The following is a 72,089-nucleotide window of genomic DNA, read 5'->3' as shown; positions in this document are numbered from 1 at the left end:
ACACTCCAAGGTGTTCCCCAGGTTTCCTCTCCATTGCTTCGATCTTCCGGCTCTCGTTTAGTAGTTGTTGGAAACTACGCTGCATTAGGCCTACAAATTGGGTATGGGGTGTAGAGAGATGGTGTGTTACACTCCAAGGTGTTCCCCAGGTTTCCTCTCCATTGCTTCGATCTTCCGGCTCTCGTTTAGTAGTTGTTGGAAACTACGCTGCATTAGGCCTACAAATTGGGTATGGGGTGTAGAGAGATGGTGTGTTCCACTGTAGAGAGATGGTGTGTTCCACTCCAAGGTGTTCCCCAGGTTTCCTCGCCAATGCTTCGATCATCATGCTCTCGTTTAGTAGTTGTTGGAAACTACGCTGCATTAGGCCTACAAATTGGGTATGGGGTGTAGAGAGATGGTGTGTTCCACTCCAAGGTGTTCTCCAGGTTGCCTTTCCTGAACTTCTATCTTCAGGCTCTCATTAAATTGTGGTTAAACGGAACAACTGCATTTGGCGTACTAGTTGGTTTGGGGCCTACTATCGGTGTCTGCCGCTCCTTGCTGTTCTCCTGGTTTCCTGTCCTGAAATTCCGTTTTCAGGCGCTCGTTAAGTAGTTGTTAATGTTAGACTGCATTTGGCCTACTAGTTGGGTTGGGGCCTACTATCGGTGTCTGCCACTCCTTGCTGTTCTCCTCCACTGAACAAAGCTGTGCCGCCTGTTTACTACTGTTGCCAATTTTGAACTGCATTTCGACTACTTACTGATTTGGGCCTACTCTCTGTGTCAGCCTCTCATTCCAGTTGTCCTCCACTGCAATGCCCCCTGATTAGTCCTGTGTTACCAATTTTGAACTGCATTTAGCCCACTTTATTCTTTGGGCCTATATCTGTGTTTCCTCCTCAGACTCAGTGATAGATGAGTCTGCTGGTACATTGACCCATAACGCAACATTTCCCGTGCACGCTACACTGCAAGATTGTGACCCTGCTGAAAGTCAGGTCCCCCTTCCCGCATACCATACCACCTTACACGGGGACAAACAGGAAGGTGCAAATGAAAGTGCAGGTTCCTTCATCAGGTGGGGGGAGGAATACTAGTTGGCGACGTCACTGGCACAGGGCCTCTCATGGTACGCAAAAGTGTTGCTGCCGGTGGGAGGCGCCCCCGCCGTGCAAACACACCACTGTACTTTGAGGGGCCCTGTGCCAGTGCCAATGCCAACGAGTGGGCCCCCCCTACTTGCTCAGGTTCACAGCACTTGCAAAGTTGAAATACTTACCTCTCCCTGCTCCACTGCCGTGACGTGGTCCAGATTTCCTGGGCCCACTAATTACTTGAACCAGCCCTACCCACCACAACTTTAGCCAAATGACCCCCAATTTCAAATGCCTTCCAATTATTATAAGGTCAATTACGCTTGACAAGCTTCATTAAGAAGAATGGATGGTTTTGACATTAAAATGGGCACTCTAGGTGTTTTCCTGGCCCCCACTCACTGCCGACTATTCTGCCCCATTGACTTGCATTGGGTTTCATGTTTCGGTCGATCCCGACGTTACGTCATAATCGGCCGATTTCACTCGACCCGACTTTTGAGATAGTCGGGTTTCGCGAAACCCGGCTCGACTCTAAAAAGGTCAAGGTCGCTCAACTCTAGTTACTGGTTGAGGTAGCATAACCAGGGGTATTGCGTGACGTTGGGCGAAAGCAGAAGACATAAAATTGCCCTCCGCCCCAGAATCCACGCAGAGCTCTACCGAGTGGGAGGATGAGCCAAAAGTAATTGTCCCCTTAAAGGACAATTTGGAGGCAAACGTCGCAGTGTCTAGTGCACCTCCACCTACTACCACTATACACTGACGTTTCCTCGACCGCTGATGACATCTGGTGGCAAGATGTCCTGACTGTTGGCATGCATAGCAAACCTGGGGTGCACGAGCGGTCCGGGACTTAGATCCCACTCGTGACACTACCTTAGGTTCATGGGGCTCAGGAGCGTGGACTGGAGATTCCAAAGGTTTGGCGAAGGTGTGAGCAAGCCGAAACCTCTGCCTACACTGGGCTCGCTCTAAACTCCGCTCGTGAAAACGGAGGTCAATACGAGTAGATACTGTTATTAATTCTTCCAGTGTGGCGGGAATCTCCCTAGTGGCCAGGGCGTCCTTAACGTGGTCAGCCAGCCCCCTCCAAAATATAGGGATAAGGGCTTTATCCGACCACTCCAGCTCAGATGCTAGAGTGCTGAAGTGGACGGCAAAAAGGCTGACCATGGACGAGCCCTGAGTCAATGCCAACAGTTGGAGCGCCGTATCATGGGTGACACGAGGTCCTAAAAAGACCTGTTTCAGAGTGCTCAGGAATAGCGGAGCACTCTGCACCACATGATCGCCACGCTCCCACAGCATTGCCCTGTCCGACAATAAGGATATGATAAAGCCCACCTTAGCCCGCTCTGTAGGGAAATGAGAGGCCAGAAGCTCGAGATGTATTGAGCACTGACTCACGAAACCCCTACAGGACTTACTGTCAACAGAAAATTTCTCAGATTAAAGTGTAAAATATAGAATTAAAATAAAAAATATTGCAATACTTACCCTCTGACGCGCCCTGGTACTAACCGGCAGCCTTCCTCCTTCGAATCCGCGCTTCTAGGACCTTGCCGTGACGTCGCGGTGACGTCGCGGCTTGTGATTGGCCGCGCGGCCGCCCATGTGACCGCTCGCGCGGCCAATCACAAGCCGCGACGTCACCCGCGACGTCACCGAAGGTCCTGGAAGGGCTGATTCTTAGGAAGGAAGGCTGTCGGAAGGAAGCAGGGCGCTTCCGAGGGTGAGTATATACCTAATAGGAATATACTCACCCTCGGAAGCGCCCTGCTTCCTTCCGACAGCCTTCCTTCCTAAGAATCAGCCCTTCCAGGACCTTCGGTGACGTCGCGGGTGACGTCGCGGCTTGTGATTGGCCGCGCGAGCGGTCACATGGGCGGCCGCGCGGCCAATCACAAGCCGCGACGTCACCGAAGGTCCTGGAAGGCTGATTCTAAGGAAGGAAGGTTCCCGGTTAGTACCAGGGCGCGTCAGAGGGTAAGTATAAGAATATTTTTTATTTTAATTCTATATTTTACACTTAAATATGGATCCCAGGGCCTGAAGGAGAGTTTCCGCTCCTTCAGACCCTGGGAACCATGGAAACCCAATGCACTGCATTGGGTTTCGAGTTTCGGCCGACCCCGACCCCGACTTTTTTATAGGATCGGCCGATTTCACTCGACCCGACTTTTCCAAAAGTCGGGTTTCGTGAAACCCGACCCGATCCTATAAAAGTGAAGGTCGCTCAACCCTACCGCCAACCTTCCCTCCAGCTGCTGGATGTACCGCTGTAAACGCTGATCGTCCGTCATTACTAGCCAGACCTTGGCGCTAGTATTATGTTAAGGACTGGCGGAACGCACCAAGTATAGAAGATATGAAACTAGGTGCGTTCGCAGTCCGAGGTCCACCGTGCAGGTAAAAACCCTGCTGCTAGTAAGACGGGCTATATGGCGGTACTATAAGTATACACGCACGGGTTAACTTCACCCTGCGTGAAGGAAGCGATCCTGTTGAGTCACAGGACCGCGGTACCGCACATAGAACGCGAGCAAGAAGGCAGCGAACACAACCCCAACACAGGATTGAAGTCCGATTAGACCACTTGCTGACGCCACTAACCACCCAGGCTTGGGTAAGGAAAGCGCAGAGGAAGCGCACGGCGCCGTACAGGCGGTCACAGCAACTAGACGCTGTTATGTGTGTAACGTGCTGTTGGATAAGTCGGGCGCTAGATAGCAAACATACACCTTCCGCGAATAGTCATCCAATAGGGAGGGTATTTTAAAGAGCGACTTTCACTCACAACACACACACATATTATCAAGACAATACTAGCGCATGGCCGTGCGGTCATGCGCAGTTTATATAGTTGCAGCACAGGAAACAGCTACAGAAGTTTTGCACTTTCAGGACCTGCCAAAAGGACCAATGGGATGTGCTGCAGTACCTGAGCATGTGACCCTCGATCTCCAACGGGAGATCTTGCCCTGGGCATGCTCAGTGTGTGCAAATAAGAACCAGGGAGGCCCGCTCGCCGCAGATCAGTGCAGGGTACAACAGGAGAGCCGGAAAAGGCAGCAGTAACCCTTTGCACAGAATCAGTCCCAGCGAGACGCTGGGAGCGACGCCTCTGCTGAGCTGACCCCACTGCGGTCGAAGCAGAATGGGAGACCGCAGCAGACACGGATCGAGATTCCCCCTGTGCAGCAGAGGAAACTCGACTCCTAACACACGGTGCATAAAAATTGGACAGCACTCGCATGGTCCGATTACTGTGCGATTTTTTTCTCACGCCATAGGCTTGCATTGGCGAGTCTCGGCCGAGTCTCTGTGACAATCTCAGCATGCTGCAATTTTACCTGCACGTAGAATACGCCAGAGAAAAAATACGGTGATGTGAGCTGCCCCATAGATTAACACTGCTCCGATTGCTATGCTATGCAAGCCAAAACTTGCTATTTTTTGGTAAAGACTTGCTTTTTGCTGCTTTTTCTTAGTGCATTTTTGCAGCGTATTTTTTGTGCTGATTCCACGTGTGATTTGACCATAGGACATGTTTAATAAATGTAGCTTTATTCACAAAAAAATGCAGCAAAATTGCTGCTTTTTTGCATTATTTTTGCACTTTCTCATTGAGGAAAACACAGAATGTTTCAGGTCTAAACAAAAACACTGAAACTGGTCATATGGTATTTATTTGTGGTCACCTGAATTAACTATCCTTGTAATGTCTCTGCACAAATCTGTATAATACTGGATTGGACATTTTTCACAAAAGCTGGCTGCACTGACTGATTTATGCGCGTCTTGGGAACTCAGTTTGGCATTAGGCTTCAGTGGTCTTTTGTTATGCTCTAGTTGATAACTTTAGTCATGGTTTAAACTCTATATTATTTCATAACATTTTTTATTCTCCAGAAAGGTGTTTTTTATTTGCTTTTTCTGTTATTTGCAAATATTAAAAAACAGATTGCGTAACACAGAGTCACATCATGTGCAGAAAACAAAACCTGGCTACAAATTTCAGCGTCTTTCCCTCTTGTTCCAGTCTATATGAGCTGTATAAATCTTCCTGTTAAATTGGTATCGCAATCTTGGATCTAGATATGTAGAAGGTGCCCCCCCCCCATAATAAAGTAATAAAAAAATTTTTAAAAGTTTGTGATTTGTGATAGACCTGCATGGGATTTTTTTTTTTTTAAATGAAGGATAGTGAGTAGGAGTCTTGATTCAAAGAAAGTGTTTTCTTCTGTGTGTGTTTTTATTTTTTGACAATTGGGTTAGTAATGGAGGTCTCAGGTAGACACCTCTCCATTACTAACCCCAGGGCTTGATGCCAGCTGTGATTATTGACAAATCTCAGCTGACATCAACCACAACTACCATTATCCTGATTGCCACCATGCCAGGGCAATCAGGAAGAGTCAGGAAAAGTGCAAAAATTGGTGCATCCAATGTGATGTGCCAATTCCTTGTCATCTGCGGCCTCGTGTTTTTCAGCTGGGAAAGACCCAATAACAAGAGACCTTCCCAGCCTGATAATATAAGCCCGCAGCTGTCTGTCTGTACTCTTTCTTAGCTCATCTAACACCTAAACATCTGGGATTTCTCTTCTGCATTCTATTCGGGGATGTGTCACATGGACAGCATATCATATGAATGTCACACTTTACTGTATATCATCCATGTGTGCCGTGCTGCCGGAAAAAAACCAGACATTTCCACTTGTGGATACTATTATAAGGGTGTGCGTGTATAAGTGTCCCCAGTACGTGTGAAAACTGTTGTAAGGGGGATGATAGCACCACGAGTACCTGTGTGCCGGGGCCAGAACTGTCGAGGCTGCACCCTGTTTCCAGGGGGAAGCAATAGCAAGACAGACTTTCCTCCTGACCAAAGGGGTGGGGATATAAAAGGAGAAAGCACATGCAGCAGAGCAGTTTGGCGCCAACCCAGGGCAGTGAACAGTCAGGTGAGCGGCGCGCTCCACTCCCCCACAATACCGAGAACTTGTGCCGCTACAGGCCCCACCGTCTGCCGAGGCACTGCTGTGCTGAGGGTAGCTGTGCGCTCAGCAGCTGCTCAGAGAGAGACTTGGTGGGAACAGATGGTGCACAGCAGGGACCAGTCAGTGCTATGGTCCAGGATCATCCGTACAGAGCAGGCCCACGCCCAAGCACCGCCACTGCTGACAGAGACTGTGAGGAGAGATGTGCAGGGTGCCCGTTAGTCACCACGGAGTGAGGTGTGGAACATTCTGGCCTAATGAGTAGTGTGGGCGTGCTGCCAGAAAGAGATCGGGTCCAGCACCCTGCCGGGGAAGCAGTGCGCCAGTGGTTGTCAGTGCTTCAGTCTTGGCAGGAGCAGTCAGCGCACAGCATAGAGAGAAGAGTGCAGCACGCCCAGTAGCTGACAGAGATCGAAGTGCCGTGTGCTTCATGTCCATGAGTACAGCGCACGTGTCGCAAAGAGAGAACTGAGTGCTGGATAGACTTGTGTAACCCACCTTACCAATACATACTTTCCCGCTCACAGGAGACCCTCATTTTGCCAGTTTATATTTGCCGAGCCATGTTGGGCTTGTAAAGTGCTGTGACCCACACCCTTGTAAGCCACTGCAGCATATGGACTAGGGGTGGCGGAAGGTACCGGAGACCGACCACTGTTGCCAGAAGATGAGGCATTGTTGCCCACAGGACCCCATAGGAAAAGACACCGAGCCAGCAGTTGTCAGTGCTATTCATTTTATGGACTTAGGAACCACTGACTTTCATCAGGACTGCCGTTATCTGAAACTTCTTAAACTCGCAATATCCTTTGCCATTTAAACTGTTTAATCCCCTGTTTAACCGTGCACCTCCCTGCGAGGAGTTAACTCCCTGTTACATTAAAACTGTTATACTTGTTTAACCCTTTCTTTGCCTCCTGTCCGTCACTGCATCCCGCCCACCTGCTTACACTGTCACCACACGAACTGGAAAAACTAAAATGTGAAGGAGGCATAAGGCCAGTTTCACATGTCTAAAAGGCTATGTTCCCACGATTAGCTTTTGGTGAGTTTTTGATGTTGCAGAAATTCAGCAACATTTTTAAACCTAATATTTAAACTAGGCTTTTTGCATTTTTTATCGCATTTTTGTGTGCATTTTTTAACATGTGTTTTTATCGCTTTTTTGATGCTGCAACTTTTGTCTCTTATTGGTATGTCATGTCTTAAATAAAGCTGTCTTGTTTTTGACAAAACTTTATTGATATTCTTGGGTAAGTATTGCATGAGTTTTTTTATGTGTTTCGGCAACAGAAATGCACTAAAAACCCATGTGCATATTTTACCTACACCTAATGTAAGTCTAAGGGGAAATCTGCAGAGAAAACTTAGCATATGCACAAGATAAATTGACATGCTGCAGATTTCAAACATAACCACAGGTCAGTTTATGCTGAGTAAAAAAGCAGCACAGTGAGCATCAGATTTTTATAAATCACATCCACTTTGCTGGAACTGTAAGATGCTGTGTTTTTGACACAGAGAAAATATGTAGCATCAAAAACGCATCAAAAGATCATCATGGGAACATAGCCTCATGGTCCTAAGGCCGGGATCACACATACGTGAGATACGGCCGAGTCTCGCAGGTGAAAACCAAGCTCTGGCACCGGCACTCCGGAGCGGAGCGTGCAGCTCCATGTATTGCTGTGTGGCTGCAAGCTCCGCTCTGGAGTGCTGGTGCCAGAGCTTGGTTGTCACCTACGAGACTCAGCCGTATCTCGCGTATGTGTGATCCCGGCCTAATACTGACCTGGACAATCCAGTCCAGCCATGTTCTATACTTACACCATGAGGCTATGTGCCCACGATCACTATTTAGTGAGTTTTTGATGTTGCAGATTTTCTGTAGCATTTCTGTCTACATTAGCTAAATTAGGTTACGATACTTGTGTTTTTGGGTGTGTGTGTGTGTTTTCTAGCGAGTTAAAACGAATGGGAAAATCCGCACATAAAGCTGTGCAAGAGAAATTGATATGTTATGGATCTCAAAAACGTATAACAGGTCAGTCTACGCAGCATAAATAAAAGAACAGTGGGCATGAGATTTCTGTAAATTTACTTTTCTGGGACTGTAAGGCTATGTTCCCACAATGAGCTGTTGTTTCTGCATCTATTATTTAAAATAGGTTTCTTGCAGTTTTTCATTGCATTTTTATGTGCATTTTTTAACATGCGTTTTTATCGCATTTTCAACTGTGTGCTTTGTTTTCCATAGTTCCTGGTATCTGACTTTACTGATATACTTAGGTGTGGATTGTATGCATTTTTGATGCGTTTCTGCTGCAGAAAAGCACTAAAAACATATGTGTGCTTTATAACTGCAGATTTTCCACATCTAATGCAAGTCTATGAGGAAAATCAGCACAGAAAACTCAGCGTACCCGCAAGAGACATTGACATGATTTGAATCAGGAGTGGAACAGTCAGAGGAAAAATATAATAGAAACACGTCACCACTTCTGCATTTTTCACACACTCCTGGTTTTAGCTTACAAATACTGAGGTAAAAACTCACCAAATACTTACTGTGGACATGGCCTTACAGTTCCTGCAAAGTGGATGAGATTTATAGGAATATTGTGCCCACTCTGCCTTTTTTTCAGGGAAAACTGATCTGTGGTTTCAAATCATGTCAATTTCTCTTGTGGGTACGCTGAGTTTTCTGCGCGGTCCCACTTGCGTTTAAAATCAGTAAGTGCAATGAAGTAAAAAATCGCATTGCATATGCACCCATGTTAATCTATGAGCCACTACTAGTGTTGAGCGATACCTTCCGATATTTGAAGGTATCGGATGGTATCGGCCGATATCCAAAAAATATCGGATATCGCCAATACCAATACCCAATACCAATGCAAGTCAATGGGACACAAATATCGGAATGTATCCTGGATGGTTCCCAGGGTCTGAAGGAGAGGAAACTCTCCTTCAGGCCCTGGGATCCATATTCATGTAAAAAATAAAGAATAAAAATAAAAAATATGGATATACTCACCCCTCTGACGAACCCTGGCTGTCACCGCTGCATTCCTTGGAACGCAAGCGCAAATATGCAGCCAACGCCCCACAGGCAACACTACTAAATTCCCACATTTCGCTACTGCTTGTACTCAAAATGTTGCCTTTTTGGCTCGTGGAGACTGAAGCTTTCTGCAACCTGATGGCGGTGGCCATCCCTCGGTACTTGGTCCCCAGCCGCTATTATTTCTCCCAGTGTGCGGTCCCCACATTACACAAGCACGTGTTCCACAATGTCAGCTGTACCCTCAACAATGCAGTTACTGGGAAAGTCCACCTAACCAAGGACATGTGGACAAGTGGTTGTTGGCAGGGACGGTACATCTCGCTGACGGCACACTAGATTAACATAGTGAAAGCCAGGACCCAGGCAGACCTTGGGATGGAACACATCCTCCCGACGCCAAGGATTGCAGGCCCTACGTCAATCAGGGTTGCACCCACAGTCTACAGCTCCTGCACATCCTCCTCCTCTTCAGCCTCCATCTCAGAAATGACCACATCAGTCACAAGCTGGAAGCACTGCAGCACTGCCTCACCCAAGCGGCAACAGGCTGTGCTGAAGCTAATATGCTTAGGTGACAAACTGCACAATGTTGAAGAGTTGTGGACAGCTCTGAAAGAGCAGGCAGATCTGTGACTGACACTGCTGAACCTACAGGCAGGCATGGTCATGTGTGACAATTCCCAGAGCCTGGTGGCAGCTCTGAGGTAAGGTGAGCTCACACACGTACCTTGCCTGGCCCATGTGCTTAACCTTGTGGTTCACCGGTTTCTCAAAACCTACCCCAAACTGCTTGATCTGCTTGTCAAAGTATGCCACCTGTGTGCCCATTTTAGAAAGTCAGCTACAGCTTCCGCCGCCCTTGCCGTGATTCAGCAGCATTTGCAGTTTTTGGCTCAATGACTGGTGTGTGATGTCCCCATGCGTTGGAACTTTACACTGCAGATGTTGGAAAGGATTTGTGAGCAGAAGAGGGCAGTTGTTGACAATCAGCATCAACAAGGCCGTTGGTATTGAGTTTAAATGACACACATAAGACCTCAGGAGTGGACATGGATGTCAGACAAATGTACCATCCTCCTGAACTTTGAGGACCCCGCCAAGATGGTGAGTGGCTATGATGCCATAATTAGCATCACCATCCCACTTCTCTGTGTTCTGAAATGCTCTCTGCTCACAATCAAAGAAGATGCATTGCAAGAAGAGCACGATGAGTTGGAGTAAGGAACTATACAGGGTGATTACACACAGCCTAGCCTCATCTCATCCCAATGTGGATTGGGTGACAATGAGGAAGAGGAGGAGTAGGAGGAAAAACAGGAGCTAGTTTCATGCACTATAGATGGTAATACCTGCACAAGTGTCATACCGTCTGTTCAGCGTGGATGGCCTGAGGACAGGGAGGAGGAGGAGAATGAGGAGGAGAACATGGTCATGGTCTTGCCTGTTAGCAGTCTAGCAGGCATGGCTGAGTTTATGTTACGCTGCCTTTCACATGACCCTTGCGTTCTCCAAATTTTGTGTGACAGTCATTACTAGTTGGTGACACTTCAAGACCCATGCTACAAGGAGAACTTTCTATCTCTTATTACCGAGGTGGACAGGTCTACTAAAATGGGGAAGTACCAGAGGGCCCTTGTTGTGGAATTATTAGAAAAATTCCCATATGATAATGCTGGTTGCAGAGGTCACAGTTCATTGGACAACCAAGGAGTATAGGCGAGAGAGACACAACTCCAATCCAGCAAAGGCAGGGGAACTGTTATGTTTGCTAATGACAGGTGTTATGAAGGCAATCCAGAAACACAGTGTGCTTAGCGATCAGAGCGCACACAGTGATCTGACAAATACCCAAAAATACAAGAACGAGCTCTGAGACGTGGAAACTCTGTAGACTGCACACCTGATCCTATCCTAAACACAACTAAAAGCGGCTGTGGATTGCGCCTAACAACTACCTAGGCAACTCGGCACAGCCTAAGAAACTAGCTAGCCTGAAGATAGAAAAATTAGCCTGACTTGCCCAAGAGAAATTCCCCAAAGGAAAAGGCAGCCCCCCACATATAATGACTGTGAGTAAGATGAAAAGACAAAACGTAGGGATGAAATAGATTCAGCAAAGTGGGGCCCGATATTCTAGGACAGAGCGAGGACAGTAAAGCGAACTTTGCAGTCTACAAAAAACCCTAAAGCAAAACCACGCAAAGGGGGCAAAAAAAACCCACCGTGCCGAACTAACGGCACGGCGGTACACCCTTTGCGTCTCAGAGCTTCCAGCAAAACAAAAGACAAGCTGGACAGAAAAAAAGCAACAAAAAAGCAAAAAGCACTTAGCTATACAGAGCAGCAGGTCACAAGAACAATCAGGAGAAGCTCAGATCCAACACTGAAACATTGACAAGGAGCAAGGATAGCAGCATCAGGCGGAGTTAAGTAATGAAGCAGTTAACGAGCTCACCAGAACACCTGAGGGAGGAAGCTCAGAAGCTGCAGTACCACTTGTGACCACAGGAGTGAATTCAGCCACAGAATTCACAACAGTGAACACTGGCAAAGTTCTGGGAGATTTTTCTCAGACCCTCCCATTGCACAGGCCCAAGGCGCGATATTTGCAGATGATACAAAACTATGTAAAGCAGTTAATACAAGTGAAGATAGTATTCTGCTACAGATGGATCTGGATAAGTTGGAAACTTGGGCTGAAAGGTGGCAGATGAGGTTTAACAATGATAAATGTAAGGTTATACACATGGGAAGAAGGAATCAATGTCACCATTACACACTGAATGGGAAACCACTGGGTAAATCTGACAGGGAGAAGGACTTGGGGATCCTAGTTAATGATAAACTTACCTGGAGCAGCCAGTGCCAGGCAGCAGCTGCCAAGGCAAACAGGATCATGGGGTGCATTAAAAGAGGTCTGGATACACATGATGAGAGCATTATACTGCCTCTGTACAAATCCCTAGTTAGACCGCACATGGAGTACTGTGTCCAGTTTTGGGCACCGGTGCTCAGGAAGGATATAATGGAACTAGAGAGAGTACAAAGGAGGGCAACAAAATTAATAAAGGGGATGGGAGAACTACAATACCCAGATAGATTAGCGAAATTAGGATTATTTAGTCTAGAAAAAAGACGACTGAGGGGCGATCTAATAACCATGTATAAGTATATAAGGGGACAATACAAATATCTCGCTGAGGATCTGTTTATACCAAGGAAGGTGACGGGCACAAGGGGGCATTCTTTGCGTCTGGAGGAGAGAAGGTTTTTCCACCAACATAGAAGAGGATTCTTTACTGTTAGGGCAGTGAGAATCTGGAATTGCTTGCCTGAGGAGGTGGTGATGGCGAACTCAGTCGAGGGGTTCAAGAGAGGCCTGGATGTCTTCCTGGAGCAGAACAATATTGTATCATACAATTAGGTTCTGTAGAAGGACGTAGATCTGGGGATTTATTATGGAATATAGGCTGAACTGGATGGACAAATGTCTTTTTTCGGCCTTACTAACTATGTTACTATGTTACTATGTATGTTACTATGTACTCTCACAAGGAGTGAAAAGTTTTGGAAGAGGGAGTACCTTGCTGACCGTACCAATGTCCTCTGTGGCTCCTCTGTGCCTTATAATTATTGGGTATCCAAGCAGGACACATGGCATGAACTGGCTCTGTACGCCTTGGAGGTCCTGGCCTGCCCTGCCTCTAGCGTTTTGTCAGAGCGGGTGTTTAGTGCTGCTGGTGGAATTATTAGTGATAAGCGCATCCAATTGACAACTGAAAATGCTGACAGGCCGACTTTTATAAAAAAGGAACAAGTGCTGGATTGGGCCAGAATTCTCTACACCACCGAATGATAGCAGCGTAAAATAAACTCAAAACTAGTATCTTTTTTTGGGAGGTCTATTCCCATGTACCTCTTCACACCCACATATGGGTATACCCTTCCTGATTTTGGCTATTTGCTGTTGTCCTCCTCCTACTCCTCATCCTCCACCACCATATCACCAGGGTGACCGTGGTTCTTGATGTAACACCCATATAATTTTTTTAAAGGGAACCTGTCACCCCAAAAATCGTGGGTGAGGTAAGCCCACCAGCATCAGAAGCTTATCTACAGCATTCTGTAATGCTGTAGATAAGCCCCCGATGTTACCTGAAAGAGGAGAAAAAAACGTTAGATTATACTCACCCAGGGGCGGTCCCGCTGCTGGCCCGGTCGGATGGGCGTCTCTGGTCCGCTGCGGCGCCTCCCATCTTCATTCCAAGACGTCCTCTTCTGATCTTCAGCTACGGCTCCGGCGTACTTTGTCTGCCCTGTTGAGGGCAGAGCAAAGTACTGCAGTGCCGGGCCTCTCTGACCTTTCCGGCGCCTGCGCACTGCAGTACTTTGTACATCCGACCGGACCAGCAATGATCTGCAATCAGCAGATACACCTGGCCAGGACTGCGACTCAGGGACAACTGCATTGCCACCTACAACCACTGGAGGGAACCCAAAAGCAGAATTCACAACAGTACCCCCCCTTGAGGAGGGGTCACCGAACCCTCACCAGGGCCCCCAAGACGATCAGGATGAGCCAGATGAAAGGCACAGACCAAATCAGCAGCATGGACATCAGAGGCAAAAACCCAAGAATTATCCTCCTGGCCATAACCCTTCCATTTGACAAGGTACTGAAGCCTCGGCCTCGAAAAACGAGAATCCAAAATCTTCTCAACCACATACTCCAATTCTCCATCAACCAACACAGGGGCCGGAGGATCAACAGAGGGAACAACGGGCACCACATATTTCCGCAACAAAGATCTATGGAAGACATTATGGATAGCAAAAGAGGCCGGAAGCGCCAAACGAAAAGACACCAGATTAATAATCTCAGAAATCTTATAAGGACCAATAAACCGAGGCTTAAACTTAGGGGAAGAAACCTTCATAGGAACATGACGGGAAGACAACCAGACCAGATCCCCAACCCAAAGCCGGGAACCAACACACCGACAACGGTTAGCAAAACGTTGAGCCTCCTCCTGAGACAACACCAAATTGTCCACCACATGAGCCCAAATCTGCTGCAACCTGTCAAACACAGAATCCACACCAGGACAGTCAGAAGGCTCAACCTGCCCAGAAGAAAAACGAGGATGAAAACTGTTGTGAATTCTGTTATCGAACTCCCTCCTGTGGTCATGAATGGTACATCGGCGAGTTCTGTCCATGGACTCCATCTGGTGGCTGTGAGTGGAGCTGCTGCTTCTGAGGTTCCTTCCACAGGTGATGTAGTTTATTCTTTGGCTGGCTGCTCTATTTAACTCCACTCAGATCGTTACTCCATGCCAGCTGTCAATGTTCTTGTACTGGTTCAGTTCGCTCTTGGATCTTTCTGGTGACCTGTCTACTCCAGCAGAAGCTAAGTCCCTGCTAGTTAATTATTTGTTCATTGTTTCCTTGTCCAGCTTGCTATCATGATTTTGTCTCGCTAGCTGGAAGCTCTGGGATGCAGAGTGACACCTCCGCACCGTGAGTCGGTGCGGAGGTCTTTTTGCACACTCTGCGTGGTCTTTTTGTAGTTTTTTGTGCTGATCACAAAGATACCTTTCCTATCCTCAGTCTGTTTAGTAAGTCTGGCCTCCCTTTGCTGAAACCTGTTTCATTTCTGTGTGTGTGGCTTTCATCTTAACTCACAGTCAATATATGTGGGGGGCTGCCTTTTCCTTTGGGGAATTTCTCTGAGGCAAGGTAGGCTTTATTTTCTGTCTCTAGGGCTAGTTAGCGCTAAGGCTGTGAAGAGGAGTCTAGGCCGAGTTAGGTACGCTCCACGGCTATTTCTAGCTGTGTGATAGGATTAGGGGTTGCAATCAGCAGAGCTCCCACTTCCCAGAGCTTGTCCTGTGTGAGTTTAACCATCAGGTCGTTCCGGGTGCTCTTAACCACCAGGTCCATAACAGTACAGCTGGCCCAAAGTATTAATGCATCTCAATAGAGGGATAAGAGAAGATCTGAGACCATTTTTTTTCTTTGCAGTGTGTTTTGTCTTTCTTTTCCCCTTAACCTCTGGGTGGTTCAGGACACAGGTGTAGATATGGACATTCAAGGTCTGTCCTCTTGTGTGGATCATCTCACTACAAGGGTACAAAACATTCAAGATTTTGTGGTTCAGAATCCAATGTTAGAGCCTAGAATTCCAATTCCTGATTTGTTTTCTGGGGATAGATCTAAGTTCCTGAATTTCAAAAATAATTGTAAACTGTTTCTAGCTTTGAAACCCCGCTCCTCTGGTGACCCCGTTCAACAAGTAAAAATCATTATTTCTTTGTTGCGTGGTGACCCTCAAGACTGGGCATTTTCCCTTGCGCCAGGAGATCCTGCATTGCGTGATGTAGATGCGTTTTTTCTGGCGCTTGGATTGCTTTATGATGAACCTAATTCAGTGGATCAGGCAGAGAAAATCTTGCTGGCTTTGTGTCAGGGTCAGGATGAAGCGGAGGTGTATTGTCAGAAGTTTAGAAAGTGGTCTGTGCTTACTCAGTGGAATGAGTGTGCCCTGGCAGCAATTTTCAGAATGGGTCTTTCTGAAGCCCTTAAGGATGTCATGGTGGGATTTCCCACGCCTGCTGGTCTGAATGAGTCTATGTCCTTGGCCATTCAGATCGATCGGCGCTTGCGTGAGCACAAAGCTGTGCACCATTTGGCGGTATTCCCTGAGCATAGGCCTGAGCCTATGCAATGTGATAGGACTTTGACCAGAGCTGAACGGCAAGAACACAGACGTCGGAATGGACTGTGTTTTTACTGTGGTGATTCCACTCATGCGATCTCCGATTGTCCTAAGCGCACTAAGCGGTTCGCTAGGTCTGCCACCATTGGTACGGTACAGTCAAAATTTCTTTTGTCCGTTACTCTGATTTGCTCTTTGTCGTCCTATTCTGTTATGGCATTTGTGGATTCAGCCGCTGCCCTGAATTTGATGGACTTGGAGTTTGCCAGGCGCTGTGGTTTTTTCTTGGAGCCCTTGCAGTATCCTATTCCATTGAGAGGAATTGATGCTACGCCTTTTGCCAAGAATAAGCCTCAGTACTGGACTCAATTGACCATGTGCATGGCTCCTGCACATCAGGAGGATATTCGCTTTTTGGTGTTGCATAATCTGCATGATGTGGTCGTTTTGGGGTTGCCATGGCTACAGGTCCATAATCCAGTATTGGATTGGAAATCTATGTCTGTGTCCGGCTGAGGTTGTCAGGGGGTACATGGTGATGTTCCATTGCTGTCAATTTTGCCTTCCACTCCTTCTGAAGTCCCTGAGTTTTTGTCAGACTACCGGGATGTATTTGATGAGCCCAAATCCAGTGCCCTACCTCCTCATAGGGATTGCGATTGTGCTATTAATTTGATTCCTGGTAGTAAGTTTTCTAAGGGCCGACTGTTTAATTTATCTGTGCCAGAGCACGCCGCTATGCGGAGTTATATAAAGGAATCCTTGGAGAAAGGTCATTTTCGCCCGTCGTCATCACCGTTGGGAGCAGGGTTCTTTTTTGTGGCCAAGAAGGATGGTTCTTTGAGACCTTGTATTGATTACCGCCTTCTTAATAAGATCACAGTCAAATTTCAGTACCCTTTGCCACTGCTGTCTGATTTGTTTGCTCGGATTAAGGGGGCTAGTTGGTTCACCAAGATAGATCTTCGAGGGGCATATAATCTTGTGCGAATTAAACAGGGCGATGAATGGAAAACAGCATTTAATGCGCCCGAGGGCCATTTTGAGTACCTGGTTATGCCATTCGGGCTTTCTAATGCTCCATCTGTGTTTCAGTCCTTTATGCATGACATCTTACGAGAGTACCTGGATAGATTCATGATTGTATATTTGGATGATATTTTGGTCTTTTCGGATGATTGGGAGTCTCATGTGAAGCAGGTCATAATGGTGTTCCAGGTCCTTCGTGCGAATTCCTTGTTTGTGAAGGGGTCTAAATGTCTCTTTGGAGTTCAGAAGGTTTCATTTTTGGGTTTCATTTTTTCCCCTTCTATTATCGAGATGGACCCTGTTAAAGTTCAGGCTATTTATGATTGGACTCAGCCGACATCTGTGAAGAGCCTGCAGAAGTTCCTGGGCTTTGCTAATTTTTACCGTCGCTTCATCGCTAATTTTTCTAGTGTTGCTAAACCGTTGACTGATTTGACCAAGAAAGGTGCTGATGTGGTCAATTGGTCCTCTGCGGCTGTAGAGGCTTTTCAGGAGTTGAAGCATTGCTTTTCTTCTGCCCCTGTGTTGTGCCAGCCAGATGTTTCGCTTCCGTTTCAGATCGAGGTTGATGCTTCTGAGATTGGAGCAGGGGCGGTTTTGTCGCAAAGAAGTTCTGATAGCTCGGTGATGAAACCATGTGCCTTCTTTTCTAGAAAATTCTCGCCTGCTGAGCGCAATTATGATGTTGGCAATCGAGAGTTGTTGGCCATGAAGTGGGCATTCGAGGAGTGGCGACATTGGCTTGAAGGAGCCAAGCATCGCGTGGTGGTCTTGACGGATCACAAGAATTTGACTTATCTCGAGTCTGCCAAACGGTTGAATCCTAGACAGGCTCGATGGTCGCTATTTTTCTCCCGTTTTGATTTTGTGGTTTCGTACCTTCCGGGCTCTAAGAATGTGAAGGCTGATGCCCTGTCAAGGAGTTTTGTGCCTGACTCTCCGGGTGTTCCTGAGCCGGCGTGTATTCTCAAAGAGGGGGTAATTTTGTCTGCCATCTCCCCTGATTTGTGGCGGGTGCTGCAGAAGTTTCAGGCTGATAGACCTGACCGTTGTCCAGCGGAGAAACTGTTTGTCCCTGATAGATGGACTAGTAGAGTTATCTCTGAGGTTCATTGTTCGGTGTTGGCTGGTTATCCTGGAATCTTTGGTACCAGAGATTTGGTGGCTAGATCCTTTTGGTGGCCTTCTTTGTCACGGGATGTGCGTTCTTTTGTGCAGTCCTGTGGGACTTGTGCTCGGGCTAAGCCCTGCTGTTCTCGTGCCAGAGGGTTGCTTTTGCCCTTGCCGGTCCCGAAGAGGCCCTGGACGCATATTTCCATGGATTTTATTTCAGATCTCCCTGTCTCTCAAAGGATGTTGGTCATTTGGGTGGTTTGTGATCGCTTCTCTAAGATGGTCCATTTGGTACCCTTGTCTAAATTGCCTTCCTCCTCTGATTTGGTGCCATTTTCCAGCATGTGGTTCGTTTGCATGGCATTCCAGAGAACATCGTCTCGGACAGAGGTTCTCAGTTTGTTTCGAGGTTTTGGCGGTCCTTTTGTGCTAAGATGGGCATTGATTTGTCTTTTTCTTCGGCTTTCCATCCTCAGACAAATGGCCAAACCGAACGAACTAATCAGACTTTGAAAACATATCTGAGATGCTTTGTTTCTGCTGATCAGGATGATTGGGTGTCCTTCTTGCCTTTGGCTGAGTTCGCCCTTAATAATCGGGCCAGCTCGGCTACTTTGGTTTCACCTTTTTTCTGTAATTCTGGTTTCCATCCTCGTTTCTCTTCAGGGCAGGTTGAGCCTTCGGACTGTCCTGGTGTGGATACTGTGGTGGACAGGTTGCAGCAGATTTGGACTCATGTGGTGGACAATTTGACATTGTCCCAGGAGAAGGCTCAACGTTTCGCTAACCGCCGGCGCTGTGTTGGTCCCCGACTTCGTGTTGGGGATTTGGTTTGGTTGTCGTCTCGTTATGTTCCTATGAAGGTTTCCTCTCCTAAGTTTAAGCCTCGTTTCATTGGTCCATATAAGATTTCTGAAGTTCTCAATCCTGTGTCATTTCGTTTGGCCCTTCCAGCTTCTTTTGCCATCCATAATGTGTTCCATAGGTCGTTATTGCGGAGATACTTGGCGCCTATGGAGCCCTCCGTTGATCCTCCTGCCCCGGTGTTGATCGAGGGGGAGTTGGAGTATGTGGTGGAGAAGATTTTGGATTCTCGTATTTCGAGATGGAAACTCCAGTACCTGGTCAAGTGGAAGGGTTATGGTCAGGAAGATAATTCCTGGATTTTTGCCTCTGATGTTCATTCTGCCGATCTAGTTCGTGCCTTTCATTTGGCTCATCCTGATCGGCCTGGGGGCTCTGGTGAGGGTTCGGTGACCCCTCCTCAAGGGGGGGTACTGTTGTGAATTCTGTTATCGAACTCCCTCCTGTGGTCATGAATGGTACTTCGGCGAGTTCTGTCCATGGACTTCCTCTGGTGGCTGTGAGTGGAGCTGCTGCTTCTGAGGTTCCTTCCACAGGTAACGTAGTTTATTCTTTGGCTGGCTGCTCAATTTAACTCCACTCAGATCATTACTCCATGCCAGCTGTCAATGTTCTTGTACTGGTTCAGTTCGCTCTTGGATCTTTCTGGTGACCTGTCTACTCCAGCAGAAGCTAAGTCCCTGCTAGTTAATTATTTGTTCATTGTTTCCTTGTCCAGCTTGCTATCATGATTTTGTCGCGCAAGCTGGAAGCTCTGGGATGCAGAGTGGCACCTCCGCACCGTGAGTCGGTGCGGAGGTCTTTTTGCACACTCTGCGTGGTCTTTTTGTAGTTTTTTGTGCTGATCACAAAGATACCTTTCCTATCCTCAGTCTGTTTAGTAAGTCTGGCCTCCCTTTGCTGAAACCTGTTTCATTTCTGTGTTTGTAACTTTCATCTTAACTCACAGTCAATATATGTGGGGGGCTGCCTTTTCCTTTGGGGAATTTCTCTGAGGCAAGGTAGGCTTTATTTTCTGTCTCTAGGGCTAGTTAGCTCTTAGGCTGTGAAGAGGCGTCTAGGCCGAGTTAGGTACGCTCCACGGCTATTTCTAGTTGTGTGATAGGATTAGGGGTTGCGGTCAGCAGAGCTCCCACTTCTCAGAGCTTGTCCTGTGTGAGTTTAACCATCAGGTCGTTCCGGGTGCTCCTAACCACCAGGTCCATAGCAGAAAACCAAAATTACAAAAGAAAGGCGAAACCAAAGTAGCCAAACTAGCCCGATTATTAAGGGCAAACTCGGCCAATGGCAAGAAGGCCATCCAATCATCCTGATCAGCAGACACAAAGCATCTCAAATAAGTCTCCAAAGTCTGATTAGTTCGCTCGGTCTGGCCATTTGTCTGAGGATGAAATGCAGAAGAAAAAGACAAATCAATGCACAGCCTAGCACAAAAGGCCCGCCAAAACCTAGAAACAAACTGGGAACCTCTGTTGGACACAATATTCTCCGGAATACCATGCAAACGAACCACATGCTGAAAAAACAACGAAACCTAATCTGAAGAGGAAAGCAATTTAGGCAAAGGCACCAAATGAACCATCTTAGAGAACCGGTCACAAACAACCCAGATAACAGACATCTTCTGGGAAAGCGGAAGATCAGAGATAAAATCCATAGAAATATGCGTCCAGGGCCTCTCAGGGACTGGCAATGGCAAAAATAACCCACTAGCACAGGAACAACAAGGCTTGGCCCGCGCACAAGTCCCACAGTACTGCACAAAAGAACGCACATCACGTGACAAAGAAGGCCACCAAAAGGACCTACCAACCAAATCTCTGGTACCAAAAATACCAGGATGACCAGCCAACACAGAACAGTGAACCTTAGAAATCACTCTACTAGTCCATCTGTCAGGAACAAACAGTTTCCCCACTGGACAGCGGTCAGGTTTGTCAGCCTGAAATTCCTGAAGAGCCCGTCGTAAATCAGGGGAAATGGCAGAAAGGACCACCCCTTCTTTCAGAATGCAGACCGGTTCAAGGACCTCAGGAGAATCAGGCAAAAAACTCCTAGAGAGGGCATCAGCCTTAATATTCTTAGAACCCGGAAGATACGAAACTACGAAATCAAAACGGGAAAAAAACAAGGACCATCGAGCCTGTCTAGGATTCAGCCGTTTGGCAGACTCGAGGTAAATCAGATTCTTATGATCGGTCAAGACCACAATATGGTGCTTAGCTCCCTCAAGCCAATGTCACCACTCCTCAAACGCCCACTTCATAGCCAACAACTCCCGATTGCCGACATCATAATTGCGTTCAGCAGGCGAAAACTTACGAGAAAAGAAGGCACACGGTTTCATCAAGGAACCAACAGGATCCCTCTGAGACAAAACGGCCCCTGCCCCAATCTCAGAAGCGTCAATCTCAACCTGAAACGGAAGAGAAACATCCAGTTGGCGCAACACATTTACAACTATTTACTTTTTGTAATCATTTCCCTGGAAAGCAATTTCTCTGTATTTCACCATCGCATTTATTGGTTGGAAGCCTATCCTGAAACACGGTATCAATTTCTTTCAAAACATAAAACATGTTAACCTGTGAGCCTTTCTCACTAACAATAAGAATAACAACAACAACTAAGAATACCATGTATATACAGCTCTGGCAAAAATTAAGAGACCACTGCAAAATGTTCAGTTTGTCTGATTTTTCTCTTTATAGGCATATTTTTGAGTAAAATGTAAATTTTTTATTTATTGTATAAACTTCTGACAACATGTCTCCGAATTTCCAAGGCATACATTTTGGATTTTTTTTTCTGAAAAGGAGAAATGGTCAAAATGTAAAAAAAAATTGCTTTCAGACCTTAAATAGTGCAAAGAAAACAAGTTAATAATCATTTAGAAACAACAATACTTATGTTTTAACTCAGGAAGAGTTCAGAAATCAATATTTTGTGGAATAACCATGATTTTTAATCACAGCTTTCATGAGTCTTGGCATGCTTTCTACCAGTCTTTCACACTACTTCTGGTACAAAAATGTAAGTAGTTCTTCTTTGTTTGATGACTTGTGACTATTCATCATCCTCTTGATTACATTCCAGAGGTTTTCAATGTTGTTCAGGTCTGGAGATGGGGCTGCCCATGACAGGGTTTTGATGTGGTAGTCTCTTAACTTTTGCCAGAGCTGTATATTGTATATAATTGAAAACAATTTATTTGTTGAATTTTATTTATTTACTATAAATTAACACACACATTGCCTTATTTTAATAATCAATTCATAACGAAGATCAACTTCCTTATGAATCCCTCAAACAATAGACCCATCAATAGCGGTAATACTACTCTACATACATTTATTTCAGAGGTGGGTTGGATTGATTTATGGAGGCAGCAGCACCCACTTAAGAGGACACTCTCCTGTTACACACCACCTGTTCAGTGTATATGCAGAATTGATCATGTTTTTGGAAATGATGCTGTAGTTACAGACTTGAGTAGAATTTAATACCTTCCTAGAACAATCAGATTATGCCCACTGGAAATACATCTACAGCAAGTAGGTCCCACGAGACCTAAGAGATTTCTCATTCATCCATTTTAGGAGAACACGACAAAATACCTGATCAATTGAAGGCCTTTTTATTGGACCATGACGATTTTCCAGATAAACTAATAGTTTGGGACACATTTAAAGACTATTTGAGAGGTTGTATTAGGTCTACAATCTCATATATTAAGAGAGATTCTGCTATTGGGTAAACTGCTGAGGACTTTAAAATATTGGAATCTATGTTAATAATCTTGCAGATTACATAGGTGACTGGGGAAGGGAGGATAATATTTAATTTGCTTGCAGGAAAAGGCACAGAGGAAGCTTTTTTCTCTAAACAGACGTATATTTCGAGACAGATATTTTGAACTAGGTACCGTATTTTGCGGATTATAAGGCCGGGATCACACATGCGAGAAATACGTCCGAGTCTCGCATGGTAATCCCCGGCCCTGCCGCCTGCACTCCGGAGCGGAGCGTGCGGCCGCCACATAGCAATACATGGAGCCGCATGCTCCGCTCCTGAGTGTCGGGTGCAGGGCTGGGGATTACTATGCGAGACTTGGAGGTATTTCACGCATGTGTGATCCCGGCCTAACACGCATCGGATTATAACACGCACTTCAAATTTTGAGGAGAAAAATAGGAAAAAAAACTTTTTTAATAAAATGGTGGTGCGTCTTATAATCCATGCGTCTTTTTGCTTACCGAAATGGTGGTGGTTGCAGTGAAGCTGCATCCCAGGGTCACTGCTGGAGGAGGCATGAGTGGAGCGTTGCTGCAGGGCGCAGGCTGGGATGAGGGGGGTGTTCAGATGTGTGCCGCTGCGGGTGTTTGGTGCTGCGGGGGCTCTGCCGACATTTTGTGAAAGCCCAGAGCCCCCGCAGCTACATGGTTTCCTATGCAGTGGACTCCGGAAAAATGGCTGCCGGAGGTGGCGCATGCGCAGATGGAGATCTCAGCACCAAGATCTTGGGAGATTAGATCACAGCGAGAATAAAATTATGGAGAATGACACATGCATTGATGATGCCATTCACATTATCAGAGCTTATTTGGAGTGCAGATAATAAAACACTGTATCTTGTATCTAATATGACAAAGTGCATTCCACTAGTCGCCTGGCCCTGGTGAGGTGGTAATTGAAGATCCGCTGCTTTGCATTTACAGCACAGTGGGGAAAAGGCCGCATGACATGGATGAAAAGTCTCATCACCCACCATTACATAAGGAACATGTGCTCCCCCAGTTCCAGGCAGCATCCATGGTGGAGGGACACCCAGATGGATATTTTTAAGGCACTATTTAGGAAGAACTGAAGATCCGTGAATCTCCAGTTCTTGCATAGGCCCAATATCTGCAATTCTAAACAGACACTTTGCTGTAAACCAAAGATAACAGAACAACTAAAAAATGCTGTTCATAATTGTAAAATTTGAACCCTGAGTTTGGCGGCTTCTTAACCCTTATATGCTTCCCATCCACAGCTCCAAAGGAGTTTGGAAGGTTGCAGACATCATAAATGCCCTGGGATATTTTAAGCCAGCCACTGGTGGTCGACTCGGGCATGTGCTTCTCCTGGAGACGTGCCCAGATTTGGACGCATGTGTGGTGCACAATTCTGCATATTGTTGAATTCCCCAGGAGGAATTTTTGGTGCAAGACAAACCAGTTGAGAGGAAGTTAAAAGGGGAAAAGAAAAAAAAACATACATGCAATGTATTTTTAGATTTTTACAAATAATAACCCAAGTAAAAAAAAACCACTATATAGCCACAAAATAAACAGGCCGTGATCACTTACCGCAGGGCCAGCAGTAGAAGCTTCTTTGTAGACAAACATTTATGGAATCTGAAACGTGGTCCTCAGCCATAGCTCCTCCAGTAGGACATCAAAGGTTTGAACATGCATTCTGCAATAAGCAAAACATTTTTTGGGGTGCTGGCATAATTCACCATTAATACCTGCACAATTTCTGATGGTCTGATGCTAGCACAGTAACGGATGCACCCACACTCGTTCATACCTCCTCGGTACCTAATGTCAGGGTACCTCCCCTCATATTCTCTGGAAAGACTCCAGTTATATAGCACTTGCTCACTCTGATTGAAGCTTAAATTGTTATTATCCATTTATGCAGGTTCTCTCTATAACCAAAATATGGGGCCTGCGGAGAAAAATGGATATGTACCATATATTATGGCTGTGCTCCCAGTTTTTAGGGCCCTTTTGCAAGTTGATTTTACAGAAATGTCAATCAATCAGGCCACTGGCTATTACTGTGGGAAATTTTAAACATTGCTGCATTGCTTATGGATTATATACGCATGTCATACGCAGATTTTACGGCTGCTGAGAAAAACAGTACACACTTGCATGTCATATGGAGTGGCATATGCAGAATATACTGTACATATGACACTAGTCCAACTTTTCAGTATTAGAATCAGAGCGACCTTTTAAATGCTAGTGGGTGTTAGGTGTCGAGTTCCCGCTTCTGCACAGGGGGAATCTCGAGCCATCTCCGCTGCGGTCTCCCATTCTTCTCCAGCCGCGGTGGAGTCTGCTCAGCAGAGACGTCGGTCCCAGCGTCTTGCTCAGTCTCACTCTGTACAAAGAGTTACTGCTGTTTTTCCTGCTTCTGCCATTGAAGTCAGTGCTTGGCAGCGGAGAGCAGATGCTTTTGGGGCTAAGTCCTGCTTTTCTCTTTCTGAGCATGCCCAGGGCAAGATCTCCCATTGGAGATCGAGGGTCACATGCTCAGGTACTGCAGCACATCCCATTGGTCCTCCAGGAAGGTCCTGAAAGGGCAAAACTTTGGTAGCAGCTTCCCATTGGTCCTTTATTGGAAGGTCCTGAACGTGCTGCAACTATATAAGCTGCGCATGACCGCACGGCCATGCGCTAGTATAGTCTTGATATTGTGTGTGTGTTGATGGATGTATGTCGATGGATGAAAGTCGCTCTTTAAAATCCCCTCCCTACTGTATGACTGCTCGCGGAAGGTGGATGATTGCTACCTAGCGCCCGACTTAACCATCAGCACATTACACATATTACAGCCTCCAATTGCTGTGACCGCCAGTGCAGCGCCGTGCGCTTTCACAGCGCTTTCCTGACCCAAACCTGGGTGGTTAGTGGCGTTCGCCAGTGCGGCACCGCATGCACTCTCGTGCTTCTTTGTTATAATTATTTCAGTCACTCTGACACCACAGTTGCGGTGTCGAGCGCATGAGGTCTCTATGCACTCAAATCCTGTGTCTTGGGATTGAGTTCTAAGGCTCCTTGCTTGCGCTTTTGGTGCGGTACCGCGGTCCTGTGACGCAACAGGGTACGCTTCCTTCACACAGGGTGAGGTTAACCCGTGTGTGTATTCACTTTGTACCGCCATATAGTCCGTCATTACTTGGCAGCAGGTTCCGTCTCTGCACGGTGGACCCCGGGCTGCGAACGCACCATACTCTATCTGTCTTATTATTTGGTGCGTTCCGCTAGCCCTAACATTACACTAGCGCCAGGGTCTGGCTAGTAATGACGGACAAACAGCAATCCTTGTGGTATATCCAGCAGCTGGAGGGTAGGTTAGCGGCTCTCGAGAGCTCAACCTCAGCTGTGGATGTTACCGTAGTTGCTGTACAGGCTGCTAGCGTGGCTGCAGCAACCTTGTCCATTGCCACCCCTGTTCCGACATTATGGTGGGATTTATAGTGTCTCTCTTGTCGGACAGGGCGTTGGAATGGGCTACGCCGCTGTGGGAGCGTGGCGATCATGTGGTGCAGAGTGCTCCGCTGTTCCTGAGCACTCTGAAACAATTCTTTTTAGGACCTCAAGTCACCCATGATACTGCGCTCCAACTGCTGGCATTAACTCGGGGTGAGTCCTTGGTCAGTCATTTTGCCGTCCAATTCCGCACTTTAGCTTCTGAGCTGGACTGGTCGGATAAAGCCCTTACCCCATATATTGGAGGGGCCTGGCTGATCACGTTAAGGAAGCTCTGGCCACTAGGGAGATTCCTGCCACACTGGAGGAGTTAATAACTGTCTCCACTCGAATTGACCTCCGTTTTAACGAGCGGAGGTTAGAGCGAGCCCAGTGTAGGCAGAGGTGTTGGCTGGCTCCTACCTTCGCCAAACCTCTGGAATCTCCGGTCCTGGTTCCTGAGTCACATGAGGCCATGGAAGTGTCACAAGTGGGATCTAAGTCCCGGACCGCTTGTGCACTCAAGGTCTGTCATGTTTGCCAGCAGTCAGGACATCTAGCCACCAGATGTCCTCAGCGGTCGAGGAAACGTCAGCGTCTAGTGGTAGTAGGTGGAGGTACACTAGACATGGCGATGTTTGCCTCTAAATTGTCCTTTAAGGGGACAATTATTATAGGCTTATTCTCCCACTCGGTAGAGCTCTGCGTGGATTCTGGGGCGGAGGGCAATTTTATGTCTTCTGCCTTCGCCCAACGTCACGCAATACCCCTGGTTATGCTAGCTCAACCAGTAACGGTGCGAGTGGTGAATGGGTCGACACTGCCCTCACAGATAACACACCAGACCATCCCTTTTACTCTGTCCATGTCGCCATCTCATCAGGAGATTATATCTCTGCTCGTCATTCCTGAGGGAATTGATGAGGTCCTGTTGGGAATACCTTGGCTACGGTACCACTTTCCTCATATCTAGTGGTCCTCAGGCAGAATTCTGAGATGGGGCGAATCTTGTGGGGGTAGGTGTCAGAGGGAGTGCGTTCAGGTTACTACTACAGAGGTACCCGCAGATCTATCCTCTCTCCCCAAGCAGTATTGGTCTTATGCAGACGTGTTCTCCAAAAAGGCGGCGGAGACCCTTCCGCCCCATCGCCCCTATGACTGTCCTATTGATCTCTTGCCTGGTGCTGAGCCTCCCCGGGGTCGAGTCTATCCGTTATCTCTCCCGGAGACGGAGGCAATGTCACAGTACATCCAGGAAAATCTGGCAAGAGGATTCATTAGGAAGTCAGTGTCACCTGCTGGGGCAGGGTTCTTCTTCGTGCAGAAGAAGAGTGGGGAATTGCGTCCATGCATAGACTACAGGGGTCTTAACGCCATCACCGTTAAGAATAAGTATCCTTTGCCCTTGATATCTGAGCTCTTCGATAGGCTTCGGGGAGCAAGGGTATTTACTAAATTAGATCTGCGGGGTGCTTACAACCTGATTCGCATCCGTGAGGGGGACGAATGGAAGACAGCTTTTAACACCAGGGATGGGCACTATGAATTTCTGGTGATGCCCTTCGGGCTCTGTAATGCCCCAGCCGTTTTCCAAGACTTTGTGAACGACATCTTCCGGGATATGCTTTCCACCTCGGTCGTAGTCTATCTGGATGATATTCTCATCTACTCTCCAGATATTGACTCCCACCAGAGAGATGTTTGCAAAGTCTTCGACCTCCTACGGGCAAACTCCCTCTATGCCAAGTTGGAGAAGTGTATGTTCGAGCAGGAGTCCTTACCTTTCCTAGGCTATATCATCTCTGCCCAGGGATTGGCTATGGATCCTGCCAAACTACAGGCCGTGATGGACTGGCAGGAACCCCATTCTCTTAAAGCGGTGCAGCGCTTTATGGGGTTCATTAATTATTATCGCCAGTTCATTCCGCACTTCTCAACTTTGGTAGCTCCCTTGGTTGCCCTCACCAAGAAGGGGGCAAATCCCAAATTGTGGTCTGAGGAGGTCTCCAAGGCCTTTAACTCCATAAAGTCACACTTCGCTAGCGCTCCCATCCTACATCGCCCCGATGTTGATAAGCCATTTATCATGGAGGTGGATGCCTCTTCTGTTGGTGCTGGAGCAGTCCTCTTCCAAAAGGATGCTCAAGGTCGGAAGCATCCTTGCTTCTTCTTTTCTAAGACCTTCTCACCAGCAGAGAGGAATTATTCCATCGGGGACAGGGAGTTGCTAGCCATGAAGTTGGCTTTCTCGGAGTGGAGACATCTCTTGGAGGGAGCTCGTTTTCCCTTCCAAGTCTTCACAGACCATAAAAATTTGGTGTACCTGCAGACAGCCCAGCGGTTGAATTCTAGCCAGGCCAGATGGTCCTTATTCTTCTCCCGGTTTCATTTCACCCTCCATTTTCTTTCTGGGGAGAAGAACATTCGGGCCGACGCTCTCTCTCGCTCCGTTGTGTCATCTGCGGAGGAGGAAGAGGAGCCTCGGCTTATTGCCCCCACCGAGAGCTTGAGAACTGTGGCCCCGGTTTCGCTAGAGTCTGTGCCTCCGGGCAAGACTTTTGTACCATCCAGTTTGCGGCCGGAGGTTCTCTCTTGGGCACACTCGTCCAGGGTGGGTGGACATTTTGGTTCCAAAAGGACATCTGAGTTACTGGCGAGGACATACTGGGGGCCGCATATGGCTCGTGATGCCGCAGAATATGTTTGGGCGTGTGTCTCTTGTGCCAAGAACAAGTCCCCTCGGCAACGGCCAGCTGGTTTGCTTTACCCTCTGCCGGTGGCGGACAGGCCCTGGGAGATGGTCGGGATGGACTTTGTGGTGGGCTTACCCAAGTCTCGTAACTGCACCATTATCTGGGTGATCACCGACCATTTTTCCAAAATGGTGCACTTGGTGCCTCTTCCACGGCTACCTTCTGCACGGGCGTTGGCTGTCTTGTTCATCAAACATATCTTTCGCCTACACGGTATGCCAGACAAAATTGTTAGTGACCGGGGTCCCCAGTTTGCGTCTCGATTCTGGAGAGAGCTTTGTCGTCTACTCAGTATTGAGTTGAATCTCTCTTCGGCATATCATCCCGAGACGAATGGGTTGGTAGAGAGGGCCAACCAGACCTTGGTCACATATTTACGACATTTTGTTTCTGCCAAGCAGGATGACTGGGCATCCTTGCTACCGTGGGCAGAGTTTGCGCTTAAGAACGCCGTAGCCGACTCCACCGGTCAGACTCCATTCCTCCTAAATTACGGCCAGCATCCGCGTGTTCCTGTGCCCATGCCTGTGTCTTCTGCTGACTCCAGGGTGGCAGACTGGGCTGGGAGCCTGCTGAAAACATTCGGGCCACACAGCTCATTGCTGCCTTCGAGCGTAGCGAGGCCCAAGGAGGGGGGGGGCCTAGGAGGGGGGGTAATGTTAGGTGTCGAGTTCCCGCTTCTGCACAGGGTGAATCTCGAGCCATCTCCGCTGCGGTCTCCCATTCTTCTCCAGCCGCAGTGGAGTCTGCTCAGCAGAGACGTCGGTCCCAGCGTCTTGCTCAGTCTCACTCTGTACAAAGAGTTACTGCTGTTTTTCCTGCTTCTGCCATTGAAGTCAGTGTTGGGCAGCGGAGAGCAGATGCTTTTGGGGCTAAGTCCTGCTTTTCTCTTTCTGAGCATGCCCAGGGCAAGATCTCCCATTGGAGATCGAGGGTCACATGCTCAGGTACTGCAGCACATCCCATTGGTCCTCCAGGAAGGTCCTGAAAGGGCAAAACTTTGGTAGCAGCTTCCCATTGGTCCTTTATTGGAAGGTCCTGAACGTGCTGCAACTATATAAGCTGCGCATGACCGCACGGCCATGCGCTAGTATAGTCTTGATATTGTGTGTGTGTTGATGGATGTATGTCGATGGATGAAAGTCGCTCTTTAAAATCCCCTCCCTACTGTATGACTGCTCGCGGAAGGTGGATGATTGCTACCTAGCGCCCGACTTAACCATCAGCACATTACACACATTACAGCCTCTAATTGCTGTGACCGCCAGTGCGGCGCCGTGCGCTTTCACAGCGCTTTCCTGACCCAAGCCTGGGTGGTTGGTGGCGTTCGCCAGTGCGGCACCGCATGCACTCTCGTGCTTCTTTGTTATAATTATTTCAGTCACTCTGTCACCACAGTTGCGGTGTCGAGCGCATGAGGTCTCTATGCACTCAAATCCTGTGTCTTGGGATTGAGTTCTAAGACTCCTTGCTTGCGCTTTTGGTGCGGTACCGCGGTCCTGTGACGCAACAGGGTACGCTTCCTTCACACAGGGTGAGGTTAACCCGTGTGTGTATTCACTTTGTACCGCCATATAGTCCGTCATTACTTGGCAGCAGGTTCCATCTCTGCACGGTGGACCCCGGGCTGTGAACGCACCATACTCTATCTGTCTTATTATTTGGTGCGTTCCGCTAGCCCTAACAGTGGGAGTGAGGCCTAATTCTATTAACCTACTCAGAACACCTTGCCTAAGTGACAAAGTTCTCGAGACCTCAAGTGAGAGCATGGCTGTCCATTGGGCACAGCCATCTAGTGGGCGCGGCCTCGCTCAATACACTTGTATGGAACAAGGCCACATTCACTAGACGGGTTCTGCCTGGGAGTTTGCATATTGCATACATCACTGCCGTTGCCGACTCAGAAACTGGTAAATCTTCGCAGCGCAGAGGGCATGTGCTGTTTGGAATTAAAAGTCTGTAGTGACACATAGTGCGACTTTTCCAGACAACCCCTCTACCTCTATTGTACTGTATACGAGCTGAGATACACTATCAACTTAAAACCTAATCACAACATAAGACCAATTATGTGATAATGATCAGCAAGTTAGAATGATCTACTGTATGTTTTTTCTGGCAGGCAAGAACTCAGTGCTGGAAAAGAAATGAATAAACGTCAATTAGGCTAAAATCCAAGACAATAGTTCAAAAACAAAAGCCTAACTCCTAGATTGAAGCATGTTCAGCTATTACTCATGCAGCCTTGAACGCCCTTTGAAAACCCCTTGGAATAAAACAGTTCACTATATTCTCGCTCACTGATATTGTACGGTTTGCATAGATGAATAGCATACAGAGAAAAGCTTTGTTTTGCCAATGGCAACATAGAGGTTTTTCCCTTGGAAATACTAAGGAACTGTATTTTGTTTTACATTTATTTTCAATGATAGAAACATCACACAAGTGATCATAAAAATGACTGCATTTTTTAATTACTTTGACATTTACAAATCACTCTAAGAGGCGGAATCTAAGGATGGAATAAATGTGGTATGACTAGCTCTATGGGGTTATTTCATCAAACAAGTGTTGCCATTTTTATGTAAAAGAGTTATAGTTGTGTGTTATGATCCGGTGACCTTGGAGCAGTATGAAAACTTTCACTGGAGTAAGTGGTAACTATACTGACCGCAAATCCTGATCTTAACACCGCAACTAGAAGTAGCCGTGGGGTGTACCTAACAAACCCTAGACACCTTGTCACAGCCGGAGGACTAAATACCCCTATAGATGGAAATAGGAATACTACCTTGCCTCAGAGCAGAACCCCAAAGGATAGGCAGCCCCCCACAAATATTCGCTGTGAGTAGGAGAGGAAAGACAAACACAGGCAGAAAACAGGATTTAGCAAAAGAGGCCACTCTAGCTAAAATAGGAAAGGATAGGACAGAGTTCTGTGCGGTCAGTATTAAAACCCTTCCAAAAATATCCACAGCAGATTATACAAAAAATTCCTCCATCTAACTAAAGACGTGGAACGTATATCTGCAACTCCAGAGACTCCTACACTCAGAGCAGGAATACAATCAAAAAACAAGCGTGTGCCATAGAAAAAGAAACAGACACTTATCTTTGCTGAATTGGCAGCTAAGCAGGAGAAGCCAGACAGAGATCCAACACTTCCCAAGAAACATTGACAACTGGCAAGGACTAATGAGTCCTGCAAACCTAAATACCCCAGTCAGAATTGCAATCAGCAGAAACACCTGTCCAGGACTGCAGCCCAGGGACAACTGCAATACCACCTACAACCACCGGAGGGAGCCAAAAAGCAGAATTAACAACAATTGTGCAAAAATTATGCAACTTTTGGGCCCTGATTCATCAATTGCATTTTTTAAACTCATCTAAGAAAAGGTTCATTTTTTATAAATACTTTAGGGTTGTTTTGCCAGCAAGCAAATTGATTTCTGGAAGCCTCATAATAGCTGTTTTTTGTGTTATTTCATTTTTCTTATTTTTTCTTTTACATTTTATGTATTACTTTTACAGTACATTGCCATTTAAATACCCTGATAGTAAACCATGAATCTATCTTATGAAATTTATCTTATGTTTTGTTTTGATTATAGTTGATTCAATGTTGCAAGAATAATTAGTTTAAATGATACAGTTTACGTTTGTAAAAAAGACAAAGAATACACAAATACTTCAAAAACACAATAAATACATAAGCAAAAGCTATGTACATATGAGTAAAAATGATCAACAGATATATAAAAAAACATACAAAGAGTATATCATCAAGGTACAGATTATTCTCAGCCTTCAAGAATTGAACTGTGGTATGCCCGATGTATTCTTTAAAATACCAAGATTTTATCCAACAAGAGAAGGCTTAACTTTCTGTATCCGGGCTCTAGTTTTCTTTGTTGTCCACACCTACTGATGCTCTGGGATTTTACTATACATGCTCCTTGTTCTCTGCTTTACCACGTCTGGTATCTCAATCTGTGAACTTCTGAGTTATGAACAGCTGACATGAGCCAGCAATATCCGTGGGTGGAATCGTGATCCACCATTGGCTATTAATCAGTTAAATGCCGCTGTCAAACTCTGACAGCGGCATTTAACAAGCGCTCCGGCCATCGGGCCAAAAATATGCACACCGGTGACCCCGTCATGTAATCGCGGGTCACCGGTGTGTTGGCATGACAACATGAGGTCTCCTGGAGACCTCTATGGTTGTCAGTGCTGGCTTACTGTGAGTGCTTCCCAGTGGTCGGCGCTCATAGCAAGTCAGTAAATCTGCTATATAGAGGCGATCTTAACATCGCCTCCATGTAGCAGAGCCGATCAGGTTATGGCAGCTTCTTGCCTCCCATGGAGACTATTGAAGCATGCCAAAAGTTAAAAAAAAAGTTTTTAAAAATATAAAAAAAAAAAAAATTAAAAAAATAAAAGTTCAAATCACCCCCCTTTTACCCCCCTTTTTATTCATTTAAAATAAAACAATAAAAATTAAGTCAAACATACACATATTTGGTATCTCTGCATTCAGAATCACCCGAACTGTTCATTGCAGGAACAGTGCCAGTGAAGGAGGTGAGTATCTGTTATTTAAAAAAAAAAAAAAAAAAAACTAGAAAAAAGTAGCATGCATTCAACAGGGATCACCAAACGAAGATAACACAAAAAATATATAAATTTTATTAGGTAATACAAACACTGCAAAAATATTTAAAAACATTTAAAATTGCATGACGGAAACAAAACTATACATTGACCCACAATAGGGTCATGCCCTTGCCACACCCCACATATATAGCATCAAATTCTATATCAATAAATCCTACAATACCAATAATCACCCAAAAGGCATACAGAGATTATATGGAGTCCTCCTATCTACATAGTACAACTGAACATATATGAAAGGCACTGCCCTATGGACAAAAAGGCAGGTGAATGCTCCAAATATAGCCTGAGCCTAATGCTCATAAAATCCACATAAAGCACTATCTAAGAAAAAGTAGATGAAAGCATAATCCGCTATTGAAACATATAAGATAACAGGTTATCCTTAAGGAAATTATGTCAGCCTTTTGCCATAATGGTGAAATAATCCCCTTAAATGAGGAGGCAAAGGAAACCTATACAACCTGAGCCTGTGCATGGAACTTCCCCGGAAGGGTTCCTGTATGCAGCATCGATGTATCAAGAGATAGGAGGAGTGGGGGAGGCAAGGGCACTGAGATGCCCAACGCGTGTCGCCAGGAACCCTGGCTTCTTCAGGGGCGGTCATATCTGTTATTTTTAGGGATGGTCAAACCCCAACTGTAAAGTTCTGGACCCGTACCGAACACATAGTGTTCAGTCACAAGGTCCCATGGAAACCCGTGTCCGTTCAGGTGCAGTGAATGCCACCGGAGGTTAATGAGCATCCCCGGAAGCAGATGCGGCCGGGAGACAGCGGGACAGGAGGACGCGTCGCTGGTAAGTATAGGTAAGTATAATTATAATGTTTATTATTAATTTTATGCTTTCTTTTATCTTTTCTTTAACCCCACCCCATCCTATATCTGTAAAGTCCAAGCTCGGGGTTTGAACGCAAGTTCACGTCATCTCCGGCCCCGAGCTCGAACTTTACAAAAACACTTGGGCGAACCCGCCGATCCCGATCATCGGGGGTTCACCCATCACTAGTTATTTTTATGTTACACTAGGAAATATAGTATTAACCATAACAAGGGGTTTTCGTAGTAGTGAACAACCCCTTTAAATAGTTATTTCAAACTATGTGGCACTTCTTCCCATACAACTGCTTCAAAGTGACATTCTTTCAGATGTTAATTAAATAATTATTGGAAAGTGAGGTAATGTGAACCGAAAAATGTTCCATATTGAGAATTGCTGGAAGACTAATTAATATAATTAGCAACATAAGCTGAACTTGGCAAACATGACACAATTTATGTGAAAACACATTTTACTCATTCTTATTATATGGGTAGGTTTGTACTGAGCATAAGAACACACCAGACTCACAGACAGACATAGTCTGCACTTGCTGTCTTGCGTGTGTAAAGATGAAAGATCGAAATGAAGAGTACAAGGCAATTTATGCTACAGCAATGTGAAAAAGCAAGAACACGTTTTTCCCTCTTTGCATTCCATCAGTCATATTTTTTTAATTTTTATGTCTATTTAGTTATTTTAGGCTTTGGAGGAATGCATGAAAAAAATCAATACCTCCATAGTTATCTAATATTACGCATGTCATTACAAGTACAAGTATGTCCAACATGAATATTTTTTAATTGCTTAATATTTTTATTAAATAAATATAAATTATTTTTTTCCTTTTCCTTTTTTTATTTTAAACTTAAATTGCAATAGCTTTCATGCTGTTATGGAATTTTTACTTTTGATCAATATTTTTAAACAGTAACGTGATGTAGTAGCCATTTGTCAAGAGATGTGTATTGTATACTGTAATCGGAACCACCAGTATACGGTGGGTTCCGAAAGTATTCAGGCACCTTTACATTTTTCACTCTTTGTTTCATTGCAGCCATTTGGTGAATACAAAAAAGTAAATTTTTTCACATTAATGTACACTCTGCAACCCATCTTGACTGAAAAAAACAGAATTGTAGACATTTTTGCATGTTTATTAAAAAAGAAAAACTGAAATATCACATGGTCATAAGTATTCAGACCTTTTGCTCAGACACTCATATTTAAGTCACATGTTGTCCATTTCCTTGTGATCCTCCTTGAGATGGTTCTACTCCTTCATTGGAGTCCAGCTGTGTTTAATTAAACTGATAGGACTTGATTTGAAAAGGCACACACCTGTCTATATAAGACCTCACAGCTCATAGTGCATGTCAGACCAAATGAGAATCATGAGGTCAAAGCAACTGGCCAAGGAGCTCAGAGACAGAATTGTGGCAAAGCACAGATCTGGCCAAGGTTACAAAATAACCTACGAGCACAGTGGCCTCCATAATCCTTAAATCAAAGAAGTTTGGGACCACAGAAGTCTTCCTAGACCTGGCCATCCAGCCAAACTGAGCAATCGTGGGAGAAGAGCCTTGGTGAGAGAGGTAAAGACGAACCCCAAGATCACTGTGGCTGATATCCAGAGATGCAGAAGGGAGATAGGAGAAAGTTCTACAAAGTCAACTATCACTGCAGCCCTCCACTAGTCAGGCCTTTATGGCAGAGTGGCCCAACGGAAACCTCTCCGCAGTGCAAGACAAATGAAAGCCCACATAGAGTTTGCTAAAAACTTTCCCTGACTATGAGAAATAAGATTCTCTGGTCTGATGAGACGAAGATAGACCTTTTTAGTGATCATTCTAAGGGTTATGTGTGGAAAAAACCAGGCACTGCTCATCACCTGCCCAATACAATCCCAAAAGTGAAACATGGTGGTGGCAGCATCATGCTATGGGGTGTTTTTCAGCTGCAGGGACAGGATGACTTGTTGCCATTGAAGGAAACATGAATGAGGCCAAGTACAGAGATATCCTGGATGAAAACCTCTTCCAGAGTGCTCTGGAACTCAGACTTGGCCGAAGGTTCACCTTCCAACAAGACAATGACACTAAGCACACAGCTAAAATAACAAAGGAGTGGCTTCAGAACAACTCTGTGACAATTCTTGACTGGCCCAGCCAGAGCCCTGACCTAAACCCAATTGAGCAGCTACCAGATGTTCACTGGACTTCCTGATGGTGGAGTCAGGCTTGGCTGCATGTAGTCACCAGGTGCCACTCCTAGGTAGTCGCCGGTATTGCAACTGCTGAGGTTCCCTGACACTGATAAGGACTAAGGCTCTGTTCAGACTACTAGGATTGTTCAGAATTGACTGATTCGGAGACTGGTTTTGGAACAGGTCGCACACACGAATCGGGGAATGAGGATCAAGCACTGGCTGCACAGGGACTCGGGACTTCGAGTTCAGGACTGGTCGTACTGGGACCAGGGAATTTGCATTCAGGACTTGCAACACTGGGACAAAAGACTTCGGGTTCAGGACACTGGTCACACTGGGACCAGGGATTAAGGCTCAGGACACTGGCCAAACTGGGCTAGAGATTTGGGTTCAGGACACTGGCCACACAAGGACGAGGAGATCTCACAACTGCATTGGTACAATACCACACTACGTAATGACTAAACGTGTTGCTCAACCACTCATCAAGCGGGAGGGAGTCTTTTATACAAGATGCCCCAGCTATTGGCTTGGAGCTATCATGCAGGTGCACAATTACACAAAATACCTCTCAGTCACAGGCTGACTATATGCATGCTCTGTCCCTTTAAGAGCAGGGGAGCGCACGCATGCACTAGGTATGCCGCCGGGAGGTGTAGTGCGTGCACAGAACAGGAAGCAAAGAACACGCAGGAGACCACGCTGTGGGGCTGAAGCAGTGTGTATGCCAACATCCCTGCATGGAGGGAGTAGGGGAACAAGGCAGGGGTGCTGTCGATAGCGGTACACCAGCAGGGATAAATTCAATTGAATACAGCAAGCACAGGTTATGAAGCAACCTAAACATGGAACACTAGAGTCTTAATCCCAAGACCCAGGTGTGTATCTAAAACGGGCTTTAAGTCAAGGGAGATTTGGACATTGCTTCACTCCGGGCAATTTGCAAAATCCAATGCAGAGCACAGTACATGGGAGCAGACTCAGTGGAAGGAAACAGAGCCCTGAATACCCGGGAGAGGTGAATAACAGGTTATTTAACCAGCAACAAAATTTGAAGTCTCTAAATATCTGTTTTTTTATGTTATTTCATTTTTCTTATATTTGTTTTAACAATGTATGAATTACTTTTACACATGATTGCATAATTAATTATCATGGTAGAGTCACTTTGCATTTCATAGTACCGTATATACTCGAGTATAAGCTGACCCGAGTATAAGCCGACCCCCCTAATTTTGCCACAAAAAACTGGGAAAACTTAATGACTCAAGTATAAGCCTAGGGTGGAAAATGCAGCAGCTACCGGTAAATTTCAAAAATAAAAATAGGTTCCAATAAAAGTAAAATTAATTGAGATATCAGTAGGTTACGTGTTTTTGAATATCTTCAGTGCCCCAGGGTCCTGGTCGTTGCAGTAATATCATTCTCCTCTAGGGGGAGTGATGTTACGTTTGGAGGCAATAAAGGAGATCTCACTACCAAGTAACACCAACACACAACACATTTCAAACACCTGTCCACCAGGGGGAGCTATGCTCCTATTTATTAGGGCATTCTTCACAATTAGGTAAAACTGGTGGTCAGGAAAGGAAGTTAGACAGATGCTAGCTGGGCTTCTCCCAGTTAGCTGCTATCTGAGCTCTGCTCAGGTAGTTGGTCCCTGACAGGGGTGGGATCCTGTCAGAGGTCTAGACAGAAGGCCACGGAGCTGCGCACGCCCCATGTGCGGCAGCTTTCAGAAAGAGACACAAACAGAGAACTGTATTGTAGAGAGTGAGAAGAAGTCATAGCAAAAGGAGAGGAAACCAGAAGGAGTTCTGCCCTACACAGGCTGCCTCCTTCTGAGGCGCAGGATCCTGGTAGCCGGAACACCGAGGGAGCAACAGTTCTCTATGCCTTGCTCCAGAGACCGTCAGGACAGCTACTTCTATGTTACCTGCCTGCCCTATACCCAGAAGGCAAGGTGGCACCCACAAGAGGCTGGAGCATGATAGAGTCCCTGTAAAAAGCCTCACGCCACCGGTCATATGGGTTTGTCCTATCCATCTGGGGGACAGAGAGAGACACAACATCTAGAACATCTACAATAGTTGTGAGGACCTTATGAGTGGCTCAGCAATAAGGTACTACAACACACGGCGCTAGAGAAAGGCTACTGATTTCAACCTGGATAAGGGGACTCTGGATTTACCTCCAAACCGGCTGGACTTTGCCTGCCCCGTGATCCGTGCTCTGGACTGTGGATGCTGAAGCCTCCAGTAAAAAGGTAAAGAGACTGCAACCTTGTGTCCTCGTTCTTCACTGCGCCTCACACCATCCACCATCTACACTTTGGGAAGCACTGGGGACACACTTCACCTGAGGGAAGGTATACCATCTAGCTGCCATACCATCACCCCAGCGGACCCCTAAGCAGCATCGGTCACCCTGACCAAATACCACAGGTGACGTCACAAACATTATCCCTTTAAAGACCTTTTCCTTTTACAACAGACCTCCCGAGGGCCACGGACCGGGTCAGCCACCGTGACATCCCCCTTGAGAACCAAAGGACCCGGTACCAAGTACCCCATAGCGCTTGGGGGCACTCCATATCCATATTGAATCAGGAGCCGAATATAATGCTCCATACAGTTCATGATGGGCCCCATAAGATGCTCCATTCAGTTCATGATGGGCCCCATAAGATGCTCCATATTAAAATATGCCCCATTTAATGCTGCACAAAGGTTAATAATGGCCCCATAAGATGCTCCATAGACACATTTGCCCCATACAGTACTGCATAAAGGTTAATAAGGGCCCCATAAGATGCTCCATAGAGACATTTGCCCAAGATAATGCTGCACAAATGTTGATTATGGCCCCATAAGGTGCTCCATAGAGATATTTGCCCCATATAATGCAGCACAAATGTTGATTATGGCCCCATAAGATGCTCCATAGAGATATTTTCCCCATATAGTGCTACACAAATGTTGATTACGGCCCCATAAAATGCTCCATAAAGATATTAGCCCCATATAATGTTGCACAAACATTGATTATGACCCCATAAGATGCTCCATAAAGACATTTGCCCCATATAGTGCTGCACAAATGTTGAATATGGCCCCATAAGATGCTCCATAGAGATATATGCCCCATATAATGTTGCACAAACTTTGATTATGGCCCCATAAGATGCTCAATTAAGATATTTGCCCCATATAGTGCTGCAGAAACTGTTGTGAATTCTGTGGCAGAGCTCCCTCCTGTGGTCACAAGTGGTACTTCGGCTGATTCTCTCTGTGAGCTTCCGTTGGTGGAGGAAAGTGGTACTGCGGCTTCTGAGTTTCCTTCCTCAGGTGATGTGGTGAAGTCGTTAGGTGCTGCTCTATTTAACTCCACCTAGTGCTTTGATCCTGGCCTCCAGTCAATGTTCTAGTATTGGACCTGTTTCCTCCTGGATCGTTCCTGTGGCCTGCTGCTCTGCATAGCTAAGTTCCGCTTTGCTATTTTGTTTGCTGTTTTTTTCTGTCCAGCTTGTCTATTTGTTTTTTCCTGCTTGCTGGAAGCTCTGGGACGCAGAGGGTGTACCTCCGTGCCGTTAGTTCGGTACGGAGGGTCTTTTTGCCCCCTTTGCGTGGTTTTTGTAGGGTTTTGTGTTGACCGCAAAGTTACCTTTCCTATCCTCGCTCTGTTCAGAAAGTCGGGCCTCACTTTGCTAAATCTATTTCATCTCTACGTTTGTCTTTTCATCTTAACTCACAGTCATTATATGTGGGGGCTGCCTTTTCCTTTGGGGTATTTCTCTGAGGCAAGGTAGGCTTATTTTCTTTCTTCAGGCTAGCTAGTTTCTCAGGCTGTGCCGAGTTGCATAGGGAGCGTTAGGCGGAATCCACGGCTGCCTCTAGTGTGGTTGGAGAGGATTAGGGATTGCGGTCAGCAAAGTTCCCACGTCTCAGAGCTCGTTCTATGTTTTTGGGTTATTGTCAGGTCACTGAATGTGCTCTGACCTCTATGTCCATTGTGGTACTGAATTACCTTATCACAACAAGAAACGTTGAATATGACCCCATAAGATGCTACATAGAGATATTTGCCCCATATAGTGCTGCACAAACATTGAATATGGCCCCATAAGATGCTCCATAAAGACATTTGCCTTATATAGTGCTGCACAAACGTTGAATATGGCCCCATAAGATGCTCCATAGAGATATGTGCCCCATATGCTGTTGCTGCCATTAAAAAAAAAATTACATACTCACCTCTCATCGCTCAGGCCCCCGGCACTTGCAATACTCACCGGTCCTCGTTTTGGCAGCGCTGTGTCTTCCGCATCCCCTGCACTAATGTTCAGGCAGAGGGCACGGACTAACCACGTCATCGCACCCTCTGACCTGAGCGTCACTGCAGAGGACGCGGAAGACGGAGCGGCACCAGGAACGAGGACAGGTGAATATCACGCAGTGCTCCCCCTCCCCCTTACAGTAATGACTATGCGGCTCCACCCTTATGGGAGTGGAGTCGGGTCCATATTCATTACTGTAATGAGTGGTTCCAACGTGACCGCTCAACGCAGGAAGAAGCTGTCAGCGCCTGCAGACCAGAGATGCAGGGACCACGCCAGGAGCAGATGAGTATGTCACAGCCGCTGCTTTCCCTCCACTGCCGACCCCCTGGGACAATGACTCGAGTATAAGCCGAGAGGGTCACATTCAGCCTGAAAAAATGGGCTGAAAATCTCGGCTTATACTCGAGTATGTACGGTATATTAATGTCTATGGGCCAAAATGCCAAATCTGTACAACTGCATCATGTACAGTCCTCATGTATTTATATGGGATACAGAGATATTATGGGTATCCTTTGTTCCAGGGTCTGCATATGATCAAACCTTATTATATTATTTAAAGGGAACCTGTCAACCTCCCAGGCATTTTTAACTAAAAACTAATGCTGCATTTTGTCAAGGTGGCTCCTTTAGTTTGGGTCCCTGCCACTGCTGAAAAAATCGCTTTTATAATTTGTCCCTGATACCTTGAAATAGACCTGGGGGCATGTCTTTTCCCCGGACAGGAATGCCACCCAGCCGTCACTCAATACTCTGCGTGCCGGGCTCCGCCTCATCTGCCTTCATTAAAGTCTCACATGCGGGCTTCCGGATTTACCGCCTTGTCAGTGACCACCGCGTTGTGTCCCTCACTTCCCAGATACAATATAAAGTGACTAGCACACTCCAGGGTGTTGTGATGCAAAAAAGTGGGGATTTATTACATACAGTAAATCACAAACGTTTCGGTCGATACTGGACCTTCATCAGTGTGCTAGGTATAATTGTATACTTGTATGGCCCCAAAAACAATAGAATACTCGGATTTGCATCAATCAGACATGCTGGAAAAAAAGCAACAAGCCGGGAAGAAACAGAACCAGGCTGGTCAACTGACGGTGAGTCAGAATAATGGGTGGCGCTGAGGCTTAAAAGAGCTGTCAGTACGCCGGGACACTACGGATAAATGCGGTATCCACCGCTAATAGAGTGTGTCTTTTTCTTCACACACTCTATTAGCGGTGGATACCGCATTTATCCGTAGTGTCCCGGCGTACTGACAGCTCTTTTAAGCCTCAGCGCCACCCATTATTCTGACTCACCGTCAGTTGACCAGCCTGGTTCTGTTTCTTCCCGGCTTGTTGCTTTTTTTCCAGCATGTCTGATTGATGCAAATCCGAGTATTCTATTGTTTTTGGGGCCATACAAGTATACAATTATACCTAGCACACTGATGAAGGTCCAGTATCGACCGAAACGTTTGTGATTTACTGTATGTAATAAATCCCCACTTTTTTGCATCACAACACCCTGGAGTGTGCTAGTCACTTTATATTGTATACGTTCAGGTTTGGGCACCTATGACTGTGCACCTCCCCTATTTAGGCTGTGCTTAGCATCTTCTATATCACCTCACTTCCCAGATGACCTTCCGCGGTCAGAGCAGCAGCCGCAACAGCGACCACTTTGAGGAAGTCAACACGCAGTAGTTGCCGTGTGTTCTGCTGCGGCCCAGGCGCCTGCGCTGTAAAGTTTTTTCGGGCATGCGCAGTTTTCAATTGGACCCAATGTTGCTCAAGAAATAAACCTTAATGGATGGCATTGCCATTGACCAATGTTTTTTACATCACGTTACAAAATACAATTACAAGTTTGATAATAATAATTAATTTGGTTTCAGTCAAGGGTTTTTACTGGGTTTATAATATTGGTGTCCTTGTTAGATTGCTGCAGGTTTGACTCTTGACTTCTCTCACCAATTAGTAGTTTAAAGTGGTTGTGGCGTTTGTGTGGGATCTTCAGTTTTTACACTGTACACTGCAGTCTACCACTATGCTATCTACTTAGTAATAGCAGTTCAGGGAATGACAGCATTGTCCTATTTACTTTAGTGGGACAACTCCGCAATAGCCTGAACCACCACCATTATATTGTCATCCAACTTGTTTTATGTAAAATCAAGTGGTCAGTGGGAATATGTGGAGTAATGTTTTTTCTTCAATAAGAAGTATGAGCATTATCGGTGAGTGATAAAAATTGTAATACTGGGTCAGAAATGTTTATGAGAATTGGGAATAGACTGCGTTGTTAATATTTAAGAATTTGAGGATTTTACTCTTGACTGGAACGCAGCCACAGGTCAACCTGCCTAATTGTCTTGATTTACTGAACCTGATGTCCATCAGAAACTGAGAAACTGCAATGTTGATATTTTATTTTTATTATGTTTTTGTAATAATTAACTATTCTCAAGGGCATGCAATGGTGAAGACCACACATTTGCTTTCCGATTTAACTCAGTAATTGACAGGAATTTTCTAAAACCTTGTACAGATGTCTGAAACAAAATGTTCACCACTTTATTCTTCAGAGCATTGAGAATTTCACATTATGTTCACTTTAGCATTGTACATATTTTTAACTGTAGTTGATGACTGTGATTTTCCTCTAAGGCATATTCTGTACATTGAATGAAAGACAGAATGTTTTTGATGAAAATTCATGAAATAAATTTGGAACAAATGCTAAAAATTTGTAAGAAATCCAACTCTACATCTAATTTCATGTACACATTTTTTCAGAATATAGTAATTCTACATTAGTAAATGTAGACAGTTTGCAGGCATCATGTTATAGACCAGGGGGGCCGATATATAGTTCTGTGAGGAAATATTCAGTATGACCTGAATTTGAAACCTCTTTTCTTTCTAAGATTTTTGATCCAGTGGGTGGTCTTATCCCTGACTGACAGCTACAGAGACAGATGACAATCACTGTATCCACAGCAATTGCCAATACTGGGAGCTTGCATTTATGGAGACAGTTTATGGTCCTTGGGGGCACTTCTATTGAGGTGATATCTGGATGCAGGTGTCACAGCTTGCGATATTATTTTTTTTAATCTGCGTATAGGAGTAGGTGTCAGTCCCTTCTGAGCTTTAAATAGGTTTATAGATTACAATAGTAGGTGGTTTAGTGGTGGAGCACCAAGAGGTAGACCCAGAGAGGGTAAAGGGAAGTACAGGTGCAGAATCCCTCGCAGCTTCCAGCCGAACACCTCCAATGGAGGACGCAATAGCAGGGAACGTGAAGATCGGTCACAGGAGCACAGAAAGAAAACTCGAACACCAGGTTGTATTTGAACCACAATGCGTTTCAACGGATAACACCATCTTCATGAGGTGGGCAATTCTTACCTGATGAAGACGGTGTTAACCGTTGAAACGCGTTGTGGTTAAAATACAACCTGGTGTTCGAGTTTTCCTTCTGCCCTCCTGTGACCGACCTTCACATTCCCTGTTAAATAGGTTTATGGCTTTTCAGGGTAGCTACAGTACATCAAAATTTGTTGAATGAAAGTCACATAGTCCTGGCTCAAACCAGAAACTCACAAAGAGACCAGCAAAGCAAGGAGAGCTTGTTCAGTCCTATATCTCCTAACTATAGAAAGACTTCACCGCTTTGCTCAGGTAACTATGTAGAGAACAATTTCTCCTCAGTGTGGATTGAAATTAAATAATGGGTGTAGTAGTGCTTTACACATTGTTGTGTAAATCCACCATGCATGACACAGGCTGGTTAAATGAATCCCCTTGACAGCAGCAAGGCTTGCTTGTTGAGAAGACCAACCACCTCCTGCTCTGACTGGACTGGACTGATTTGTTCCAGCCCTCATTTTGTGGGAGCACAGAGCTGACTTCTCCCACATGTTTCTGGAAGCTTCTAGACGGAGCTTATGGTGAGGAAATTGTGAGTATCTAATGCTCGTATACCGAGTTCCAATTTATTATGCAAATTGGATTTACGTATCATAAAGATTTAATTTTTTGTTTTTCACATAAACTCATGGATAATCTTGCGTCTCCGGGCTCATTGTATCACTGAAATCAATCTCAAACACTAAGTTGTGATAATTAGTTTGCCAGGTGAACTCAATTAAACAATTACTCCTAAAGAAGGATATTCCATATCATTAGGCAGCCACAGGTTTCAAACAATAAGGGAAAGAAAAAGGATCTTTCTGCTGCCAAAAAGTGACAAATAATGCAATGCCTTGGATAAGATATGAAAACTTTAGATATTTCACAAAAACTTACAGTGCATGGGTTTTTGCAGATAAAGGCATAATGAGGAAGGTTTCTGCCAGACAAAGTCATCGGATTAAAAGAGCAGCTGCTAAAATACCATTACAAAGCAGCAAACAAGTAATTGAAGTTGCTGGTGCCTCTGAAGCTCCACAAACCTCAGGGTGTAGGATCCTCAAAAGGCTTGCAGTTGTGCCAAAATCTACTATTTATCCACCCCTAAACAGTGCTCACAAGCAGAAATGGTTTCAGTGGTCCCAGACAGATATTTTAAAACAGCTTTGTTTACTGGTGAGTGTAATCCAGCATGGTACAGATGAATGGAGTAGTGGATGGTTGGTAAATGGCTACCATGTCCCAACAAGACTGTGACATCTGCAAAGAGATGGCGGATATGCAGTCAAATGGGGTTTCTGAATTGCCTATCTAGCAATCCTACAAGCAGCTCTCACTGAAATTTTGCTTTGTCTTCCAGACCTTTTGTTGACCTCCATTGTTCCTGTTAACTGTCATTTCTTAATTACATTTCGAACTGAGGAAAGGGCAACTTGAAAACACCTTGCTATCTTCTTAAAGCTTTCTTCTGCTTTGTCGGCTTCCACCATTTTCATTTTCAGAGTACTAGACAGCTTGTTAAAAGAACCTATGGCTGATCTTTTTTGGCAGAAAGTTAGAGGAGGCTGGGTATTTATACACCTTGAAAATTTGCATCACCTAGCCTTTCCTAATGATGATAGTGAACAAGCCGTAAACCCAACAGGCTAGTTAAGTTATGAAACATTGATCAAAGTTATTTGAGCCCACAAATCTCCAATGGTGCCCAAGCTTTTGCAATGACCCATTTTCCCATTTTTACTTTTTAAATTGTTAAAAAATGACATTTTTTTTGCCTAAAATACAAAGAAAATGTGTCATCTTTAACTTTAGCCCTTTTAGAGATCATTTCAGCTTCAACCTGTTTAACTGTTCACAAAAACAGTTATCCAAGAGTGCCACAGTATATTCTTCTCCTATTACGTAAATTAGGTTACTTGCATTTTTTCATTTCTTTTTTTATTTTTTTTTTTTACATGTGCTTTTATCATGTTTTTAACACTGCTGTTTTTGCCTCTTTTTAGTATGTCATGTTTTAAATAAAGCTGTAATTTTGAACAGGGGTTCCCAAACTTTTACATGCTAGTGTAGCCTTACATGTCCTGCTTCTGGCTCCAATAGCTCTCTTTGCTCTCAGCAAAAGCACCTTGGGAAGTAATTTGTACACAAATCTCAAGAGTGATGAGAAGGGCAACCATCTACAGTTTCCAGAAAGGCAGAAAAAACATGCTTGGTATAAGAAGGAAATGAATGCAGGAAAGATGTTGCATTGACATATGAGCTAATGAACACATCAGCACTCTGGAAACACACAAAGCTCACATTCAGCCTATATTACTGAGAGACACCCCCACAAGAGGAAATTCTGAATTTGGATTAGGTTACATGAATCAAAGAATGAAAATTGCAGATTGAAGTTTAATACAATTTTATTAACCATAAACATATGTAAAAATAATTCATTTTCCTGGTCAATGCTGTCCATAGTCTCAAACTGTAACTATAAAACCATAAATAGTAATTACATTAAACCATGATGGACTGTCAGATTATATACCTTCAGTGCTGGACGCTAGAGAATGTCATCCAACCATGGTATGCCCATGCCAGGGTATTTACCTGTGTGGCTTGAGGAACAAATGGAATCTTTGCTCCACATAAGATAATTACTAGTGTTTACTAGGGTTGAGCGAAACGGGTCGTTCATTTTCAAAAGTCGCCGACTTTTGGCAAAGTCGGGTTTCATGAAACCCGATCCGACCCCTGTGCGGGGTCGGTCATGCGGTACGCGACTTTCACGCCAAAGTCGCGTTTCAATGACGCGAAAAGCGCCATTTCTCAGCCAATGAAGGTAAACGCAGAGTGTGGGCAGCGTGATGACATAGGTCCTGGTCCCCACCATCTTAGAGAAGGGCATTGCAGTGATTGGCTTGCTGTCTGCGGCGTCACAGGGGCTATAAAGGGGCGTTCCCGCCGACCGCCATGTTACTGCTGCTGATCTGAGCTTAGGGAGAGGTTGCTGCCGCTTCGTCAGAAGCAGGGATAGCGTTAGGCAGGGTCCATTAACCACCAAACCGCTTGTGCTGTAGCGATTTCCACTGCCCAACACCACCTTCGGTGTGCAGGGACAGTGGAAGCTACATTTTTTTTTTTCCCCCTCAGCGCTGTAGCTCATTGGGCTGCCCTAGAAGGCTCCCTGATAGCTGCATTGCTGTGTGGACGCCGCTGTGCAAACCAACTGCTTTTTTCAAAGCACAAATCCTCTTGTTCCTTCCTTTCTGCACAGCTATCTTTTTGGTTTGTACACACTTTTTATTTAATTTGTGCATCAGTCCACTCCTTATTGCTGCCTGCCATACCTGGCTGAGATTACTGCAGGGAGATAGTAATTGAAGGACACTCCCTGTTTTTTTTTTTTTTTTTTTGTGGGAGATTAAGATTGACATTTCTGCTAGAGTGCCATCCCTGTCTGTGTCATCTCTCACTCAGTGGGCCATAGAAAGCCTATTTATTTTTTTGCTTGATTTGGGTTATAAAATCTACCTGAAAAAATCACTACATCAATCAGTGGGAGAAAAATATTGGCCTCAGGGCTTGTGTGCCACTCCTGACTCCTGTGTGCATCATCACTCACTCAGTGGGCCATAGAAAGCCCATTTTTTTTTTTTTTTGCTTTATTTGGGTTCTGACTTCTACCTGAAAAAATCAATAAATCAATCAGTGGGAGATTAATATTGGCCTTTGGGCTTGTGTGCCAGTCCTAAGCGTGCCATCTCTCTCTCTCAGATAGTGGGCCATAGAAAGCCTATTTATTTTTATTTTTTTTTATTGGGTTTATAAATTTTCCCTGGAAAAAAAAAAAAAAGTGGGAGATTAATATTGGCCTCTGGGCTTGTGTGCCAGTCCTGAGCGTGCCATCTCTCTCACAAATAGTGGGCCATAGAAAGCCTATTTATTTATTTTTTTTTGGTTTTATAAATTCTCCCTTAAAAAAAAAAGGGAGATTAATATTGGCCTTTGGGCTTGTGTGCCAGTCCTAAGCGTGCCATCTCTCTCTGTCTCTCAGATAGTGGGCCATAGAAAGCCTATTTATTATTTTTTTTATTGGGTTTATAAATTTTCCCTGGAACAAAAAAAAAAAAGTGGGAGATAAATATTGGCCTCTGGGCTTGTGTGCCACTCCTGACTCCTGTGTGCGTCATCTCTCACTCAGTGGGCCATAGAAAACCTTTTTTTGTTTTATTTGTTTTCTAAATTCTCCCTGAAAAAATCATTTTATTTTCTTTGGTTTCTAAATTCTTCCTGAAAAAATCATTTTATTCTATTTTTTTTTTTCCTAAAGTCTCCCTGAAAAAAAAAAAAAAAAAAAAAAAAATCAGTGGGAGATTAATATTGCCCTTTCTGCTTGTGTGCCAGTCTTGACTCCTGGGTGTGCCATCTCTCTCTCTCTCTCCAATTGTGGGCCATAGAAAGCCTATTATTTTTTTAGCTTGATTTGGGTTCCAAAGTCTACCTGAAAAAATCACTACATCAATCAGTGGGAGATAAATATTGGCCTCTGGGCTTGTGTGCCACTCCTGACTCCTGTGTGCGTCATCTCTCACTCAGTGGGCCATAGAAAGCCTTTTTTTGTTTTATTTGTTTTCTAAATTCTCCCTGAAAAAATCATTTTATTTTATTTGGTTTCTAAATTCTCCCTGAAAAAATCATTTTATTTTCTTTGGTTTCTAAATTCTTCCTGAAAAAATCATTTTATTCTATTTTTTTTTCCTAAAGTCTCCCTGAAAAAAAAAAAAAAAAAAAAAAAATCAGTGGGAGATTAATATTGCCCTTTCTGCTTGTGTGCCAGTCTTGACTCCTGGGTGTGCCATCTCTCTCTCTCTCTCCAATTGTGGGCCATAGAAAGCCTATTATTTTTTTTAGCTTGATTTGGGTTCCAAAATCTACCTGAAAAAATCACTACATCAATCAGTGGGAGATAAATATTGGCCTCTGGGCTTGTGTGCCACTCCTGACTCCTGTGTGCGTCATCTCTCACTCAGTGGGCCATAGAAAGCCTTTTTTTGTTTTATTTGTTTTCTAAATTCTCCCTGAAAAAATCATTTTATTTTATTTGGTTTCTAAATTCTTCCTGAAAAAATCATTTTATTCTATTATTTTTTTTTCCTAAAGTCTCCCTTAAAAAAAAAAAAAAATCAAATCAGTGGTGTTAAGGACTGGCGGAACGCACCATGTATAGATGGTACGAAACTAGGTGCGTTCGCAGTCCGAGGTCCACCGTGCAGGTAAAAGACCCTGCAGCTAGCAAGACGGACAATATGGCGGTACACTAAAGGATACACGCGTGGGTTAAACCTCACCCAGCGTGAAGAAAGCGATCCTGTTAATCCACAGGACCGCAGTACCGCACTAGTGCGCGAGCAAGTGGTCAGCGGACTTAACCCCAGAAGGGATTGGAGCCCGATTAGACCCTTGCTGGCGTAACACCGCAACTGGGTGTGTAGAGAACTTTAAGAAGTATAAGTGCACAAGAGTGCGAGCGATGCCGCACTAACGGACGCCACTAACCACCCAGACTCGGGTATGGAAAGCGCAAGGCAGGCGCACGGCGCCGTACTGGCAGGCACAGCTACAGGACGCTGAGATGTGTGTCTAGTGCTGTAGGCTAAGTCGGGCGCTAGGTAGCAGCCATACACCTTCCGCGAACAGACATTCAATAGGGAAGGGATTTCAAAGGACGACTTGCACTCACAACATACACACATCAACAATTGTTAGACAATACTAGCGCATGGCCGTGCGGTCATGCGCAGTTTATATAGGAGCAGCACAGGAAGTGGCCACAGCACTTTTGCCCTTCTAGGACCTGCCAAGAGGACCAATGGAATGTGCTGCAGAGCCTGAGCACATGACCCTCGATCTCCAACGGGAGACCTTACGCTGGGCATGCTCAGTACATGCAGACAAGGACTTAGTCCCAGAGAAGTCCGCTCGCTGCTGACCAGTACTGACTTTAATGGCAGAGACTGGAGAAGCAGCACTAACTCTCTGAACAGAGTGAGAATGAGCAAGACGCTGGGACCGACGTCCTTGCTGAGCAGGCTCCACTGCGGCTGGACAAGAATGGGAGACCGCAGCGGAAGTGGCTCGAGATTCCCCCAGTGCAGAAGCGGGAACTCGACCCCTAACATTACCCCCCCTCCTAGGGCCCCCCCCTCCTTGGGCCTCGCTACGTTCAAAGGCAGCAATGAGCTGCGGAGCCCGAATGTGCTCCACAGGCTCCCAGGTTCTATCCTCTGGACCATGACCCTTCCAATCCACCAAATAAAATTTTTTGCCACGTACCACCTTGCTTCCCACAATAGCATTCACCTCAAATTCATCCGTGGATGAACCCGATGTCCCAGCAGAAGACTCAGAAAACCGAGACAAGCGAACGGGCTTTAAGAGGGAAACGTGAAAGGTATCGGTGATACCAAGGCGTGGAGGAATGGCCAAACGGTAAACCACAGGGTTGACCTGTTCCAGAACTTTAAACGGGCCAATGTAGCGAGGAGCAAACTTAGTGGACTCAACTCGCAGCCTGATGTTACGGGCGGAGAGCCACACTAAGTCGCCGGGAGCAAAGACCGGAGCGGGGCGCCGGTGTGTATCAGCCGAAACCCTCATTCTCTCCTTGGAGGCCCGGATAGCATCCTGTGTGCGGTCCCAGATGTCACGTGCCTCCACCGCCCAGTCTGCCACCCTAGAATCGGTGGAGGACACGGGCATGGGCACAGGGACACGCGGATGCTGGCCGTAATTAAGGAGAAAAGGAGTTTGACCAGTGGAATCGGCTACGGCGTTGTTCAGGGCAAATTCCGCCCAAGGTAGCAAAGATGCCCAGTCATCCTGCCTAGCAAAGACGAAATGTCGCAAATATGTCACCAGAGTCTGGTTGGTTCTCTCCACCAACCCATTCGTCTCGGGATGGTAAGCAGAGGAGAGGTTTAACTCTATGCTGAGTAAACGGCAGAGCTCTCTCCAAAACCGAGATGCGAACTGGGGACCCCGATCGCTGACAATCTTATCAGGCATACCATGCAAACGGAAAACGTGTTTAACGAACAACACCGCCAAGGCCCGTGCTGAGGGTAACCGAGGAAGCGGCACCAAATGCACCATCTTAGAGAAATGGTCAGTGACCACCCAAATAATGGAGCAGCCACGCGACTTGGGTAGACCCACCACAAAGTCCATTCCGACCATCTCCCAGGGCCTGTCTGCCACCGGTAGAGGGTAAAGCAACCCAGCAGGCCGTTGCCGAGGAGACCGATTCTGGGCGCAAGAAACGCACGCCTGAATGTAGTCCCTGACATCTCGGGCCATATGCGGCCACCAGTATGTTCTCGCCAAAAGCTCTGATGTCCTCTTTGTCCCAAAATGCCCCCCCACTCTGGAGGAGTGAGCCCAAGAGAGAACCTCCGGTCGCAAGTTAGCTGGCACGAAAGTCTTGCCCGGGGGCACAGACTCTAGCGAAACCGGAGCTACAGTTCTCAGGCTCTCAGAAGGGACAATAAGCCGAGGCTCCTCCTCCTCCTCCTCAGATGACACTACGGAGCGGGAGAGAGCGTCGGCACGAACGTTCTTCTCCCCGGAGAGAAAATGGAGAGTAAAATGGAACCGGGAGAAGAACAGGGACCATCTAGCCTGGCGAGAATTCAGCCGCTGGGCCGTCTGTATATACACCAAGTTCTTGTGGTCAGTGAAGACTTGGAAGGGAAAGCGAGCTCCCTCCAAGAGGTGTCTCCACTCTGAAAAAGCCAACTTCATAGCTAGCAACTCCCTGTCCCCGATGGAATAATTCCTCTCCGCTGGTGTGAAGGTCTTGGAGAAGAAGAAGCAAGGATGCTTCCGACCTTGAGCATCCTTTTGGAAAAGGACTGCTCCAGCACCAACGGATGAGGCATCCACCTCCAAGATGAATGGTTTATCTACATCGGGGCGATGTAGGATGGGAGCGCTAGCGAAGTGTGACTTAATCGAGAGAAAGGCCTTGGAGACCTCCTCTGACCACAACTTGGGATTTGCTCCCTTCTTGGTGAGGGCGACCAAGGGAGCTACCAAAGTTGAGAAGTGTGGAATGAACTGGCGATAATAATTAATGAACCCCATAAAGCGCTGCACCGCTTTAAGAGAATGGGGTTCCTGCCAGTCCATTACAGCCTGTAGCTTGGCAGGATCCATAGCCAAACCCTGGGCAGAAATGATATATCCAAGGAAAGGCAAGGACTCCTGCTCAAACACACACTTCTCCAACTTAGCGTAGAGGGAGTTTGCCCGTAAGAGGTCGAAGACTTTGCGAACATCTCTCCGATGGGAGTCTATATCTGGAGAGTAGATGAGAATGTCATCCAGATAGACTACGACCGAGGTGGTGAGCATATCCCGAAAGATGTCGTTCACAAAGTCTTGGAAAACGGCTGGGGCATTACAGAGCCCAAAGGGCATCACTAGATATTCATAGTGCCCATCCCTGGTGTTAAAAGCCGTCTTCCATTCATCCCCCTCACGGATGCGAATCAGGTTGTAAGCACCCCGCAGATCTAACTTTGTAAATACCTTTGCTCCCCGTAGCCTATCAAAGAGCTCAGATATCAGGGGTAATGGGTACTTGTTCTTAACGGTAATTGCGTTAAGACCCCTGTAGTCTATGCATGGACGTAAGTCTCCAGTCTTCTTCTGTACGAAGAAGAACCCAGCCCCTGCCGGTGACACTGACTTCCTAATGAATCCTCTTGCCAGATTCTCCTGAATATACTGGGACATTGCCTCCGTCTCCGGGAGAGATAACGGGTAGACTCGACCCCGGGGAGGCTCAGCACCAGGCAAGAGGTCAATAGGACAGTCATAGGGGCGGTGAGGCGGAAGGGTCTCCGCAGCTCTTTTGGAGAACACGTCTGCATGGGACCAATAGTGCTTGGGGAGAGAGGAAAGATCTGCGGGTACCTGTGTAGAAGCAACCTGAACGCACTCCCTCTGACATCTACCCTCACAGGATTTACTCCATCCCAAAATTCTCCCAGAGGACCACTCAATATGAGGAGAATGGTAGCGAAGCCATGGCATCCCCAACAGGACCTCATCAATTCCCTCAGGAATGACTAATAGGGAGATTATCTCCTGATGTGATGGAGACACAGATAGGGTGAAAGGAATGGTTTGGTGAGTAATCTGTGAAGGTAGTGTTGACCCATTTACCACTCGAACGGTCACTGGCTGGGCGAGCATCACCAAGGGTATTGCGTGACGCTGGGCAAAGGCGGAGGACATAAAGTTACCCTCTGCCCCAGAGTCCAAGCATAGCTCGACCGTGAGAGTGGATGGGCCTATGGTAATTGTCCCCTTGAAGGACAACTTTGAGGCAAACGTCGCCGTGTCTAGTGTACCTCCTCCAACTGCCACTAGACGCTGACGTTTCCCCGACCGCTGAGGACTCTTGGAGGCAAGACGTCCTGACTGCTGGCGAACATGACGAACCTTATGTGCACGAGCGGACTGAGACTTGGATCCCGCTCGTGTCACCTCCAAGGTCTCATGTGACTCAGATGTCTGGACTGGAGATTTCAAAGGTTTGGCGAAGGTAGGAGCCAGCCGAAACCTCTGCCTACACTGGGCTCGTTCCAACCTCCGCTCGTTAAAACGGAGGTCTATACGAGTAGAAATAGATATTAACTCCTCCAGTGTGGCAGGAATCTCCCTAGTGGCCAGAGCGTCCTTAACATGGTCAGCCAGGCCCCTCCAGAATATGGGGATAAGGGCTTTATCCGACCACTCCAGCTCGGAAGCTAACGTACGGAATCGGACGGAAAAATGGCTGACCAAGGACTCACCCTGAGTTAATGCCAGTAGTTGGAGCGCTGTATCATGGGTGAGTTGAGGTCCTAGAAAGACCTTTTTCAGCGTGCCCAGAAACAACGGAGCACTCTGCACCACATGATCATCACGCTCCCACAGCGGCGTAGCCCACTCCAACGCCCTGTCCGACAACAGCGAGACAATAAATCCCACCTTAGCCCGCTCTGTAGGAAAACGTGCAGCCAGGAGCTCGAGGTGGATAGAGCACTGACTCACGAATCCCCTACAAGTTTTGCAATCTCCAGAAAATTTTTCTGGCAACGGGAGGCGGGATAATGTCGGAACAGGGGTGGCAGTGGACAAGGTTGCTGCCGCCACGCCAGCAGCCTTTACAGCAACTGCGGTAACATCCACAGCTGAGGTTGAGTTCTCGAGAACCTTCAACCTACCCTCCAACTGCTGGATATACCGCAAAGATTGCTGAATGTCCGCCATACTAGCCAGACCTTGGCGCTAGTATTATGTTAAGGACTGGCGGAACGCACCATGTATAGATGGTACGAAACTAGGTGCGTTCGCAGTCCGAGGTCCACCGTGCAGGTAAAAGACCCTGCAGCTAGCAAGACGGACAATATGGCGGTACACTAAAGGATACACGCGTGGGTTAAACCTCACCCAGCGTGAAGAAAGCGATCCTGTTAATCCACAGGACCGCAGTACCGCACTAGTGCGCGAGCAAGTGGTCAGCGGACTTAACCCCAGAAGGGATTGGAGCCCGATTAGACCCTTGCTGGCGTAACACCGCAACTGGGTGTGTAGAGAACTTTAAGAAGTATAAGTGCACAAGAGTGCGAGCGATGCCGCACTAACGGACGCCACTAACCACCCAGACTCGGGTATGGAAAGCGCAAGGCAGGCGCACGGCGCCGTACTGGCAGGCACAGCTACAGGACGCTGAGATGTGTGTCTAGTGCTGTAGGCTAAGTCGGGCGCTAGGTAGCAGCCATACACCTTCCGCGAACAGACATTCAATAGGGAAGGGATTTCAAAGGACGACTTGCACTCACAACATACACACATCAACAATTGTTAGACAATACTAGCGCATGGCCGTGCGGTCATGCGCAGTTTATATAGGAGCAGCACAGGAAGTGGCCACAGCACTTTTGCCCTTCTAGGACCTGCCAAGAGGACCAATGGAATGTGCTGCAGAGCCTGAGCACATGACCCTCGATCTCCAACGGGAGACCTTACGCTGGGCATGCTCAGTACATGCAGACAAGGACTTAGTCCCAGAGAAGTCCGCTCGCTGCTGACCAGTACTGACTTTAATGGCAGAGACTGGAGAAGCAGCACTAACTCTCTGAACAGAGTGAGAATGAGCAAGACGCTGGGACCGACGTCCTTGCTGAGCAGGCTCCACTGCGGCTGGACAAGAATGGGAGACCGCAGCGGAAGTGGCTCGAGATTCCCCCAGTGCAGAAGCGGGAACTCGACCCCTAACAAGTGGGAGATTAATATTTACATTTGTGCTTCAGTGACAGTCCTGCATGTGTGGCATCTCTCTCATTTGTTGCCACCAACAACAGAGTGTGTAACATTGTGCCTGATTTTCGTTGTGGTCTCACTCACCTGTAAAGGGGTAGCTAAATCATACTGAAGTTATAGCTCACCGTGTAATTTGTGTGACAGCAACAAATACCATTAGTTTGTTTACGTTTTTAAAACAATGAGGAAGTATGGTGGAAGAGGTCGTGGCCGGGGGCGTTCATTGTCAGCTGGTAATGAGGGTAGTGGTAGTGGTGGAGCATCAGCTGGTCGTGGGAAAAAAAATATTGCACCTAAGTCTGGAGCTGTGGAGCCAGGTTCGTCGTCTGGCTACACAAGGCCTCGAACGCTCCCTTTTCTGGGAGTAGGAAAACCGCTTTTAAAGCCGGAGCAGCAAGAGCAAGTTTTGGCTTATCTTGCTGACTCAGCCTCTAGCTCTTTTGCCTCCTCTCGTGAAACTGGTAAATGTCAAAGCAGCGCGTCGTTAGTGGATGTTCACGGTCAGGGACAAGTCGCTTCCTTGTCCTCTTCAGCAAAAACAACAACAGAGAAGAATGCAGCAGGCGACACAACGGGTTACTCCATGGAGCTCTTTACACATACCGTCCCTGGCTTAGAAAGTGAAGCAGTTAACAGTCCATGCCCATTACAAGTTGAATCTGACATGGAGTGCACTGATGCACAGCCACAGCCAGACTACTATGCTGGTCCTTTGACTCAGACCACAACATTGCCCTCGCAGGGTGCTGATCAAGAATCAGACCCTGATGAGACTATGTTGCCTGTTATGTTTGCTAATGACAGGTGTTATGAAGGCAATCCAGAAACACAGTGTGCTTAGCGATCAGAGCGCACACAGTGATCTGACAAATACCCAAAAATACAAGAACGAGCTCTGAGATGTGGAAACTCTGTAGACTGCACACCTGATCCTATCCTAAACACAACTAAAAGCGGCTGTGGATTGCGCCTAACAACTACCTAGGCAACTCGGCACAGCCTAAGAAACTAGCTAGCCTGAAGATAGAAAAATAGGCCTGACTTGCCCCAGAGAAATTCCCCAAAGGAAAAGGCAGCCCCCCACATATAATGACTGTGAGTAAAATGAAAAGACAAAACGTAGGGATGAAATAGATTCAGCAAAGTGGGGCCCGATATTCTAGGACAGAGCGAGGACAGTAAAGCGAACTTTGCAGTCTACAAAAAACCCTAAAGCAAAACCACGCAAAAGGGGGCAAAAAAACCCCACCGTGCCGAACTAACGGCACGGCGGTACACCCTTTGCGTCTCAGAGCTTCCAGCAAAACAAAAGACAAGCTGGACAGAAAAAAAGCAACAAAAAAGCAAAAAGCACTTAGCTATACAGAGCAGCAGGTCACAGGAACAATCAGGAGAAGCTCAGATCCAACACTGAAACATTGACAAGGAGCAAGGATAGCAGCATCAGGCGGAGTTAAGTAATGAAGCAGTTAACGAGCTCACCAGAACACCTGAGGGAGGAAGCTCAGAAGCTGCAGTACCACTTGTGACCACAGGAGTGAATTCAGCCACAGAATTCACAACAGTTGCCCCATCACGAACGCTATACCACCGACCGACACGGTGACACAGACGAAGTTGCACATGAGCTACAAGAAGAGGTAATAGATGACCCAGTTCTTGACCCCGATTGGCAGCCATTGGGGGAACAGGGTGCAGGCGGCAGCAGTTCTGAAGCGGAGGAGGAGGGGCCGCAGCAGGCATCAACATCGCAACAGGTTCCATCTGCCGGGCCCGTATCTTGCCCAAAACGCGTGGCAAAGCCAAAACCTGTTGGAGGACAGCGTGGCCATCCGGTTAAAGCTCAGTCTGCAATGCCTGAAAAGGTATCCGATGCTAGAAAGAGTGCAGTCTGGCATTTTTTTAAACAACATCCAATTGATCAGCGCAAAGTCATCTGTCAAAAATGTTCAACTACCTTAAGCAGAGGACAGAATCTGAAAAGTCTCAATACAAGTTGCATGCATAGACATTTAACCACCATGCATTTGCAAGCCTGGACTAACTACCAAATGTCCCTTAAGGTTGTAGCACCCTCGGCCAATGAAGCTAGTCAGCAACGCAACATCCCTTCAGGCAGTGTAGGGCCACCATTTTCCGCACCACCTGCAGTATCTGTGCAGGTTTCTCTGCCAGGCCAAAGCAGTCAGGGTCAGGGAATCACCAGTTTCGTAGTAGGAAACACTGCATCTAGGGCACCGGTGGCAACAATACCATCTCCCACCGTCTCTCAGTCTGCCATGTCCACCGGCACCCCCGCTAGTTCCACGATCTCCAGCTCTCCAGTCCAGCTCACCCTACATGAGACTATGGTTAGAAAAAGGAAGTACTTAGCCTCGCATCCGCGTACACAGGGTTTGAACGCACACATAGCTAGACTAATCTCATTAGAGATGATGCCCTACCGGTTAGTTGAAAGCAAAGCTTTCAAAGCCCTGATGGACTACGCTGTACCACGCTACGAGCTACCCAGTCGACACTTTTTTTCCAGAAAAGCCATCCCAGCCCTCCACCAGCATGTTAAAGAGCGCATCGTTCATGCACTCAGGCAATCTGTGAGCACAAAGGTGCACCTGACAACAGATGCATGGACCAGTAGGCATGGCCAGGGACGTTACGTGTCCATCACGGCACACTGGGTAAATGTGGTGGATGCAGGGTCCACAGGGGACAGCAAGTTTGGGACAGTTCTGCCTAGCCCACGGTCTAGGAAACAATTGGCTGTAGCCGTTCGCACCCCCTCCTCCTCCTCTTCGTCCTCCTGCAGAAGCGAGAGCTCGTCCACAGACCGCAGTCGCACAACCACTCCATCCGCAGCTGCCACTGTTGCACACCAGGTCTCCCATTATGGGGCAGCTACTGGCAAACGTCAGCAGGCTGTATTGGCTATGAAGTGTTTGGGCGACAACAGACACACCGCGGAAGTTCTGTCCGAGTTCTTGCAGAAAGAAACGCAGTCGTGGCTGGGCACTGTAGATCTTGAGGCAGGCAAGGTAGTGAGTGATAACGGAAGGAATTTCATGGCTGCCATCTCCCTTTCCCAACTGAAACACATTCCTTGCCTGGCTCACACCTTAAACCTGGTGGTGCAGTGCTTCCTGAAAAGTTATCCGGGGTTATCCGACCTGCTCCTCAAAGTGCGTGGACTTTGCTCACATATCCGCCGTTCGCCCGTACACTCCAGCCGTATGCAGACCTATCAGCGTTCTTTGAACCTTCCCCAGCATCGCCTAATCATAGACGTTGCAACAAGGTGGAACTCAACACTGCACATGCTTCAGAGACTGTGTGAACAGAGGCGGGCTGTTATGTTTTTGTGGGAGGATACACATACACGGGCAGGCAGTAGGATGGCAGACATGGAGTTGTCAGGTGTGCAGTGGTCGAAGATTCAAGACATGTGTCAAGTCCTTCAGTGTTTTGAGGAATGCACACGGCTGGTTAGTGCAGACAATGCCATAATAAGCATGAGCATCCCCCTAATGCGTCTGCTGATGCAAAGTTTGACGCACATAAAGGATCAGGCGTCTGCAGCTGGGGAAGAGGAAAGCCTTGATGACAGTCAGCCATTGTCTGGCCAGGGCAGTGTACAGGACGAGGTAGCGGGCGAAGAGGAGGAGGAGGACGAGGAGGATGATGGGGATGATTATATTTTTAATGAGGAAGCTTTTCCGGGGCCACTGGAAATTGGTGGCGCGGCAAGGCCGGGTTCTGGTTTTTTGAGGGACACAAGTGACGTGGATTTGCCTGAAACTGCCCCTCAACCAAGCACAACCGCAGATTTGAGAACTGGAACTTTGGCCCACATGGCGGATTATGCCTTACGTATCCTCAAAAGGGACACACGCATAACTAAAATGATGAATGATGACGATTACTGGTTGGCCTGCCTCCTTGATCCTCGCTATAAAGGCAAATTGCAAAATATAATGCCACATGAGATCTTGGAACTAATATTAGCAACCAAACAATCAACTCTTGTTGACCGTTTGCTTCTGGCATTCCCTGCACACAGCGCCCGTGATCGTTCTCACACGAGCTGCAGGGGCCAGCAGACCAGAGGAGTTAGAGGGGCAGAAATCAGAAGTGGCGTTGGCCAGAGGGGTTTTCTGACCAGGTTGTGGAGTGATTTTGCTATGACCGCAGACAGGACAGGTACTGCAGCATCAATTCAAAGTGACAGGAGACAACATTTGTCCAGTATGGTTACAAACTATTTTTCATCCCTTATCGATGTTCTCCCTCAACCGTCATTCCCATTTGATTACTGGGCATCAAAATTAGACACCTGGCCAGAATTGGCAGAATATGCATTGCAGGAGCTTGCTTGCCCGGCAGCTAGTGTCCTATCAGAAAGAGTATTCAGTGCTGCAGGTTCAATACTAACAGAAAAAAGGACTCGTCTGGCTACCCAAAATGTAGATGATCTAACCTTCATTAAAATGAACCACAACTGGATTTCGAAATCTTTTGCCCCACCTTGCCCGGCTGACACCTAGCTTTCCTATGAAAAGGTCTTGCCTGTGGACTATTCTGAATGCCTTTTCCAATCTCGTAATTTTCTGCACCTGATTGTCCAGCATACGACATGTTTACACCTCACTAAATGGCCAAACTCCCCACACGGGGCCGTGGTATCGACACTTGGCGACAGCACCCGTGAGAGTGCAGTTTGTCTGAAGAGGTGGATGAGCCCGCTTTTGGTCGACGGCACTGCCACTGGGTCCCTCCTAGTACAATAAAGTGTCTCTGGCGGTGGTGGTGCGCACCCAACGTCAGACACACCGTTGTAATATGAGGGGCCCTGGGCCTGTACCGCCGGCCACAAGACAGTTTCCCCCCACCCCAGCTCAAACAGTGCTCTACCACTTGCAAAATTATCTCACAGCTCCACCAATGTTTAGTCTATGCGCTGACATCCTTCAATGCCTGCTACTGACAATACCATTGTATTGACATTTTTGTTATGTTAGGCCTTCGATGCCTGTCTGTGGTCACTCCTTCCACTAGGCCTCCACTGACCACACCACTGCTGCCCGTGTACCCCTGGAACCAATTTAAAATTGCCTACAGCCATGTGTTATTATTTTAGGCCTTCGATGCCTGTCTGCGGTGACTCCTTCCACTAGGCCTCCACTGACCACACCACTGCTGCCCGTGTACCCCTGTAACCAATTTAAAATTGCCTACAGCCATGTGTTATTATTTTAGGCCTTCGATGCCTGTCTGCGGTCACTCCTTCCACTAGGCCTCCACTGACCACACCACTGCTGCCCGTGTACCCCTGGAACCAATTTAAAATTGCCTACAGCCATGTGTTATTATTTTAGGCCTTCGATGCCTGTCTGCCGTCACTCCTTCCACTATGCCTCCACTGACCACACCACTGCTGCCCGTGTACCCCTGTAACCAATTTAAAATTGCCTACAGCCATGTGTTATTATTTTAGGCCTTCGATGCCTGTCTGCGGTGACTCCTTCCACTAGGCCTCCACTGACCACACCACTGCTGCCCGTGTACCCCTGGAACCAATTTAAAATTGCCTACAGCCATGTGTTATTATTTTAGGCCTTCGATGCCTGCCTGCGGTCACTCCTTCCACTAGGCCTCCACTGACCACACCACTGCTGCCCGTGTACCCCTGGAACCAATTTAAAATTGCCTACAGCCATGTGTTATTATTTTAGGCCTTCGATGCCTGTCTGCGGTCACTCCTTCCACTAGGCCTCCACTGACCACACCACTGCTGCCCGTGTACCCCTGGAACCAATTTAAAATTGCCTACAGCCATGTGTTATTATTTTAGGCCTTCGATGCCTGTCTGCGGTCACTCCTTCCACTAGGCCTCCACTGACCACACCACTGCTGCCCGTGTACCCCTGGAACCAATTTAAAATTGCCTACAGCCATGTGTTATTATTTTAGGCCTTCGATGCCTGTCTGCGGTGACTCCTTCCACTAGGCCTCCACTGACCACACCACTGCTGCCCGTGTACCCCTGGAACCAATTTAAAATTGCCTACAGCCATGTGTTATTATTTTAGGCCTTCGATGCCTGTCTGCGGTCACTCCTTCCACTAGGCCTCCACTGACCACACCACTGCTGCCCGTGTACCCCTGGAACCAACATCAGAAAATATAAAAATAAGTATTTTGCTTATAAAAAAGAAAATACTGGAGAGATATCAAATGCAGACATTTTAACATTAAAAACAAACACATACAACAAAAATCTGGTACAGTACTAAAAATGGCCACCAGCTACAATAACTTTCTCCTGCAAGTAGTTAACTGAAAGGTTTTTTCAATTTTAAACACAGATATGGCATCCACCGAGTGTTGTCCTGTCGCGTCTTCTTTATATTACTGCCAAGAAGATGCAAAACAATGAAAATAATAAAATCATTATTTACGAAAAAAATAGAGTAAGTCAAAACCACATTGCAAATAAACATTCATTACAAATAAAGAAGCAGGGCGCGTCCGAGGGTGAGTATATACCTAATAAGAATATAATCACCCTCGGACGCGCCCTGCTTCTTTCCGACAGCCTTCCTTCCTAAGAATCAGCCCTTCCGTGGTGTAGAGAGAGGGTTTGTTACACTCCAAGGTGTTCCCCAGGTTGCCTTTCCTGAGCTTCGATCTTCCGGCTCTCGTTTAGTAGTTGTTGGAAACTACGCTGCATTGGGCCTACAAATTGGGTATGGGGTGTAGAGAGATGGTGTGTTCCACTCCAAGGTGTTCCCCAGGTTGCCTTTCCTAAGCTTCGATCTTCCGGCTCTCGTTTAGAAGTTGTTGGAAACTACGCTGCATTAGGCCTACAAATTGGGTATGGGGTGTAGAGAGATGGTGTGTTCCACTGTAGAGAGATGGTGTGTTCCACTCCAAGGTGTTCCCCAGGTTTCCTCGCCAATGCTTCGATCATCATGCTCTCATTTAGTAGTTGTTGGAAACTACGCTGCATTAGTCCTACAAATTGGGTATGGGGTGTAGAGAGATGGTGTGTTCCACTCCAAGGTGTTCCCCAGGTTTCCTCTCCATTGCTTCGATCTTCATGCTCTCGTTTAGTAGTTGTTGGAAACTACGCTGCATTAGGCCTACAAATTGGGTATGGGGTGTAGAGAGATGGTGTGTTACACTCCAAGGTGTTCCCCAGGTTTCCTCTCCATTGCTTCGATCTTCCGGCTCTCGTTTAGTAGTTGTTGGAAACTACGCTGCATTAGGCCTACAAATTGGGTATGGGGTGTAGAGAGATGGTGTGTTACACTCCAAGGTGTTCCCCAGGTTTCCTCTCCATTGCTTCGATCTTCCGGCTCTCGTTTAGTAGTTGTTGGAAACTACGCTGCATTAGGCCTACAAATTGGGTATGGGGTGTAGAGAGATGGTGTGTTACACTCCAAGGTGTTCCCCAGGTTTCCTCTCCATTGCTTCGATCTTCCGGCTCTCGTTTAGTAGTTGTTGGAAACTACGCTGCATTAGGCCTACAAATTAGGTATGGGGTGTAGAGAGATGGTGTGTTACACTCCAAGGTGTTCCCCAGGTTTCCTCTCCATTGCTTCGATCTTCCGGCTCTCGTTTAGTAGTTGTTGGAAACTACGCTGCATTAGGCCTACAAATTGGGTATGGGGTGTAGAGAGATGGTGTGTTCCACTCCAAGGTGTTCCCCAGGTTGCCTTTCCTGAGCTTCGATCTTCCGGCTCTCGTTTAGTAGTTGTTGGAAACTACGCTGCATTAGGCCTACAAATTGGGTATGGGGTGTAGAGAGATGGTGTGTTCCACTCCAAGGTGTTCTCCAGGTTGCCTTTCCTGAGCTTCGATCTTCCGGCTCTCGTTTAGTAGTTGTTGGAAACTACGCTGCATTTTGGCCTACAAATTGGGTATGGGGTGTAGAGAGATGGTGTGTTCCACTGTAGAGAGATGGTGTGTTCCACTCCAAGGTGTTCCCCAGGTTTCCTCGCCAATGCTTCGATCATCATGCTCTCGTTTAGTAGTTGTTGGAAACTACGCTGCATTAGGCCTACAAATTGGGTATGGGGTGTAGAGAGATGGTGTGTTCCACTCCAAGGTGTTCCCCAGGTTTCCTCGCCAATGCTTCGATCATCATGCTCTCGTTTAGTAGTTGTTGGAAACTACGCTGCATTAGACCTACAAATTGGGTATGGGGTGTAGAGAGATGGTGTGTTCCACTCCAAGGTGTTCTCCAGGTTGCCTTTCCTGAACTTCTATCTTCAGGCTCTCATTAAATTGTGGTTAAACGGAACAACTGCATTTGGCGTACTAGTTGGTTTGGGGCCTACTATCGGTGTCTGCCGCTCCTTGCTGTTCTCCTGGTTTCCTGTCCTGAAATTCCATTTTCAGGCGCTCGTTAAGTAGTTGTTAATGTTAGACTGCATTTGGCCTACTAGTTGGGTTGGGGCCTACTATCGGTGTCTGCCACTCCTTGCTGTTCTCCTCCACTGAACAAAGCTGTGCCGCCTGTTTACTACTGTTGCCAATTTTGAACTGCATTTCGACTACTTACTGATTTGGGCCTACTCTCTGTGTCAGCCTCTCATTCCAGTTGTCCTCCACTGCAATGCCCCCTGATTAGTCCTGTGTTACCAATTTTGAACTGCATTTAGCCCACTTTATTCTTTGGGCCTATATCTGTGTTTCCTCCTCATCCTGCCCATTGCCCAGCCAGTGATAGATGAGTCTGCTGGTACATTGACCCATAACGCAACATTTCCCGTGCACGCTACACTGCAAGATTGTGACCCTGCTGAAAGTCAGGTCCCCCTTCCCGCATACCATACCACCTTACACGGGGACAAACAGGAAGGTGCAGATGAAAGTGCAGGTTCCTTCATCAGGTGGGGGGAGGAATACTAGTTGGCGACGTCACTGGCACAGGGCCTCTCATGGTACGCAAAAGTGTTGCTGCCGGAGGGAGGCGCCCCCGCCGTGCAAACACACCGCTGTACTTTGAGGGGCCCTGTGCCAATGCCAACGAGTGGGCCCCCCCTGCTTGCTCAGGTTCACAGCACTTGCAAAGTTGAAATACTTACCTCTCCCTGCTCCACTGCCGTGACGTGGTCCAGATTTCCTGGGCCCACTAATTACTTGAACCAGCCCTACCCACCACAACTTTAGCCAAATGACCCCCAATTTCAAATGCCTTCCAATTATTATAAGGTAAATTACGCTTGACAAGCTTCATTAAGAAGAATGGATGGTTTTGACATTAAAATGGGCACTCTAGATGTTTTCCTGGCCCCCACTCACTGCCGACTATGCTGCCCCATTGACTTGCATTGGGTTTCGTGTTTCGGTCGATCCCGACTTTACGTCATAATCGGCCGATTTCACTCGACCCGACTTTTGAGATAGTCGGGTTTCGCGAAACCCGGCTCGACTCTAAAAAGGTCAAGGTCGCTCAACTCTAGTGTTTACTAGTGTTTTTACTTTCTTCTTTGCCCTTGATCAGGGCTTACTTTTATTTACACAGTTTTGATATTAATATTTAATGAGCAACTGACTGCATTGAAATGCAATCTATGAGAACTGAACTTCTCTTAAAATGCCTTTTCATATAAGAGTTCTAAAAAACATGGGAAAATATGGAGATTAGTATGGACACTAAGAATGGATTGTGCTAATTAGCCATAAATTAAATACAGATGTAAATGCAGATCAAAATAACATTTACCATATATACTTGAGTATAAGCCGACCCGAGTATAAGCCGAGGCACCTAATTTTAAAACGAAAAACTGGGAAAACGTATTGACTCGAGTATAAGCCCGATATGCGTTGCCCCTATCCTGGTACACATGGTTCCTCATCCCCATCCTGGTAGGCATGGTTACTTATCCCTATCCTAGTATGCATGGTTTCTCATCCCTATCCTAGTATGCATAGCTCCTCATCCCTATCCTAGTATGCATAGCTCTTCATCCCTATCCTAGAATACCTGGTTCCTTATCCCTATCCTTGTATGCATGGCTATTCATCCCTATCCTAGTATGCATGGTTCCTCATCCCTATCCTGGTATGCATGATTATTATTATTATTATTATTATTATTTATTTATATAGCATCATTGATTCCATGGTGCTGTACATGAGAAGGGGTTACATACAAGTTACAGATATCACTTACAGTAAACAAACTAACAATGACAGACTGATACAGAGGGGCGAGGACCCTGCTCTTGCGGGCTTACATTCTACAGGATTATGGGGAAGGAGACAGTAGGTTGAGGGTTGCAGGAGCTCCGGTGTTGGTGAGGCGGTAGCTTCGGTAGTGATGAGGAGGCAGCGGGGTAAGTGCAGGCTGTAGACTTTCCTGAAGAGATGGGTTTTCAAGTTCCGTCTGAAGAATCCGAATGTGGTTGATAGTCGGACGTGTTGGGGCAAAGAATTCCAGAGGGTGGGGAATATTCGGGAGAAGTCTTGGAGGCGATTGGATGAGGAGCGAATAAGTGTGGAGGAGAGAAGGAGGTCTTGGGAGGACCGGAGATTACGTGAGGGAAGATATCGGGAGATTAGTTCAGAGATATATGGAGGAGACAGGTTATGGATGGCTTTGTAGGTCAGTATTACTAATTTGAACTGGAAACGCTGAGGGAATGGGAGCCAGTGAAGAGATTTGCAGAGGGGGGAAGCAGAGGAGTTGCGAGGAAAGAGATGAATTAGTCGGGCAGCAGAGTTAAAGGGAACCTGTCACCTGAATTTGGTGGAACCGGTTTTCGGTCATATGGGCGGAGTTTTCAGGTGTTTGATTCACTCTTTCCTTACCTGCTGGCTGCATGCTGGCCAAAATATTGGATTGAAGTTCATTCTCTGTCCCAAAACCGGTCCCGCCAAATTCAGGTGACAGGTTCCCTTTAAGGATGGACTGGAGAGGTGCAAGGGTGTTAGCAGGGAGGCCGCAGAAAAGGATGTTGCAGTAGTCAAGGTGGGAGATGATGAGGGCATGCACAAGCATTTTAGTAGATTGACGTTTGAGGAAAGGACGGATTCTGGAGATATTTTTGAGCTGAAGGCAACAGGAGGTGGAGAGAGCTTGGATGTGCTGTTTGAAGGACAGGGCAGAGTTGAAGGTTACTCCAAGGCAGAGGACTTCCGGTACGGGGGTAAGCATGATGTCATTGATTGCGATAGATAGGTCAGGTAAGGAAGATCTATGGGATGGAAGAAAAATGATGAGTTCAGATTTGTCCACATTGAGTTTGAGGAAGTGAGAGGAGAAGAAGGAGGATATGGCTGATAGGCACTCTGGGATTCTGGACAGCAGAGCGGTGACGTCTGGGCCAGAGAGGTAGATCTGAGTGTCATCAGCATAGAGGTGGTACTGGAATCCATGGGACTTTATGAGTTGTCCCAAGCCAAGTGTATAGATTGAGAAGAGTAGAGGTCCTAGAACAGAGCCTTGGGGGACTCCAACAGAGAGAGGGTGGGATGAGGACATAGTGTGGGAGTGGGAGACGCTGAATGTGCAGTTGGAAAGGTACGAGGAGATCCAGGATAGGGCGAGGTCTTTGATGCCAAAGGAGGAGAGGATCTGTAGTAGGAGGCAGTGGTCAACTGTGTCGAAAGCAGAGGACAGGTCTAGAAGGAGGAGTACAGAGTATTGTCCGTTAGCTTTGGCGGTAAGTAGGTCGTTAGTGATTTTGGTCAGGGCAGTCTCAGTTGAGTGATGGGGTGGAAACCAGATTGTAGATTGTCAAAGAGCAAGTTAGATGAGAGGTGGGAGGAAAGTTCAGAGTGGACGTGCTGCTCCAGGAGTTTGGAAGCGAATGTGAGCAGTGATATTGGGTGATAGCTGGACATAGCAGTTGGATCGAGGGTTGGCTTTTTAACCCCTTCATGACCTTGGGATTTTTCGTTTTTCCATGTTCGTTTTTCACTCCCCTCTTTCCCAGAGCCATAACTTTTTTATTTTTCCGTCAATTTGGCCATGTGAGGGCTTATTTTTTGTGGGACGAGTTGTACTTTTGAACGACATCATTGGTTTTAGCATGTCGTGTACTAGAAAATGGGAAAAAAATTCCAAGTGCGGTGAAATTGCAAAAAAAGTGCAATCCCACACTTGTTTTTTGTTTGGCTTTTTTGCTAGGTTCACTAAATGCTAAAACTGACCTGACATTATGATTCAGGTCAGTATGAGTTCATAGACACCTAACATGACTATGGTATTCTTTACCTAAGTGGTGAAAAAAAATTCCAAACTTTGCTAAAAAATAAAAAAAAAAATTGCGCCATTTTCCGATACTGGTAGCGTCTCCATTTTTCATGATCTGGGGTCGGTTGAGGGCTTATTTTTTGCGTGCCGAGATGACGTTTTTAATGATAGCATTTTGGTGCAGATACGATCTTTTGATCGCCCGTTATTGCATTTTAATGCAATGACGTGGCGACCAAAAAAACATAATTCTGGCGTTTTGAATTTTTTTCTCGCTACGCTGTTTAGCAATCAGGTTAATGCTTTTTTTTCTTTGATAGATCGGGCAATTCTGGGCGCGGCTATACCAAATATGTGTAGATTTGATATTTTTTTATTGATTTATTTTGATTGGGGCGAAAGGGGGGTGATTTAAACTTTTATATTTTTTTTATTTTTTTCACTTTTTTTTAACTTTTTTTTTTTACTTTTGCCATGCTTCAATAGCCTCCATGGGAGGCTAGAAGCTGGCACAGCACGATCGCCTCTGCTACAAAGCAGCGATCTGCTGTTTGCTGCTATGTACAGTGGGGCAAAAAAGTATTTAGTCAGTCAGCAATAGTGCAAGTTCCACCACTTAAAAAGATGAGAGGCGTCTGTAATTTACATCATAGGTAGACCTCAACTATGGGAGACAAACTGAGAAAAAAAAATCCAGAAAATCACATTGTCTGTTTTTTTAACAATTTATTTGCATATTATGGTGGAAAATAAGTATTTGGTCAGAAACAAACAATCAAGATTTCTGGCTCTCACAGACCTGTAACTTCTTCTTTAAGAGTCTCCTCTTTCCTCCACTCATTACCTGTAGTAATGGCACCTGTTTAAACTTGTTATCGGTATAAAAAGACACCTGTGCACACCCTCAAACAGTCTGACTCCAAACTCCACTATGGTGAAGACCAAAGAGCTGTCAAAGGACACCAGAAACAAAATTGTAGCCCTGCACCAGGCTGGGAAGACTGAATCTGCAATAGCCAACCAGCTTGGAGTGAAGAAATCAACAGTGGGAGCAATAATTAGAAAATGGAAGACATTCAAGACCACTGATAATCTCCCTCGATCTGGGGCTCCACGCAAAATCCCACCCCGTGGGGTCAGAATGATCACTAGAACGGTGAGCAAAAATCCCAGAACCACGCGGGGGGACCTAGTGAATGAACTGCAGAGAGCTGGGACCAATGTAACAAGGCCTACCATAAGTAACACACTACGCCACCATGGACTCAGATCCTGCAGTGCCAAACGTGTCCCACTGCTTAAGCCAGTACATGTCCGGGCCCGTCTGAAGTTTGCTAGAGAGCATTTGGATGATCCAGAGGAGTTTTGGGAGAATGTCCTATGGTCTGATGAAACCAAACTGGAACTGTTTGGTAGAAACACAACTTGTCGTGTTTGGAGGAAAAAGAATACTGAGTTGCATCCATCAAACACCATACGTACTGTAAAGCATGGTGGTGGAAACATCATGGTTTGGGGCTGTTTCTCTGCAAAGGGGCCAGGACGACTGATCCGGGTACATGAAAGAATGAATGGGGACATGTATCGTGAGATTTTGAGTGCAAACCTCCTTCTGTCAGCAAGGGCATTGAAGATGAAACGTGGCTGGGTCTTTCAACATGACAATGATCCAAAGCACACCGCCAGGGCAACGAAGGAGTGGCTTCGTAAGAAGCATTTCAAGGTCCTGGAGTGGCCTAGCCAGTCTCCAGATCTCAACCCTATAGAAAACCTTTGGAGGGAGTTGAAAGTCCGTGTTGCCAAGCGAAAAGCCAAAAACATCACTGCTCTAGAGGAGATCTGCATGGAGGAATGGGCCAACATACCAACAACAGTGTGTGGCAACCTTGTGAAGACTTACAGAAAACGTTTGACCTCTGTCATTGCCAACAAAGGATATATTACAAAGTATTGAGATGAAATTTTGTTTCTGACCAAATACTTATTTTCCACCATAATATGCAAATAAAATGTTAAAAAAACAGACAATGTGATTTTCTGGATTTTTGTTTCTCAGTTTGTCTCCCATAGTTGAGGTCTACCTATGATGTAAATTACAGACGCCTCTCATCTTTTTAAGTGGTGGAACTTGCACTATTGCTGACTGACTAAATACTTTTTTGCCCCACTGTATCAGAAAATCAGGTGTGCTGTGAGCGCCGACCACAGGGTGGCGCTCACAGCTACCGGCGATCAGTAACCATAGAGGTCTCAAGGACCTCTATGGTTACAATGGAGAAGCATCGCCGACCTCCGATCATGTGACGGGGTCGGCGATGCCGTCATTTCCGGCCGCGCGGCCGGATGCGGTAGTTAAATGCCGCTCTCTGCGTTTGACAGCGGCATTTAACTAGTTAATAGGTGCGGGCAGATCGCGATTCTCCTCGCGCCTATTACGGGCACTTGTCAGCTGTTCAAAACAGCTGACATGTCCCGGCTTTGATGCGGGCTCACCGCCGGAGCCCGCATCAAAGCAGGGGATCTGACCTCGGACGTACTATCCCGTCCGAGGTCAGAACGGGGTTAAGGATAGGCGTGATTGTGGCATGTTTGAAAGCAGAAGGGAAGGTGCGAGAAGATAGTGATAGGTTGAAGAGGTGGGTTAGGGATGGTATAAGTGTGGTGGTGAGGTTGGGGAGGAGGTGGGATGGGATGGGGTCGAGCGCACAGGTGGTGAGGTGCAATTTGGAGAGAAGACAATTAAGCCCCCCTTCAGTGATGTTGGAAAGGGAGGTTATGGGGTTTGGGCATTGGTCTGGTATACAAAGGGGTTGTGGTGGTTGAACAATGAAGACTTGCCTTGTCTGGTCGATCTTAGTTTTAAAGTGTGTGGCAAAGTCCTCAGCAGAGATGAGGGAGATTGGAGGGGGCAGTGGGGGGCGGAGGAGGGAGTTAAAGGTTTTGAATAACTGTTTGGGGTTGTAGGATAGGGAAGATACAAGGGTTGTGAAGTAGGCCTGTTTAGCAGAGGTGAGAGCAGATTTAAAAGCGAGTGTTGCATGTTTGAATGCAGTGAAGTCGTCATGCAAGTGTGTTTTCTTCCAATGCCGCTCCGCAACCCTGGATACTTGCTGGAGCTTTTTAGTGGTGTTATTGTGCCAGGGTTGTCTATTGATACGTCGCACTCTGCCATGGACGAGAGGGGCAACTGTGTCAATAGCTGATGCAAGAGTGGCATTGTAGAAAACAGTGGCACTGTCTGTGTCGTGGAGTGAGGATATGGATGCCAGTGGTAGGATAGAGTCAGAGAGGTGTGGGTGTCTAGGTGTGCAAGGTTTCTGTGGGGGTGCGCATTTTGCTGGACATGGATGACCGGGGAGGAGGACAGGGATGAGAAGGTGAGCAGATGGTGGTCGGATAGAGGGAGAGGGGAGGTGGTGAAGTTAGATAGAGAGCAGAGACGGGTGAATACCAGGTCTAATGTATGTCCGTCTGTGTGGGTGGCTGCGGAGGACCACTGAGTTAGTCCAAAGGATGAGGTAAGGGACAGAAGTTTGGAGGCTGTTGACTGAAGAGTATTAATGGGGATAGTAAGCCAAAAAGAAAACAGCTGACCGCACCACCAATACAGCTGACTGTGAGCACTTCAGGCCAATTAACCACCGCTAGCCCGCTGATCTCGGGTGCTTCAGCCGGAAAGATAGCTATCGTAGTCACGTGAGTAAAAAGTATACGGCAGCACTCACCGATCTTTTATGCAGGTTCCTTTATTAAGACAATATCTTCATGGCACGGGGGTGTATATACATGGAAATGTGGCAGCTAAACGACGGCCGTTTTGCGCCCTCCTGGCACTTCAACGGGTTCAATGAGTGCGGTGCTCCTCCCTCCAGCCCCACTCCGCCCAACCATGGTACAAAACTTGTTAAAATCAATTAAAAACAATACTGATGAGTATGAACATAAGCGCTAATCTATACGAATACAAGATATTCTAATGTTATGCGGCACTGCGTACAAGCCGAATCTACTGTTTTAATCTTGTTACTCCGGACAAAACAATGCCCACTTAAACCAACTAAGCTACTGCTGCTCCCCACCTACATCACAGAGGTTGGGTGGAATCTACACATCATTCCAATTCCCCCAAGCTCATCATGGATAAACTCCCACAAGACTTTTAATTGCCACTAGCGTGCATGATGTGAATAGTGGACAATGT

Source organism: Ranitomeya imitator, chromosome 3, assembly GCF_032444005.1.
Source record: "Ranitomeya imitator isolate aRanImi1 chromosome 3, aRanImi1.pri, whole genome shotgun sequence".
Classification (NCBI taxonomy): Eukaryota; Metazoa; Chordata; class Amphibia; order Anura; family Dendrobatidae; genus Ranitomeya; species Ranitomeya imitator.
This window is presented reverse-complemented; position numbering follows the sequence as displayed.